This window comes from Alnus glutinosa, chromosome 3, assembly GCF_958979055.1.
Source record: "Alnus glutinosa chromosome 3, dhAlnGlut1.1, whole genome shotgun sequence".
Lineage (NCBI taxonomy): Eukaryota > Viridiplantae > Streptophyta > Magnoliopsida > Fagales > Betulaceae > Alnus > Alnus glutinosa.
Genome location: NC_084888.1, coordinates 24482385 through 24554473, shown reverse-complemented (window position 1 = coordinate 24554473; position 72089 = coordinate 24482385). Strand labels below are relative to the sequence as shown.

Here is a 72089-nt window from a genome sequence, read left to right as displayed (position 1 = left end):
CCATGGTAGCTAATCATAGTCATATATTGAATATAAACATAACCATAAAGCAATAATATGATAGTTTTAAATGTAGAGTTTTAGGTATTTCCCTTTTTCCACTATTCTGTTGGCCTTGGCACGGTTAGCGTGTTATTTGAAACCTTGGTTTCCTCACTTAACTTTTAATTATATTCTTTGAGAGCCTTGGCTCCTGGAAACCTTGGTTTCCCTGGTGACCTTGGTACACCAGTTTTCGTATTTATTAATCTTTTCAGGTATCTCCTCATTCACTGAGAACCTTGGAATTCATGTGAAGCCTCGCATACCCACCGTGGATCTTGATCCAACAGCTTGTTATTAGACAGGTTATTAGAAATAATAAAATATGTAAAATCACATGCGCAAACAAGTAAATAAAACAGTAAACATAATATTATAGGAAAGTCAACCAGCTTCGTCCTCAGTAAGTATAGAGATACTTACAGTCTTTTGGTGCAGTTCTCATAATAGCTTATTCTCTGCAATAAATATATATTTGTACACAAAGTGTTAACATCGTTACTTGTGATTATACGCTTAGGTACTCTAAATCATTTTAGTTAGGAAAACCACTTAACATAATATACTTTAATAAGACAATTACCAAAATACCCGATTCTAGACCTAACCAAATCACTCCCAATTGTGTCACATGCATTCATTTTGGCCGAATCATCAACACTGTCGAAACTTCCCAATATCAAAGCATAATAGCAACAAAACAACACCTAATAGCTAAAACCTACGCATATAGAAATTGGTCCAACCTCATCTAACGCAATTGGCTAAAAATCATCAAACCACCATAAATATGATACTCACAAGAGCCACAACTCAACTTAGCTAACTCCTAAATCATAACTCATAATCCTCACAACTAAACACATGAACGGTATACACCAAAAATACCATTGATCCAATCCAAACATATCCATATAGAGGATCCACAAGAAATCGGTCAACAGCAAAGGTATACACACATCAAGACTTCAAGAACAGCCTCCCATTCGGTTAGAGCACCGTAAAACTGTCAACACCCCAAAATACCAACACATATTTTTAGTATATAAACTTCTAACAGAAATATCAACAATTAGACATAACCAACATACAATTTCATAAATATGATTGATCATGGAAGGGTACAAGGAACCCGAATCTGCCAAATCACCCATAACCACAACTTCCATGAATTCCATTCTCAAAACCAACTAAAATAATCAACACTCACACCCTTAATCAATCAATTGAATCCACACTAAGGGATCCTTGCTGGGCATTCTGAAAATCAACCAAAACAGGGAAAAACACCAAACACACACACGGGTTCTACCTAAAATACACACAATCGAGTTAATCCAAATACACAACAGAAAACCCAATCAATCAAATAGAAATTACAAGAAATCATCAGGATTTTAAGGCTAGAGAGATTCACCGGAAAAGCTTCTGATTCCACCGGAAATTTCACCGGAAAATTGCCCCTGGAAGTCGCCGGATTCCTGGACAGAATTGCCGGAAATCGCTACTGGGAGCCGCCGAAATTTCGGCCAGAACCACCGGAAATCGTGTCCCACGTTCCACCGGAGTTGACCCATCAGAAATTGGCCGGAAATCGTCACTGGGACTTGCCGGAATCGCGCCTCTGGGTCTCGTCGGTGGGTCGGGCTTCTTTCGGGTTTGACGGGTCTCCACCGGATTTCACTCTCGGCTCCGGTCTCTCTCTCTCTCTCTCTCTCTCTCTCTCTCTCTCGGTCGGCTTCTCCCTCTCTCACGATCTCTCCCTCTCTTCTCTGATCTCTCTGCCTTAGTCAGCTTTAGAAAAGAACAGAACAGAACAGAAGGAGAAGAAAGAAGAACAGAAAAGAAGAAGAAAGAAGGGGAAAGAAAGAAGAACAATAAAAAGGATCGGGTCTTTCCTTTTTTGGCTCTATTCTCTGCCTTTCATCTCTTTCCCTGATCCTCCCTTCTCCCCAACGATCATCTCTTCTTCGGAGACTCGGATGGAGAAGACAAGGAATGAGTAAAGAGAAGAAGGAGAAAGGAAGAAGAAATAAAGAGAGGAAAGAAGGAAAGCTTAGTGAATTGAGTGGTGCAATTTTTGTTGAAAGGGAAGTGGGTTTAATTTATAGAGGTAGTAAACTATGGTTAATTTTTACCTTAGTTAAATTAACACGAGTTAAAAGCAAAATATCGGATTTAACTCATGGTTAAATTTACCTTAGTTAGACTAACTTTAGTTAACCTTAAAAATATCTAGTTAACCTATGGTTAACTTTTATCTAGTTAAATTAACTAGAGTTACTTTTTAATAAAAACTAATAATTAATAATCATGAGTATCTTTATATAAAATCTTTTTCATTAATGACTCAATAGGGTGTAATTTTAAATCCGTTTTGAGTCCAGTTCGTTTCATAAATAATGTTAATTTTTGAATAACATCATTACACTAATGATATTATTATACTAAATAATATTAGGCTAAAATAATATTATATGTCAATAATATTATTACAAAATATAATAATATTAGGAATGTTATTATTCCAATTAATTTACCAAATATTTAGGTTTTGGAACAAATGGCACATAAAGATACAATTATCAGAATAATGTCTATCGAGCGATTTTAAAGTCGATCGAGCGATTATCAATTGACAAGTCGATCGAGCGATAAATATTGTCGATCGAGCGATGATAGAGAAATAAGTCGATCGATCAGCAGAAGTGGTCGATCGAGCGATTGATCAACTCAGGTCTTAAATTCTATTTAAGGCAACCTGTCTTAAAATCTGGGGTATTACATGTGGCATGACTCGTCTTCCCTAGATATAGATTATCTAATTCTTCTTATAGGATACATACAATCAATAAAATAGTATAACCCATCTTCAGTTGGCATAGACCGTCTACCTAAATTACACTAAACTAGAGGGTAGTACGATCCGTCTTTCCTAGGTATGACCTATTTAACCCTTTTGATCATATGTCAATTAAAACCGTTGTATAACCATCATCCCCATAATTACAGAAAATAAGAATGATTTGAGTTCTCTAAAGGTAAAAAGCTTTCTAAGACAAGATAAGGATTTCATCAATATTGATTTTGAATTTAAGAACAATTGCATTAAAATATTAAAAACAATATCAAATTGTAGCAATTTTCATAATTATTCAACCGACATGCATAAACTGAAATTCTCTAAATTAAGATACAATCAAACCATGGTGCTTGGATAGGGTTACATCAATACCCTACGAAGGGTTTTAGCCACTCATGACACTGCTGAGACGGCCTCTTGCCATGATTTACTCCTCTTCAACTCTTCAAGTTTTCAACAAGTATTTTATTGAATTTTAGCTCTAGGTAGCAGTGTGTTTCTTCGATGTTTAGAGGCTTATTTATATCTATTAAAAGAACCCTAGAAGCTCTAGAAACCCTAGGAAAAACATAAGTCAGTCTCCTAGTCCAAGTAGGAGATTGAAAACCTAATCCAAGGTGGAAAAGGACTGCTGTTGTGTGCTATACGCCCGAGTACACTCGAGCCTAACTGGTGGGGCGCTTTATCCCATGGTTGCCAGCATGCTTCCAAAGTATATTTTTAGCCCAATTTCCATTGGAACTCCTGCATCTGTCATATAAAACCCTAAAAACACAAAAACAAAACAAAATTAAACAAATAACAACGCTAAGGAATTAACATATGCGAGTTAAGGGGCTTGAATGTGCAACATTCAGCGCTTATCAGTATAATACTAACATATTAATGCATTTTAAATTTTATAGATGTATTTGGTGTTATTCTCTTGCATATTTTATGCATGTCTCTTTTGTAAATCAACCATTGACTGTGGAACCCACATGTGGTCTCATGGATTCAATAGTAGATTTCCATATCTCTTGTACAGAAATAAACAAAAAAATGTAACCAAACATTACTAAATTTTTTAACTAACATTGTTAATGGTATTAACTATTAACTTAATATTCCTTAAAAAAAAAAAAAACTATAAACTTAATAATTGATATGAACAATGCCCATAAATTAATACTTTAACGCTAAAAAATAAAAACAATGCATACTGTTACGGCTGGTTGCATACGATGTTTTCTTACGTTCCATGCTTAGAGATGCTTATATACGGGTGTTTCGTAACTCAATAAGTCATGACACATGTATATGTGTGTAGCTGAGTAATGATGTTTTATGGTTTCATGCTGAGATATGTTTTTATGCTTGTGTTATGCTACTCAAGAGGGCGGGACACATGTATACAGGTATAGTTGAGTTGTGTTGCTATATGTTTTCATGCTTAAACATGTTGGGAACTTGGGACTGGTGTCCAAAACTCCAATTGTATTAAAATTGCTTTTCTATAATTGTATAATATTAAACATTGGACATATATATATATTATTACTTTACATGTAAATATATGTTTGAATATTTTCATATGATATACGTGTAAGGTCCATAAGTTACATTGTATTTGATTAAGGTGTGAGTAGTGAGATTATCACACAGAAGATCATAGTCATAGGTCCTTGTAATTTATAAAAGATTGTTCATAGTCATGTGGAACTGAGAAATTTATCTAGACTATAACATGTCAACCTTAACGATCTATCTTGATTAGGATAAGTAAGAAGGGCTTCGGGTTGATATGTTGGTGTAAGTGCAAAGTAGTGCCATGCACCGAACGGACTACGTGAGTCATCATTCTTTCAACATTGTGATTAAGAATTATGTACGTGCATGGCAACTTATAACAGTTACTCTAAATCCAGAGAAGATTGTGAACTCAGATGTAAAGTGTAGGTTACTTTGATGTACAAGAATGAGATCAAATTGCTGGTCAACATTTCTGTACGTTGGGTGATTACATCTAGCATTGTGGGAACACATTCTTCAAGAAGGAATCCAAATCCTTTGTCATGAAACAAAGCGATAAGGAATATTCTCCTTAATGTAGATTTAATGGGAATGATTATGCTAAAGCTCGGGCCTGAGTGTTTCAGTGGTATTTACTGAAACTTTGTTTTGTGCAAGGTGAGATGAAAATCTAACAAGGTACGAAAATGATATATCATGTAATTAAACAAGGATTATTAAGGAAAATAGGTAGTGAACTAAGTAATAGTGTATTGACTTTAGTTCGACTGCGGAATGATTCCATGGAGGGGTAATATGTAATAAATAAGTAGATTGCGGGGATTGATTCGTTAATTTGAAAATACATATTAGAGTGCATTCACATTTGTTTAGTAGAATCAATTGTGATTAATTAGGGTCGTGTGATATTGTCACAGACCTATTTAAAGGTAATTGTATTTTTTCCTTTAGGTCTCTCTTTGATCTAATGTAAATTAACCATATGCTATGAGCCTCGGTTATGTATTTATTTATTTTTGATTGTTTTATTTGATAAAACATAGGCCAAATGAATATGATTCCTAAGTGGCTCATTACTTAGATATGATTGAGATTATGAATTAATTTTCTATGGGCTAAAGCAACTAAAGAGCTATGGACTCTTGGAATTAATTCCAAAAGACTTAAGTAGAGATAAAGGAGCATTGAGCCTTAGGGATAAAACCCAAGCCCATGCTGAATAGTTGGGAGCAATGGATTATGGTTAAAACCCTAGATAGTAGGGATTGGAATTGTTGATCTTCTATGACTTCAATCCTATCTTTGCTACCCAGATAATATGGATTGGAATTGTAGTTCTCCTATGACTCCAATCTTATCTCTGTTACAGCTCTATCTTATCTCATAACCCTATCATGAGTGTAAATCAAAGTTTATAAATAGAGGGTCACAGTGGAGTATTATTTACTAATTTACTACTTCAAGTTGTAAGTCCACATTTACGGTCATATGCAGTTATCAGAGAGAAGATCTGGAGGTTGAGTCAAGAACACGTTCTTCACCATTCAACATACAATGAGCAAATCAACCAAAGTCAACTGGCCCAAGTAGCCCAGGAGAGGCCGATTTTGATTGTAAGTACCCTGAATATGTTAGTTTAATTAATTTAGCCTTGTTTATCTTTAAAATAAAAATAAAAATTATGGGATCGATATTCTGCTGCGTATACCTTGATTAGCGCATGATCTCCAACAAGATGTGCACATAAGCCTGAGTTTCGCTACTTCAGAGGGTGGGACACATGCATATATGTGTAACTTAGCTATGCTATATATATGTACGTTGTTATGACTTAGATGGGTTCGTATGTGTAAGTTTCCGAGTGTAAGTTTGGAACATGCCCATATACGCTCAGCTGAGATATTACATTTACAAGTTTTTGAAAAATGAAATTGACTTCTAAACAAATAACAAGTGTGTGCACAAAGTGTCAACAAAAATAATAATGTGAAAAATAAATGACACAAATATTTTGTTGACAAGTGAAAACTCAATTAAGAGAAAAACCACTCCGGGGCAGCCAAACCCAGGATATCCACTATTCAGAAGACAAAGCTAGATACAAGATAGTAACACTCACATACACCAGATGCAGTGGTCGTACCTTGCTCTCTAACGTGTAACCCAACACGAACGCTTCCCAACCGGGTCTCCTACCTGAATGGGTCTTCAATGGTATCATTACCTTAGAGCCAACCCCTAAGATAGACTTCAAGTTAAGTGCAGCAACATCACACTTGCAAAGGCTTCAGAGAGGACGAATCAGCATTAATAATCTTCACAAAATACTCTCTGAACTCTAGAGGAATTCAATACCGAATTCTTGTAGTTCTCAATGTCCAGGGGCCTCTATTTATAGGCTGATGGTTTAAATGGGTGACTGCAGTAATATGTACGGACGCCGTCCGGACGGACAACAGTGCGACCAGAATTTTCAAGATTTTCGCTAAAAATCTTTCTTGTTTGAGAGTCGCGTCTGGACGGTGAGACACTATTGTCCGGACGGTCGCATGTCCGCTGCAAGTAATTTCCATATAAGGCTTTAGCGCGTCCTAACCAAGGGGGATGGTCGTCCGGACGGTTGATCTTCAACACGCAATTTCCATATCTGTGATGCGCACGTGTGGACCATGATAGGCAGGCGTTCGGAAGGTTGAAGTTAAATCCGCAATTTCCATATCAGATGCACGTGCGTCCGGACGATTGCAGACTGGCGTCAGGACGGTTGAATTTGAATTGCGATTCTTGCCTTAAGGAGAAGCACGTTTGGACGAGAATCCACGTTGTCCGGACGGTTGCATCAATCTTCCCATAAATGAACTTGGAAAGATTCTGAAGCTTGGTCGAATACTGAGAGGCGTCCGGACGGGCTGCTGAGACGTCCGGACGGATGCAAGCTGGAACAGAAGCTTCTCGATGCAGTGGAGGTTCCGGATGGAAATCTATGTCGTCCGGACGAATGGTGCTAGGTCTGTCTGGGCGTTCGGACGGTATGGCACGTCGCCCGGACGGATGAAATAGTTGACAGATGAGCGTCCGGACGGGATGGCACGATCGTTCGGACGAATGGAATAGTTGACAGATGAGCGACCGGATGAGATGGCACGATCGTCTGGACGGCTGACAGGGAACCGAAAATCTTCTGACTTGCAAGTAGTGCAGAATCTTCTGAAACACTTCTGAATAGCGGAATCCCTTGTAAAGCAGCATCTTTACATACAGGTGATTTTGTCCAAACAGAATGAGGCCAATCACAAACTAACGGCTTTCATAAATACAATGTTTATTGTATCAGGTACAAACCATTTCTAAAAGGATGTACAATCCTAATGTAGCTATTATTATAATATCACGTAAAAAGTAGAAAGTCAGCTTATTATGAAAACTTAGTGATTTTTATACTTGTTGTGCCCGTTGAATCATATTTTCGCCTGGGTGAACGTGTTTAGACTGCTTCAAATTAAATTGCTTATCCCATGGGTGACTTGCATAATCGTGCAAATGAAATTAGATTGTTTTTTACAATTAAAAACAAAACCATAGAATGCCAAAATTCATAAACTCATATAACTTAAAATTGATTTTTCTTTTTTGCATTTAAATTCATATATAGGTAAAAATAGGTCAAAAAGATTGTGTTTAGATCAACCCAACATGACTGGTTTATTAAATGGATTATGCGGTTTGAGTCGTGTCAAGTTAACCTAACACGACCTATTTATTAAATGAGTTAGCGAATCGTGTTTTAACACTCGCTAATTTAGATGGTTCATGTTAGGATTGAAGGGTTCGACTCATTTTACTAAATGAGTCAGATTCGGGTTAACCCATGAGTCGACCCAATACAAATCCGACACACCAACACAAATTGCAAGACCTAGTTATTCGATTGTAATACGATTGCACTAACGTGGTAGTGAAAATCAGTCATGAATTTTTCTTTTTATAAGCCATTGCTAATTCAAAGATTGGTTTTCATTACCACATTATCTTAATTGTATAAATAAAACATTTCTTTTTTGTGTTTTAAGAGTAATGTTATATGTCACTCCGTGTCCTATAAAACTGATATAATTTTTAAAATTACTATTAAATTTATAATAAATTCAATAATAATTTTAAAAACAACATGAGGTTACATTTAGAATTACTCGCGCCATCGAATATATGATAGACCAAGCCTGACATCAAATTAAAGATGCCCAAGATGAGGTGTACCTAAAAGTCTAGGTCAGCCCAAGTAGCCCAAACCCACTTAAACCTCACCTACAATCATCCACACAGGTTAGCACACCCGGCGTACATTAGCAGCAACTGCTATTGTTTACTTTCTCCACCTTCTTCTCATCATTCTTTCCCATTTCTATTTTTCTGGAATTACTTTCAATTTCACCTAAAATATTGATATTTAGGAATTTTCAAAAATCGTGAATTGCGGGTGTACGATTTTGAGTTCTTTCTAGTCCGGATAGTTTGCTCTCTGAGGTAAGAATCATGGGTTTTGTTCTCCTTAAAAGTTCGCTTTGAGCTTAAAATTGGGGCCTTTTGTTTTCAAGATAATTGAATCGTGGAATTTCTTTTCACTTGTTGAAATTTGAATTTATGGAACAGGATGAATTGGTAGCTGGAACAGAAAAAAAAGATTGGGTCTTTGGAAGATTCGTTATTTTTAGTTTTAATATTCAAATATGATTGTTGGTAGAGATTTATTATAACTGGAAGGGGAAAATTAGGGCTTTTAGAGCGAGATTCAAATAAATGGGATTGGTATTGTGAACCGATTATTAGGTTCTATTTTCAATTTTTTTTTTGTTTTTTTGTTTTTTAGTAGACAGTCAAAGATAGTGGGTTTTGTTTATTAGGGAATCTAATTCTAAGAAGGGGAAATTGGTGACTACAAGTAGAAAATAGGGTGTTATTCGGATCAAAGAATGGGTATTTTTATTTTCGGAGTTTGATTCTGTTAAAAAAAGAGGTATTTGGTGGTTTGGAGCTAGAAATTAAGGTTCTTGAGAGTGGTGTTTTTCTGGGTATCATTTGTGGTTGCTCTTGAATTGTGCTCAAATGGATGACACTGAGGATGATACAAAGTACCCTACAAACCCGCATGGTGTGAATCACCAGCAGGGTTATGGTTCCTCGAGTCGTCGGAAACTTTCAGTTCGGAATGCTCCATATTCTGGGCCAGTGGGTAATCACTATGTTGGTGTGGATGATGATGAGGATGAAGAAGATGAAGAAGAATTGGGAGAGGAGGAGGAAGAGAATGATGATCCAGGTAATGGTTTTCGTAATATGCACAAAGATTTGGAAGATGACGATGATGATGATGAAGAGGAGGATGACGATGATGATAAGCAGAAGAGTTACGGTAGGAGGATTGACGATGTTGATTTGGAAAGGCACCCGAAGAAGCAGAAGTTGAAGAGTTTGGTTTCTAGTTACGAATTTGCTCCTCGAGTTCCTGCTGCAGCTGCAGCTTTAGCTCTAGTTCCCTTGCCTCCAAAACCATCGCTCGGTGGCCGGAATTCGCAAACTGATTGGACTGAGCGTGAGACATTTGTTTTACTAGACGCCTGGGTTGACCGGTTTCTTAATCGTGGGAGGAAGAGTCTCCGGTCTGAGGAATGGCAAGAAGTTGCAGAGAAGGTTTCAGAAATTTCAAATATTGAAAGGACGGATACTCAGTGTAGGAATCGATTGGATACATTGAAGAAGAAGTACAAAAAGGAGAAGATGAAGATGGCGGAAACGGGTGGCAGTGCCACCACTAGCAAATGGGTCTATTTTAAGAAGATGGATATGTTGCTGTCGTCACCCTCCCAACCAGCAGCTCTCTCTTGTGGTTTGGACTCAGGGGAGTATGTATTCATGAATCCTAGGGTTTATGTGAATCGTGCAAATGGTTTGGAAGAAATGAAGGATAGTCCTGGGAATTCAGAATCTACTGATGCTGAGGAGGATGATTCGGATGGACTTCCACCCAAAAAGAGGAAGTTTGGAAGGGTCAATGATGAGGGATCTTCCTTTGGATTGCTTGCTGATTCCATTCACAAATTCAGCGAGATATATGAGAAGATTGAGAATAGTAAAAGGCAGCAGATGGTGGAGCTAGAGAGGATGAGAATGGATTTTCATAGGGAATTAGAGATGCAGAAGAGGCGGATTCTGGAGAGAGCACGGACTGAGATTGCGAAAATACGGCACAGTGACGGTGACGAGGAGGAGAATGATGTCTCTGCTGAGAATGCCAGCGCCTGATGTATTGAGACCTAGTTATCTTTCTGTAATGTTAATTACCATTTTGACTGCTACCTGTTGTTGTATAGCAGTGGGGGCCTTTTGCCTCTAATTTTTATCCTATGAGGCAGTAATATTGCTGGAGATGTTGTATTACTTGATAGTAGAAGAAATAACAAAATTAGGTGGATAATTACTGTCGTTTCCTGTTTGTTAAGTTCGTTGCTTGTAGGCATTTTTTTGGGGCTAAAAATCTACATTTTCTATATCAACTTCCTTTTGCAGCATTTGAGATCAAAACTTAAAAGTTGATAGCTATCTTGATGTCAATTCCTATGCAGGTAAGCATGATAAGTTATCTGTTGCCATTGATTTTTTCCTCCACAATGTGCATGATGTTTATTAAATTTGTTCTGTTCTGTTCTTTCTAGTATCTTCCCCTCCAGTAAAATCCTTTCATGTTTGTGCTCTAGAAGTGAAGTATCATCTTGTTCACTAAGAACTTAGGCATCACCTGCTTACGAGGCTCCATCATCTTTCATAATGCTGTTTGCTTCCACCATTTTCCACTATGCCAAAAAGCAATATGGTAGTTTTGGATTGCCCCCGAAAAGATCGAAATACGGTAAGAAAACTTCTGTTGATTGTTATGTTATGTTCATAGTATTTCTCTAGGTTAATCCAATTTAATTTAATGAGCGCACACAATTTTCGTCACTAGGAAAATCTTTATTGATAAAAAGGATTCAGATATTTGATGACGTTCTTCTATTTGTTCTGAGAGACTTTTGAACGTTGCCCATGTCTCATTGATCAATCTTCTGCGAATACAGCACCCAGCGGGAAGACTCACTTCTCCAGATTTTTCTTGCCATTGCTACAAATAAAAGTCACAAACAACCACAAACTTCAAAATCAGTTTCCATTTGGTTGACTGATTATAATTATGAGAACAAATGTGGAAGCTGCCTGTATTCACTTCTAAAGCTCTAAAAACATTTTTTTTCAGATAACGATTAAACAACAATAAGCTATCCCCACTGCCGTATAAAGAAATTTTAAACTGCAAATGAGTCCTTACGTAATTCATTCCAGTAGTGCAGTTTCATTCCTTTGGTTTTTTCGCAAGGACCATGAAACATGTTATACTTGCGAACACAGGGACAGCAGTTTATACTTCCGACCAGGACAGTATTCCGCCTTTGTCTCAGGTAGGGGTGTCCATTTCCAGCTGGAAGCGATGAGCCTGGGAAGGAAGCACGAAGGCCCTCTCTAGCTCCAAGGGTAATGTTTCAACAGGGAAGTGCAAGAATGAGGGGCCACCGGGCGGAAGCACTGTCACAAGAGGGAAGAAAGGGAAAATAGGAGCTGAAAATGGTGCAGACCAGAATGAAGATTTGGCAGTGGCTGTGTTACGCACTTATGTTAGGCGCAAAAAAAAAAACCCTAGGTGCTAACCACAGTGGCGGCTGAGACAATTAAGGAAGGAGAGGAAATAAAGGCTGTGCTTGAGGAGCACGGTTTTTTGGTAGGAAAGTCCTAAGAATAAGGGGATTGTGTTTTTTCCCAGTTGTAGCGTAAGAATAAGGAATTTACTTCCCAATCAGTAGCTGATTTATAGGAAGCTAATTAAGGGAATTATACTTTCCCAAAATTATGGTAATCAAGCAATTACTGCTGTATTTGTAATTCACCCTATTTATATGGGGGATTCGAATGAATAAAATCATGCAGAAAAATTATCAACCCAACTCCAGTAGTTGTTAGGAGGCAGAGGTACCTCGAATACCTCGTATCATCTACCTTTCCAACATAGGTAAGCACATGGACGTAAACCCTGCCGCTGTACCTTTCACCAAACCAGTCACACGGTCTCAAACCCGGGTCCTTAACAGCTTGGTATCAGAGCCAGGCTTCAGCATGGCGGAGCAGCGGATCGAGAACTTGGAGAAGAAGGTGGGATCGATGGAAGAGAGACTCACGAAGCAGATGGAGGAGATGCTGGCCGTCATTGTCGATCAGCTCCAAAAAAATCAAGGGGAGGAGGCTAACAAGTCCGCTAGTTCTTCTGGCGTGCGCTCAGGCAAGACGATCTCCCGAACAGAGTCAGGCGGCTCCTTTCCAAAGGTAGCCAAGCTGAATTTCCCCAAATATGATGGCACCGAAGACCCGACCAGTTGGGTGTGTAGAGTGGAGCAATTCTTTGAATTCCAAGATACTGCGGCAGAGGACAAAGTGATGCTGGCAGCATACCACCTGGAGGGCGAGGCCCAATTGTGGTACCAACTCTTTAAAGAAACGGAGGAAGGGGCATCTTGGGAGCAATTGAAGGAGGGTCTTCATACCAGGTATGGCCCGACGCAGTTTGATGATTTCTTTGGGGATCTAATGAAGTTGCGGCAAACTGGGACAGTGCGAGAATACCAGGGTCAGTATGAACGTTTGCTGAGCAGGGCGGGTCGACTCACAGTAGCACAGCAGGTTGGCGGGTTCATCAGCGGACTCAAGGAGAGCATTAGACCGGAGGTACAAGCATCCCGACCCGCTACGCTCACCTCAGCAGTAGGGCTTGCCCACTTGTATGAGGCGCGACTACTGTCCCAGCGGAGGAGTCCCAGCTCTTTTGAGCCTCGGAGGACCACTGGGCCGCCGAACGCGCCCCCATTACCCTCCGCAAATCTGGTGCGAAACCGAGCCCCAGTGGTTCGGAGATTAAACCCAACAGAATTAAAGGATCGAAGAGATAGGGGCCTTTGCTTCAACTGCGACGATAAGTTCTCGCCGGGGCATAGGTGCAAAAAGCTCTTCTTAATTGAGGGGGTTTATGAAGAGGAAGCTGGGCATTCCAGTCCGGCTGAAGAAGGAGAAGGGGTAGAAGAGGAGGAGTTCGAGATTCCCGAGATTTCCCTTCACGCCATCTCCGGGGTACCAACCCCCCAAACGATGCGAATTTCGGGAACCATCCAGGGGGCAAAGGTGATTTTGTTGGCTGATTCGGGGAGCACGCACAATTTTCTCAATATCCAATTGGCGGAGAGGTTGGGATTGGTACCGGACCGAAACGTGGCATTTGAAGTGGTGGTTGCTAACGGAGAAAGGCTTTCTAGTAGAGGCAAATGCTCGGCGATACCTGTCTTGCTAGAAGGTACCTCATTCATACTAGAATTTTTTCTTATTGACCTCCGGGGGTATGACGCAGTCCTTGGCGCCCAATGGCTCAAGACCCTCGGCCCCATCCTATGGAATTTTGCATCCCTGCACATGAGCTTCACATGGCAGGGGCGGAAGGTGTTGCTGACCGGGATAAATTCCCCTAGTAACCGATTGATAGAAGGGCAGAAAATGCAAAAGGAGCTGCGGCGTGGTTCAGAAGGTATCCTACTCCAATTATTGGCTGTTGAACTGGGAGTAGAACAGCAGTGCCCAATCGTAGAGGACCCAGAATTGCAGCAGCTCTTGGAGATGTTCCAAGATTTATTTGGTGAACCACAGGGGCTTCCGCCAATACGCCGTCATGACCATAAACTTCCCTTGATCCAGGGGTCTTCTCCGGTTAATGTGAGACCATATAGGTACCCCCATTATCAAAAGAATGAGATAGAGAAGATTATTGTAGAGCTGTTGAACACCGGAGTGATTAGAACCAGCACCAGTCCTTATTCCTCACCGGTCCTGCTGGTTAAGAAACAAGACGGCTCGTGGCGGTTATGTGTAGACTACCGAGCCCTCAACAAGATTACTATCAAAGACAAGTTCCCGATTCCTTTGATCGATGAGCTGTTGGATGAACTGCAGGGAGCGCAGTATTTTTCTAATCTTGACCTTCGTTCCGGGTACCACCAAATCCGGATGAGGGAGCAAGATATAGAAAAAACAGCCTTCCGTACGCATCATGGGCACTTCGAGTTTCTGGTCATGCCCTTTGGTCTCACGAATGCCCCCTCGACCTTCCAATCCCTGATGAACGACATTTTCAGCAGCTTATTACGCAGGTTCATTCTTGTTTTTTTTTATGACATACTCATTTATAGTCGATCTTGGGATGAACACTTGCAGCACCTCAATGAGGTTTTGGAGATCCTGAAGGTTAACCACTTATATGTCCGGAAGGAGAAGTGCAGTTTCGGGCAACAAAGGGTAAAATATTTGGGTCACATCATTGATAGAAATGGGGTTGCAGTAGACCCAGAAAAAATCCAGGCCATGCTACTATGGCCGAAACCTCATAACCTCAAGGCACTTAGGGGCTTCCTCGGCCTCACCGGATACTATCGTAAATTTATCCAGCACTACGGCAGTCTTGCTAGGCCTTTGACTCAACTCCTAAAAAAGGATGCGTTCGGGTGGAACGAAGAGGCTGAAGAATCCTTCTCGCTACTCAAGGTAGCGATGACCCAAGCTCCGGTATTAGCCCTACCAGATTTCTCCCAGCAGTTCGTAATCGAATGTGACGCTTCCGGCATAGGCATTGGGGCCGTGTTGATGCAAGGCCGACGTCCCATTGCATACTTCAGCCAAGCCCTCCATGGACGTACCCTGGTCCTGTCCACTTACAAAAAGGAGATGCTCGCGTTGGTCACCGCAATCCACAAATGGCGGCCCTATCTCTTGGGCCACAAGTTCGTAGTGCGAACTGACCACCGTAGCTTGAAGTTCTTGTGGGATCAAACAATAGCCACAGAGGCGCAGCAGAGGTGGCTGATCAAACTTATGGGCTACGACTTCGTTATAGAATACAAGAAGGGCCATGACAACAGGGCGGCTGATGCTCTCTCTCAACAGCCAGAAGGGGCTCTCTTGGCCTTATCCTCACCTGTTCCTAGTTGGGTCGAACCCATCCAGCAAGAGGTCCGAAACGAACCTGAGCTTATAAAATTGTCTGAGGAAATCCAGCAGCAAAACGTCAAGGGGCCGTGGCAAGTACGGGAATGACTCATTTACTTCAAAAATTGGATTTTTCTCCGGTCCGTTTCCCCCATTGCAGCAGCCATCATCGCAGAATTTCACAACTGCACTCATGAGGGGTATCACAAGGGCCTCCAACGTATCAGGTCAGTTTTTTATTGGTCTCAAATGAAGCAACAACTACGCAATTTCATAAAAAATTGCGATACCTGCCAGCGCCACAAAGCTGCCAATACCAAACCTGCTGGATTATTGCAGCCATTGCCCATTCCAGAGCACGTGTGGTCGGACATATCCATGGATTTTATCGATGGGTTGCCCTCTTCTTATGGTAGAACCACCATCTTTGTGGTTGTAGACCGTCTCTCAAAATATGGGCACTTTACACCGCTCAAGCACCCTTACACCGCGGCACAGGTGGCTCAAACCTTCTTTGAGGTAATTTTCAAATTGCATGGAATTCCAGCATCTATTGTTTGCGACAGGGACCCCGTCTTTACTGGAATTTTCTGGCGTGAGCTTTTCCGCCTCCATGGAACCAAGTTCAACTTCAGCTCCGCCTATCATCCTCAAACAGACGGCCAAACGGAGGTAGTTAACCGCACCATTGAGATGTACTTGCAGTGTTTTACCAGCTCCTCACCCAAACAATGGGCTAAGTGGTTACCGTGGGTGGAATATTGTTACAACACGGGGTATCATTCGGCTACCAAGCAGACTCCATTCCAGATTGTGTATGGACGGCCTCCACCCCCTCTGTTGCCTTACGTTCCGGGAACCACCAAGTCGGCTGCAGTTGAAGATACCTTGAGGGCCAGAGACGAAATTCTGCAAGAAGTGCGGCAACAATTATTGGATGCCCAAAACCGAATGAAGCAAGTGTATGATAAAGGCCATGTGGAGCAATCATTTTCTGAGGGTGAGTGGGTTTACTTGAAGCTCCAAGGGTACCGGCAGCAATCTCTCCAGAAACGGCATAACCAGAAATTGGTTCCCAAATTCTACGGCCCCTACCGCATTATCAAGAAAATCAGCTCAGTAGCATATCGATTGGCTCTTCCCCCCCAAGCCAAAATTCATGATGTTTTCCATGTTTCAGTTCTCAAGAAATGGGTAGGAGTTGGCACTCCAATACATGATGATCTTCCCCTCCTTTCCGACGATAGTCAGCTGACACCACAAGCCATCCTTGATCAGCGACTCTAGCAAGGAAATAAGGAGATACTAGTACACTGGAAGAACCTTTCACCAGCTGATGCCACGTGGGAATCTCTCTCGGACTTCAAGCTTCGCTTTCCTACTTTTACCCTTGAGGACAAGGGTCATTTTAAGGGGGAAGGAGTGTTACGCACTTATGTTAGGCGCAAAAAAAAAAACCCTAGGTGCTAACCACAGTGGCGGCTGAGACAATTAAGGAAGGAGAGGAAATAAAGGCTGTGCTTGAGGAGCACGGTTTTTTGGTAGGAAAGTCCTAAGAATAAGGGGATTGTGTTTTTCCCCAGTTGTAGCCTAAGAATAAGGAATTTACTTCCCAATCAGTAGCTGATTTATAGGAAGCTAATTAAGGGAATTATACTTTCCCAAAATTATGGTAATCAAGCAATTACTGCTGTATTTGTAATTCACCCTATTTATATGGGGGATTCGAATGAATAAAATCATGCAGAAAAATTATCAACCCAACTCCAGTAGTTGTTAGGAGGCAGAGGTACCTCGAATACCTCGTATCATCTACCTTTCCAACATAGGTAAGCACAGGGACGTAAACCCTGCCGATGTACCTTTCACCAAACCAGTCACACGGTCTCAAACCCGGGTCCTTAACAGGCTGGAACCCAGCCTCGCCAGTCCCAATGAGTCTCTTGAGCTAGAACTACCACGCACTTAAGAACTCCCAGACAGTTCGAGACCTTTGCCAGATGGTGAAGGAAAAGAAACCCGTGTTTATTTTCCTTATGGAAACCAAATTGATGAGCAATGAATCGAATTTTTCGAGACTAAGGCTGGGATTTGAGAATATGTTTGTAGTGGACTGCAAAGGTCGGAGTGGAGGTTTAATTCTTCTCTGGAGGGACTCCGTCCAAGTAACAATTCAGAACTTTAGCATTAGACATATCAATGCAGTAGTCGATTTGAAGAGAAATGGATAGGTGTGGAAATTCACTGGTATTTACAGTAACCCGGAGGCTGCGAAGCGGAAGGAGACCTGGGCTCTACTATGGCACTTGTCCCATTTTCAGCCAAAGGCATCGCTATGTGTGGGTGACTTTAATGAAATCTTAACTCAATCGGAGAAGATGGGTGCAGCCATTAGATCAAGGAGTCAAATGGAGGCTTTCCAAAGAGCTCTAAGCAATTGTTTTCTATGCGATTTGGGTTTTTCTGGTCCAACATTTACATGGACCAAGAGTCTTTCAGCAGTAGATTTCACCAAGGAAAGGCTCAACGGAGCAGTAGCCAACCAAGAGTGGTGTGCTGCATACGGGGGAGTTGAGGTTATGGTTCATGCTTGTTGCAGCTCAGACTACCACCCATTATAGATTTATTTTTGCCCATATGAGATGACCCAGTGGAAAAAATGCCGAAGCTTTCGGACGGAGGCAAGCTAGAATCTCCATGAAGATTACAAGCCAACAGTACACCGAATTTGGAGGGCTAAGGCTTCAGTTGGTGATAAGTGGACCAACATTAAATGGAAACTCCATCATTGTCAACAATCTTTGCAAAAATGGGTGAGAAAGTCTGAGCATAATACTGAGCTCCTGATATGGAAAAAGACAAGCGAGCTAGCAGTGGTACACAACTGGATTCTGCAAGGCCAAATATGGAAGCTGAAATAAAATTGAAAAACGAGCTGCAGATGCTCTTGGAAGAAGAAGATATGAAGTGGAAACAAAGGGCTAAGGAAACCTGGCTCAAACATGGGGATCATAATACCAAGTATTTTCATTCCTGTGTCAATGTTCGTAGCAAGAGGAATTTCATCTCTCAAATTACAGACGGAAATGGGACTGTGTGTTCAACTCTGAGAGATATTGAGCAAGCTTTCATTCTTTACTTCCAGGACTTATTTATTGCCACTCTAGCCCATGATGTCGGGCCGTGTGTACAGGCTATTTCCACCAAGGCAACAGGACAGATGAACCAACAGCTTCTGACTGAGTTCACAATGGAAGAAGTCAGTCAAGCTCTCACCCAAATCGCCCCCAACAAATTGCCCGGACCAGATGGATTCTCAGCAGACTTCTATCCAAAATTGGGACACTGTCCAGCCTGAGGTATGCTATGTGGTGCTTCATTTTTTCAATACTGGACAGTTGGATACCTTTATCAATTCCACCAATATTGCACTCATTCCAAAAATAAAAACTCCTATTAGTGTTGTTGATTATATGCCCATTAATCTATGTAATGTTTTGTATAAGATGATATTTAAGGTTTTGGCTAATAGACTCAAGGGGATACTCCATTCGAGCATTGCTCCATACCAAAGTGCTTTTATTCTAGGCCGACTCATCACGGATAATGTTCTAGAAGCGTATGAGACCTTGCATACAATGCATACAAATATGCGGAGTAAAGTTGGTTTCATGGGAATCAAACTCGACATGAATAAAGCATATGATAGGGTGGAGTGACATTTTTTGGAAGCTGTAATGTGAAATTGGGTTTTGCAGAGAGGTGGATTACATTGATTATGACCTGTTTTAAGTCAGTTTTGTATGCCATCCTGATTAACGTACAAGCGGTAGGAAATATCCAGCCTACAAGAGGCCTTTGTCAAGGGGATCCTCTTTCTCCCTAAATATTTTTATTTTGTGCCGAGGCCATAAGCTCTCTCCTCCAACAAGCTGAAACTAAGTGCAGTATTACCTGGGTCTCTACTTCAAAACATGGCCCTAGGTTGAGTCATCTATTCTTTGTGGATGACGGTCTCCTTTTTTGCAAAGTTAATTCAGTAGAATGGCGTAGGCTCTTGAAGATTCTGGATAGATATGAATCAGCTTCAGGGCAAAAATTAAGCATGTCTAAAACATCCATCTTCTTTAGCCATAATACTAGTACTGAAAAGAGACAAGAAATCACCTGCTAGTCAGAGCTTCAAGCTACCCAACGATATGATAAATATCTTGGATTACCAGTCCTTGTTGGTCGATCACAGGTTACAACTTTTCAAAGTATAAAAGATAGGGTATGGAATAGGTTGAACAATTGGAAGATCAAGTTTTTATCCTAGGCAAGAAAGGAAATATTATTGAAGGCAGTTGTACAAGCAATTCCACCTATAGCATGAGTGTGTTACTCTTTCCAGCTACGTTGTGCAAAGAACTAAATGGGATGATGCAGAATTTTTGGTGGGGGCATCAACCTAATACGTCCAAGATTCATTGGATGAGTTAGGAGAAGATGGGTTTTCTGAAAAATCAGGGAGGTATGGGATTCAGAGACTTGAGGGTTTTTAACAAAGCTCTACTAGCAAAACAAATATGGCGATTGCTACAACACCCTAACTCTTTGGTGGCACGAATATACAAGGCCAAATATTACCCTAGGCATCATGTTATGAAGGCTGCTATAGGGCGCAGACCTTCCTATGCATAGAGAAGTATGCAGTTGGCCAAACATGTGGTGCATCATGGAATGATTTGGCGAGTAGGTGATAAGAAAGATGTCAAGATTTGATAGATGGGTGGCTGCCCACCCCTTCCTTATTTATAGTTCAATCACCACGACACTCTTGATATGAGGATGCACCTGTCAGCAAACTAATTGACCAAGAAACGAGGACCTGGAATATGACTAAGCTTTCAGAGGTTTCTCAGGAAGATGAAGTGAAGATCATACACAACATTCCTCTAAGCCCCTTCAACCAAAGGGCCGAATGATTTGAAGATGTACCGCCAATGGGCAGTTTTCAGTCAAAAGTGCATATCACCTAGAAATGGAGAGGCAAACGAAGCAATGAGGTGAGACCTCTCACACACATGACGCTTCCAATTTTTTGGAAGACAATATGGAAGCTCAAGGTAGCCAACGTTGTCAAGATGTTTTTATGGAAAGCCTTCTCTCAACAAAAGAAAACACTTTTCGTCGAAAGGTTGTTAGGGACCCCAACTGTCCTATTTGTGCTAGAGAGCCCAAATTGGTGTTGCACATTCTCTGGCTCTGTCCCTCGACCCAAGACGTGTGGGGTTGTTGTCCGATGAGATTACAAAAAACCTGTGCTACGGGGACATATTTCAACTCTATCTGGGAAGTTATGCAGGAGCGATGTAGAGAGAATGAGCTATCTCTTATGGCAATTCTGGCCCGTAAAATTTGGCTTCGCAGAAATACGGTTATTCATGAGGAGGTTTTTAAGCATCCTAGCGTAATGCTAAAGGATGTCTAGACTTCGCTTTAGGAGTTCCACAAGGCAAATAGTATGACAACAGAGAATAAGTCATGTCGAAGTGAAGCTCCGTCATCTCAGTGGAAGCACCAAGCCAGGGAAAGATTAAAGTTAATTGGGATGGGACGATTGAAAAGAAAAAAGGTCTTATTAGCTTTGGGGTTATTGCCCGGGATAGCAAGGGGCGGGTCTTGGCAGCAAGGAGTTCTTCAAAACCTGTATGTATTGAACCAGTAATGGTTGAATCTTGGGCAGGTCTTCATGTTGTCTTGTTCTGTAAGGAAATTGGTTTATTTGACATAGTCGTGGAAGGAGATGCCCTTCAAGTCGTCAAAGAAATCAATTCAGCCACTTCAAATTTGAGCAGGTATGGACACTTCATTGATGGCATTAAGACCGAATGAAGCTCCCTCCGGTCTTATAATGTTGTTTATGTACGAAGAAGGGCCAATTTCGTAACTCACATCTTAGCAAAAGCGGCTATAACACAAGTCATAGAATCAATATGGTTGGAAGAAACTCTTATTTATGACGTTGTTTGTAGGGAACTAGTTGTCCATCTTTCTTGATCCTTCTCATGGGAGATTATTAATAAGATGAGTATTTTGTTCAAAAGTATTATAATGTAGTTCATACTCTTTTTGTTATCGATCCATTGCTTTTCCTTATTAATTTCTCTTGTCATCCTAATTTTGCACAAGTCCTTTGGGGCCGAGGCCCATCTTGTGAGGAGCCCATTGATTCGATTTGGGCCGCACCAACCCAAGAAGAATGGCCCGAGAGCACCTTACTTCCACCCCACGCATTCTCTTTCCCTTTGCTACCTCATCAACTGTCTCCTTTATTCCCGACATGAAATTGGGGACCATGATGGAGGTGAAGGGAGGCCTTGGATAGGATCAGAATTGTTTACAATTATTTGCTCGAACTTGAGAGAATTCAAGTAGGTGATTGTGAGAAATCACTTATGGGACCCACTTAACCGGATAAATGGTTGGGCAACCTTATTTTTATTTGGTCAGGTGAATCCTATAAGTGGTTAATTGCATTCTTGATGTATTGATAGACTCTTGATGCATTGAACAAATTTTTATTGTGGGGCTTAGGTGGAAAAAAGCACCATTGTTATCCCCAAGAATGCAGCATCATAAAAATAATGGTTCTCATTCATTAGCGAGCTTAACAAAATAAACTCCATCTTCACAATTTCAGGGAACTAAAAATTAAGCTACTAACATGGCATTATGAGATATCACAAGATTCAACTAGTGTAAAGTGAACTTAACACATAGTCATGAGGTTTCAAAATTAATCTCAATCATAAATGGTTCAACACTCAAAATTCATTGGACTCCCCATTAGATAAAACAACCAAGGCATATATATTTATTATTATTTTTATATATGCAGGCTGTGCAATGCTTAGCTCCCTTAAGCTTTCTAATTGACCCATGTAACGAGTGTTAGGTCAATGACTCCCAAACCAGATGGTTTTAGGGCATTAGCTGTAAAACACCCTAAAGACTTACTAACTCGAGTCAAAAAGGCTACGAAGCCAAACTTAGCCATTTTATCAATCAAAACAAACTTACACCTTTTGACGCGAATACTCAATGCTTAATGAGGCAAGAGATCCGGTTACTTAGCGAAAAGTTCAAAGTGATCAATGTTATTCTCTTTCTTTCTTTCCTTTTTTTTTTCTTTTTTTTTTTTTTTCTTTTTTTTTTCTTTTTTCTTTCTTATGCCAAGGTTATTCCTCCACCAAGTTACCCAACTGCATCCAAGATATTGATAACAGACATAACCGATTTCAAATTTCATACCCCATAAACTACGTGCTAATGTGCTTGTGAAAATCAAATTGAAACAAGTAATATCTCATGCTGCCAAAGAAAATAACAAAACTTCTTAATTCCTTAGTCAAGTGATCATGTGTTCATCATGTTAAGCTCACCAATGAAATACGAATCAGAATTCAAAATCAACAGCATGCTTAAGAATAACATAGCAAAATATTGGACAGTGTTTCATTCTTCCATACCCCCAAACTTGAATCACACATTGTCCCCAATGTGTGTATAAAACTAAACATAACAATAAGAGGATAGGAATACCTGAATGAGCAGATGCGGGGCATATCATACCCCCAAACTTGATTGTAAAAACACATGTCCTGAAAAAAAAAGAGTGATACTCCAACCAAATACTAGTAAAGTGCAACACATTGCTGTAAAAATATAAACTAAGAATGAAGCAACAATGGAGAAGATACACCTGGAAGGAGATCATGTACCCTAGCCTGATAGAGGACTCGAGCGTACAGGGCCTGTGCTCGAACCAATGAAGCTTACTCATTTAGTCAAAATATGTGAGATCTGTCAAGCCAACAGAATCCACATCCTTGATGCGCTCAGTGCTCTTTGACCCTTAAGTTTAAATTTGAAGCACCAATCTTTTCTTCTCTTTGACCAAAGAGAATAAATTTTACCTACAGAAAGATAATTCCAAATGTCCGCATATCGAGGTAGATTCTTTTGAGTATTCTCAAACAGTTTCTCATCGGGAAGGGAATCATGAACTGGAATAGAATGAGAAGAATATACATGGAAGTTTTCTAACTTGATGGTCTCTTTTTGCTCTTCTAATATCCCCAACAAACTACTCTCCTGACCTCTTGGTAAATCACAAGTAATAGGGGCTCGAGGTTCATATGGCGTATCGAGAATAAGAGTGGATGATATATGAGCCTCAGTGCTCACTTCCTCGCCTTTTGCCCGATGTAGAGCTTGTGGGGCCTCAATCTGCTCCTCCTTCTTCTCTTCCCCTTGAATTTCGACCACTTCTCCATTATTCATTGTGGTGATGGTTTGCTCATGATAAAAAGTACTCACATTCATCACATAGTCTCTATCAAGATCAGCCTTTGATTGTCTTTGAAACTCTTCTTCTTCTATTTGCTTTGCCATCTGCTCCATCTGAAGCTCTAACTTGGCAATGGCTTGGGAGTGAGAGTTCAATGTCTGACCCCGAGATTTCAAATTCTGATTGATCTCACCCATAAGTTTCAACATCTGAACTTGAACGTCAGAATCTGATTGAGTAGATGGTGTAGCCTGAGACTGCTGTTGTGGAGGCCAGTAGATGGGAGATGGCTCCTCTTCGTGAGCATCCATCTTGCTCATAAATTTCAACAGCTGATCTTGAGAATCTGAATCCAACCGAGGCGGTGGTTCGGCATGGTACTGCTGTTGTGGAGACCAGTCAATGGGGAATGGCTCCTCTTCGTCAGCATCTATCTTAGCAATGGATTCAAAGCGAGAGTTCCATGTCTGACTGACAGAGGTCACTATCTGATCCATCTTGTTCATAAATTTCAACAGCTGATCTCGAAAATCCGAATCAAACCGAGGCGGTGGTGTGGCCTGAGAAGAAGGTTGCCAATTATCCTCAAAGTTAGCACAATATGGAGATGATTGCCATTGCTTGTGGGGAGGATGGAAGTTAGATGGTGGATAGGCCGCTTGATCATTGAACTGCGGATATGTCTGATGGTGTAGTTCATGAAATTGTGGAGCATAACTTTCAGGAGCTTGAGCTTGCCACGGGATATCAGACTGGTTACTCCATGCCGGGTCATAGGAATCACAGTAAGGCTCATTCCTCGGTCTAGAGAACTGTGTGTTCATATGCTCATAAGAATAGTTAGAAACTTGTCCTACAATAGGACAATCTTTAACATGATGATAAGGGTTACAGCAATGTGAACATGGTCCATGGGGTGTTGGAATGCCTCCCCACATGAACAAAATTAACAAAAATAAAATAAAAACTAAAATTGAGAAAAAATAAAATAAAATTAAAGAAACCAAAAATTAAAAAAATAAAAATAAAATAATCAAGTTAAATTCAATCTTTAAAACTTAATAACATAACCGTTTGCAGTCCTCGGCAACGGCGCCAAAAATTGATGTGGTCTTTTGTTTACCAAAATATATCAATAATAAATAACCACTCGCAATAGGACGAATCCTTGTAGGATAAGGCTATAGAGAGGGTGTCGAACCTCAAGGACTGCAGGGATATTATTATCAAGCTTATCGAGGTTAAATATAACTTAATTAAAAATAAGTTTGATTTGGTTTTTGTTTTCTTAAAATAAATACATAAAAGTAAAAAGACATAAATTTAAAGATAGTAGGGATGAGGTAAAGAATAGGGAATTGATTTCACCACTCACCGCATAACAATGATCAATCGTAAATTAATAAGGAAAATTCATACTATGCATGATATAGGGCTCGTCTCACTCGAGTAGTCAAGAAATTACCTCTAAAGAATAAGTATAATCCATCTTCGGTTGGCACGGACTGTCTACCTAAATTACACTAAACTTGGGTGTAGTACAATCCGTCTTCCCTAGGCATGGTCTATCTAATCCTCTTGATCATATATCAATTAAAACCGTTGTATAACAATCATTCACATAATCACAGAAAATATGAAGGATTGAGTTCAATCAATATAAAAGACTTTCTAAGACAAGATAAGAAATTCATAATGATTGAATATAAAATTAAGATCAATTCTCACAGTTATACAACCATCATGCATAGAGAAAATCCCAAATTAAAATACAATTAAACCATCGTTACTTGGAAAGGGCTACATCAACACCCTATTAGAAATTTAGCCGCTCATCGTAGTGCTGGGATGGCCTCCTGCCATGGTATTCTCCTCTTCAACTTGTTAGGCCTCCAAGAAGAATTTTCTGTCTAAATCTAATTAAGCATAAGCCCAAGCACACCTTCTCTTGAAGCTTAGGAGTCTATTTATAGGGAGCACACAAGTCCTAGAAGCCCTTGGAATTCCATAAAAATCGCTCTTGAGTCTGCTTGTCCAAGTAGGAGATTGAAACTTTAATCCAAGTAGGAAAAGGATTCCAAATTCGGCCAGAATTGCGGTCCTTTATTGCGACGCGATTTTAGCATAGTAAACGTTCGAATTAGAGAAAAGATATTTCTGACATATTTGTTGAATATTTTATTAGCTTTCCAACGCCACCAATTTTATTGCAATCCGATATCTGACGCAAAAGTTATGATCTAAACACTGAGACATATGCAGAATCCAAATTTGAATCCAATCCGATTTTGACTCTTAGTAGAGAAATTCCGATTTAATCCTTCACTTGATTTGATTAAACTTAAACACATCATATAGGTATTCTATTATGATTGGTTAAGCTTAAACATATCTTCTAGGTCTTCTCAAAGTGTGCTTTAAGCCCAAAATTAACGGAATTAATTGTATCTTTATTTAAAACCTGAAAACAATAAAACAACACAAAATCAAACAAATAACAATGCTAAGGAATTAACATATATAAGTTAAGGGGCTTGAATGTGTAACATTCGACACTTATCAACCATCAAAACTTTTCCTATTAAAAGTTTGAGATGTAATTACCTTTTCCCCCATGAACTTCCAAAAAATGCGCGATATCCTCATGAACTACCAACTCGACAAAAAAAGAGTATCAAATTACCAACTTTACATATTTTGCCTCATTCCATCAGTCAGACCCGTTAACATGGACGGAATATGCCGATTTTGGACGTTAATTTTGATTAAAAGACAAAATGCCCTCGATTGATAAAAAAAAAAAAAAAAAAAAAAAAAAAAAAAAAAAAAAAAAAATTGGTTTATTAATTTGATTTAAATTTATTAATAGAAAATATTAAAATTAATATATATATATATATATATATATATATATATATATATATATATATATATATATATATTAAACAAAGAGTAAAAATAAAAAAAGGAAAAAAGAAAAGAAAAGAAAGAAAGAAAGAAAAGGGGGTGGCAGCCACCCCCTTAGGTGGAGGGGTGGAAGTGTGAGCCACCCCCAGAGGTGGGTCCGGCCACCTCTGGGGTGGCTCGCAGCCACCATTGCATTTCTTTGGGGTGGCCGTGCGGCCACCCTAGGTTTTTCCAAGGGGCTAGGCCACCCCAAAAAAACCTAGTGTGGCCACGCGGCCCCCCAGGTTGCGGGGTGGCTGTGAGCCACCCCAAAGGTGGGCAGACCCACTTGCGAGCCACCTCCTTCGACAGTACCCTTTTCCTTCATTATTTTTTTATTTTTTTTTTTTTTTTTAAGTTGAGGGCATTTAGGACATTTTTAAAATTGAGTGAGAGTATTTAAGTATTTTCACGAGTTAGGCTAACAGAAAGGGGCAAAACATGTAACTGTGGTGGTTGGATGCTCTTTTTTGGTCGAGTTGGTAGTTCATGGGACATCGCGCATTTTTTTTTAGTTCATGAGAGGAAAAGGTAATTACCCCAAAGTTTGAAGGAAAATAGGATGGAATAACCTATTCATCAAATTGTTAAAATTTATATATATATATATATATATATATATATATATATATATATATATATATATATATATATATATATATATATATATATATATATATATATATATTAAAATTAAATATTTAAATTTGTGTATGTCACAAGGCTAAAACTCGAGGGAAGTATAGTGAAATTTCCATTAGCTAAAATATGAGTAATGTTGTGTGAATCACACATGCTTTCTCTGAATAACAAACAATGAATATTCATTCTTATTCTTTTTCTTTTTTAAAAAAAATAATTAAAGGAAAAATGCTCGATAAATTGTGGCACATGACATCTTTTTTCTCTAATTTTTACGACAATATATCAAAAGGACATTGTCCTAAAAGTCTTTTGAGTTTTGCTTGGGCTTGAATTTTTACTTTTGATAATTGAAAGTAAGAGAAAATACACCTAACTCCCGAAAGTATATATCCTTTTGCGTTTTAGCGTCTAATGTTCAACAGTAATATTTGATCCTTCCAAAGTACGTAATTGTGGCAAGTTAAACCCTCCGTCATATTTTTTTTCTCGTCTTTTTGGATGGAAAGCAGTCGCATGTGAATTTTTAAGACCTCAACTTTCCAAAATTCCCTCGAGGGGAATGTTAAAAAAAAAAAAAAAACAAAAAAAAAAAAGTTTAATTAAATAATTTATTTTCTTAAGAAAAAAGACAAAGTGGGTGACGAACCACCCCATTCCGGCCAAATAGGGGTGGCCAAGCCACACCCAAACCTATTGATCTCAGTATGCAAAGGGGAAGAGACTATTTGAAAGTATAGATTATGTAGTTGTTCTCAAAGACAACTCGAAAGATTACTGAGAGAGCCATTTACTATCCATCTATAGGGAAATACACCATTACTTGATCAAGTGAAACCCAAAACAACATGACTAGTATGAGAGAGCAGATTAGGGACGGTAGTAATGGTAGACAGGCAGGGGTGGATGTACCCCTAAGCTTGGGGGTAGAAGTCCCCTCAAAATTTTTTAAAATCTCTATTTTATTTATTTTATTTTTTTTTGACTTCGACCCCCTAAAATTGATTTTTTAATCCTTAATATTTTTATTTTTTAGTTTTGTCCCCCCTTCTCATCTCAAATTCAGGTTCCGTCCCTGCAGACTTGTCGATACCCTTTCGTGGGGGAGTTGGAAAGAAAGTAGTTGATGTTGAATGTTTGGAAATGGCGGAACCGAGAGGGCCTGATCGAGCACGTGCGAGATGGTCATAGAGTGCTCCAAGAAATTTTTTTCTCTTTCACAAGTTCGGTGTGAGGTCTGAGATTCATGATGATGAAAGATTGAGAGCATGAAACATTAACATTTTTCTTCTCTTGTAGATCAGAGAATGAAGCATGTCAACATTTTTCTCTTTCAAAAATTTAGTAAGACTTGTCGATCAATTTAATTTGAAGCTATAGATTGGTCTAAGATCCACAATGGTGGAAGATGGCAAGCATGAAAAAATATCAGTATTTTTCATTTCGGATAGAGAATCTTTGAAAAAAATATAGTAGTGACGTTCTATAACAATAGATTGCCACAAAATCTGAGTGCCATCTCTTGTAGGGGTGGCTGGGATTTATGGCTCATGAAGTAACGTCTCAATTCATATGCACTCTGACTTTTCCAGCCATTGGTATGGAAAGCACAAGAGGGGAGTAAAAGAAGCAGATGATCACTATAAAGATGGCTCAAGGAAAAAATGTAAAGTTGATATGTGTAGGAAAGCAAGGAATTATCATTAATGTAGTAATCCAGGGCTGGCTCGATAAATTTTGAGGCCTAAGATGGCAAGTTTAAGTAAGGTCATTTTCTTATATTTAAATTAAATTTATTTTAATATTTATGTTATGGTTTTTTTATTATTATTATTTAATATGTCAATTAGAACATTTTCTTATATTTGTAAAATGTATTTTAAAACTTTTTATTGTTATTTTTGTAAATAACTTATTAGATGTAGAATGACTTATCACTCGATTTAAAGACATGAAATAATAGGATTTAAAAAAAGAAAAAAAGAAAAGTGAAAATAAGTTATAAAGATTGATTTGTAATAGAACATAATATGGAAAAAATTGCTGAACATTGAAGACTCACCAAAGGTGTAATTCTATTGATTATGCACAACACAAACAATGAGAATTTATACACTTTGAAGACTTTTTACATTTTTCTAAACATTCAATTGAAATAAACGTTGTAGAAAAAATTATGCACGTTGGACTAATTTCATGAATGTAAAAAATTGGGCTTTTAAAAAGAGTAAATAAGTGAAACTTTTCAAGAATTTAAGGGTTGAATGTCACTTTTTTAGCATTGAATGCCAAACGATAAAAGGTGTAAACTTCAGAGGTGTTAAGTGTATTTTCCCATTGTTTTTAATTGTCGTAAATAAAATCTCCAATTCTTATTCTTTATTAGAGTGCTTCTGACATTGTGATTTTGGAGAGTAAAAGTGTGATTTTAAACCAAATCACAGAAACATGTATCGTTTAGGAGTGTGTTTTTAAAAAATTGTGATTTAAAAATATATAAAAATTTGTATTTTCAAATCACAAGCAAATGACGTGTTTTTAAAAATGTACACTTTTAACAACAAAATTATGATTTTACCAAACACTTTCCTGCATTTTGAAATTGCAGGCTTTGATAATTGAAACATTAAAAACACGTACATTGTTGGGCATAATAAATTGATAATTTATAACGAAGGCGAATCTACTTTCAAAAAAAAAAAAAAAAAAATTATATTCCAAGTTGAGTTGGGGTAGTAGTCTCAATTTGGTTCCAATAAGGACTCATTGAAGAATATGGTCAACCGTTCAACTCCCAGTTGAATGGGAATAGGACTTCTAGACCAAATCAAACACTAGGCATTCCTAGTTTAAGTGGAAGTAGTAAACTCAATTCAAGTTTGACTCCACATTTTTGCCAATAAATATGCCCATACCCGGTATAAATGACAGACAGAATATTTTATGCATTGTGCATACTTTTATCTCATAAAATATTTAGGCTTTAGAGTGAGACCCCTGAAAGGGTCTCTTAGTTTTAGTTGTTTTGTAGTGACCGTCGAAGAGTGAATAACGTCAAAGAACGTGCAGTTCACACCGTCAAATTGTCCCAATAGTTTGGCACGTCTGTGGGAACAATTATTCGTTTCTCATAAAAAAAAAAATTATCATCGTAATGAACACGCGTTCGAAAAATTCTATAAGAACTGGGACTACTCAAGATGATGTAGGGACTTGGAACGATTCCCATGCACAGATAGCAAATCCAAAACTCATGTATAACGGATTTGTACAGATCCGCGCAAATCTGTGTTTACACAACAAATCCGCATCCACTTGTGCTGAGATAAGTATTATCTTTTGAATGCTTTATTATTGGAAGCCAAAACTTAGTCCTTCATGAGACTAGTGCTGTAAGGTTTTGTCGAGACAAATAATAATAAATAAAAGTGATTACTTTTATTAAAATGTTAGTATGTAGCATCTCACAACTGGGTAAGTGCAGAGAACAAGAAAGGGAGAAAACCCTAAGGAAAATCTAGTGAGACAACCTTGCAGTAAAAACAAGGAGACCAGAGCCTAGCCCGGAGATAGGGGGAAAACCTTAGGGTAAATCCAATGAGACAACCTCGCAGAGAAAACAGGGATGAAGGAAAACCCTAAGGCAAATCTAGGGAGACAACCCTGCAGAGAAAACAAGGATGAGAGAAAACTCTAAGGCAAATCCAGGGAGAAAACCTTGTAGAGAAAACAAGGATGTAAGAAAACCCTAAAAGGCAAATCCAAGGACACAACCCTGTAGAGAAAACAAGGGAGACGACCCTTGGTTTTTAGGTAACCCTTGGTTTTCAGGTTCCGGGTTTACATGTTTGCAAGTTTTCAGGAGGCATGGGGCTATCCCCAGATATAGGAAGAAAACCATAAGGAAAAACAAGAAGGCATGGGGGATCAGATTTATCCCTCAGTTTTCAGGTTATACATTTACAAGTACAAGAGAGCTACCCCGGAGACAGGGAGACAACGCTACAAAGAAAACAAGACAATGAGAAAACCCTCGACTTTTAGGTTTAACCCAGGTTATACGGGGTACATATATTGTGTTGCGCATTAACAAGTTTGATTGCAGAAATCACAAAAGCATCAGAAAATTTCAGAAGATATTACAGGAAAGAGCTCTTTTCATTCATTACTAGGAGAAGATTACAAAGTTCACGAAGGAGCACCACCCTCAGCAACTTCAAACCTGAGACTTTTAAGGGCCAGGAGCTAAAGATTGTTCATATCTCAGAAGAAGCCAAGGCTCGGATTTTTCCAGACACATAATTCTCATTATCCGAGTATGTCTCGGATAAGGAAATTGGGGGTAACTATTGGGAATAATTATACTCCAAGTCGAATTTGGGTAATAGTCCCAATGTAGTTCCAATAAGGATTCATTGAAGAATTTGGTCAATAGTTCAACTCCTAGTTGAATGGGGATAGGACTCTTAGACCAAATCAAACATTAGACACTCATATTTTAAGTTGGATTAGTAAACCCAATTCAAGTTTGAATTCACCTCTTTGCCTATAAATAGGCTCATACCCTAGGTATAAACGACAGACTGATTACTTTATGCATTGAGCATACTTTTCTCTTAGAAGATAATTTAGGCATCAGAGCGAGACCCTCAAAAGGATCTCTTAGTTTTAGTTATTTTGTAGTGATCGTGGGAGCGTGAAGAACATCAAAGAACGTGCAATTCACACTGTACCGAAAACTGTCCCAACATTAATGGATTTTGGAACAATATAGTACAACTTTGATTTTCTTATCCATCACGTCAAAAACATTCTTAACACTATCATAATTTATAGCTTACTTTAAAATCAAAATGACTACACGATTTAATAATGCTATAGTGTCACATTGTATCCAACCACTACATCCATTTGAGTATCAAAGAAATACCCACGAGAAGCTGAAAATTCATGTGCCTCCAACAATTGACATTTCCCTCACTTCCCTCATCACTGGATACTTGCTCACCATGCTAAATGATGTACTTGGATTTTGAGTATCAAAATCAAGAAAAATATATCAAACACTTGAAACAGTATCTGAGAGATTTTCATGTATGTTTTAAAAAAATCCTTACAACATTAAAACATTCAGTAGTAGCAGTTTCTTCATGTGATCAATCCAAACGTACAGGGGAAAAAAATTTGAGGAGAGCCGAAGAGAGTCAAAGAGGATGAAACTTTCATATTCTAAAACATTGAAAGCCCACACAATAGGCCTTGTGCTTCCTTAACTGTAAGCCCTCTGATTTTGGCATTTGCACAGGACTTCCATCCATTTCCAACCCAACCTGCATGATTTCACCTTAGCTCATAACAATTATTATACCAACATTTTTTTAAAATTTTTTTGTTATAATTGGGGTTCGGGGCTTCGCACTGACTAAATTTATGAGACATCGTGCAAATTGATCCCTCCTCACGAATCGAGTAAAGCTTAGGCTTTCACTTGTGGGCATTGCTCTAAAGAATTGTTTGCATTCATGAAGAGTCGAACTATAGACCTGATGCTTCATCAAGCACTAAGACCAAATGAATTACAACTCGAGCCAATCCCTTGAAGTTGCTGTACCAACATTATATGATTTGGATCAACAAGAAAAGATATTTCTAATAACTTACACTTGGAAGGCAAAAGAGCATGTGTTACCATCCGATTGATTGGATTCATTTGATTCTACTGACATCAGGCTGATGTCATCGACCTCATGATCAATTTGATATCTCCTTATGATGTCGTTTGTATGCGCTTCTATATCAAAGTATATGGTCTCTTCTTCATCCTACCAAAAATAATAATTAAAACCAAGTTATATTCTAATGAAAATAATTATAGAAAGTACGAATCTATGTCAAATCGTTGGTATAACTTTCTAAATACACTTTTTCACTAAGAATTCAATAGAAAAAATGCACCATATATATACCTTTTGGTCAAAGACCATAATATCTCCACCATTAGTTTTGGCTTCCTCGCCATAATTAAGTTGTTTGTCCAAAGCAAAGCAAAGTAAGCCATGAATAAAAGTATTTTTCTTTTTGCTTCTTATTCTGCTTTTCCTGTCTCAATTTAAGATATAGACAGCATTGTTGCTAACCTTTCGGTTTACAGGCCGTGGACTACTTCTGGGCGTGTAGTCAAAGCGATTGGAAGTTTTTGGCTTGCCATCCTTGATTATGTTGAATGCTCCATCGTCTCTGAAGCAGAAGACTATGTAGTTTTCATCTGAAATTATTTGCCTACATGAGTCATCATTAGGGCCATTTTCAACTAGAATATTGGTGTCTTTAGGCTGTTTTGGTTGTCTTTCATTATTGCACCTACTTTTGTGACATGACATCTTTTTGCTGCTTTGATTGACTCTACTATCACCCATTGTATTGAAACCCATGTTTTTAATCGGCAATTGAGGTGATGAAGGGAGGTACATAGTCGGTTCATCATCTGAGAATATTATAAATGTCAAAATGATAAGAACGAACAAGAAACAACTCTGATAGTGTAAAGAAAGAAGCATAAGAAGAAAATGAAAAGAAAATGTAGAACTCATTGTTGGTTACCTAAAGGAAACTACAAGCCAAGAAACACGATGCCTAGTCCCTCGTTGACAAGCCTTGGACTTGTCCATGGTGTGGACATTCTGCAACTCCTTGCCTTGTGGCTCTGTTTTGCTCTTCTAAAACAATTTTGAGAGATTAGAGAGAGAGAGAGAGTCTGTTGCTCTAGCTAACAGTTATGATAGAGGGAAATGAGTATTTGAATTTGAAAAAGGGACTGCGTGGCCAAGGGAGTTACAGTGTTTGACATAATGTGTAATGAGCCAGTTATGTTTTCTATACATGGTAAAAATGAGAGAAATTTGTGGAGCACGGTTGACAAATGTTTGGGATTTTGTTTTCAATTCTTAGTCATTATTAGAATGCGTTCGACATTGCCATTTTAAATCAAATAATAGAAAATATATAGTTTGAGAATGTGTTTTTAAACAATTGCGATTTGAAATGTATAAAAATTTGCGTTTTCAAATCACAAGCATATGAGAGTGTTTTTAAAAATGCACAATTTTAAATGTCAAACTGCAATTTTACCAAACACTTAACTACATTTTTAAAAATCGTGTTTTAAAATCGAACATTTTAAAATCACAAACCCAAACGAACCCTTAATAAAGAAGAATTAAAAACATACGATTGTGAAATTGAACAATATAGTATAACTTTTATTTTCTTAGCCATCATGTCATGTCGAAAACATTCTTAACACTATCAAAATTTATAGCATATTTTGGAGAGGATGAGAGAAAATGAGAGGGTTTTATGTCTCTCAAAATTTTTGTTTTATGTACGTAACTACGTTTAAGTTTTGGAATTTGTATTAACGAGAGAAAAAAAAATAATCTTGTGTTAGGGACCAAAAAAATGTGTAGTTTGTGGTTTCTAGAATTTGTTTTCCAAACTATGTCCTAATTGTTTTTCGATAGAAATAAATTTGGCGGCACATTTATGGGTGAAGATGCAATCATAAAAATTCTCTAACTGTATTATTTTTATTGTGGAAAAAGAAATAGGAGCCAAAATTTGAATTGAGCACTGAAAGCAAGGCCATATACGGCCAGCTGTTACACTTTTTTTATGGGAATTGATTGAGCATCAAATGCGTTGTTGTAGATTAGTGTCTCTTGTCCTCAAGGGGTAGCTCAATCGGCTGGGAACCACGCTTCATGAAGTGGAGGTCACTAGTTCGAATCCCTTCTCCCCCCTCAAACCCGAGTAATGTTTGCTGCTCAATATTTGTACACACTTTGTACAACAAAGCTAATGTGAAAATTGCTGCACAACATTACACACTTTGTAAGAGAATTGAAAATAATTTCCACGTCAACTTTTTTGTACAAAGTGCTTACAAATGTTGTGCAGCAAATTGGTTTTTCAAAGTAAACTTTGATTAAGAGTTTTTCAAAGTAAGAAGTATATCTATAATTATCTCCAAAGTGTCCTATAATAAGAAGGGCATTGCTGCTAAAACTTTTGATTTCTTTCCGCCATAAGTTATAAGGCAAATGCCACTCGTGGAGTAGTCAACTCCTTATTGGACTCTAGGACTATGCCTCAAGAACAAGTTATGCTAGAAGTTACTATTTTGTCACTCTTGTGTCCCTGTAAGAATGATGTGGCTTTTAAAATCACCACTTGATTAAAATTCAATAATGATCAATCACAAGCTCAATGGTGATTTTAAAAGCCACATCATTTTTGGAGGGACACGAGTGACAAAAGAGTGACTTCTAGCATTACTTGTTCTTGAGGCATTGTCTTAGAGTCCAATAAGGAGTTGACTCTACTCCACGAGTCTTTTTGTTTAATGAGGATTTGAAACACCAAATCAATTGTGATTCTAATTCTCCCAAATGTTGGAATCAGTCCTCATGCCACTCTAGTTAGTGATAAGAAGATAAGTTTGAATCTGTTAAAGTATTAATTAAATGATTAATTTTACCCATTCCTTTAAGCTTAAGACAATTTAACATGGTATTAAAGTCAAAGATTTTGAGTTCGAACTTTGACTTTGTCATTTATCTCATTTCAATTAAATATTACACGCATTGGGCCTCATCTATTAAAATGTAGTTTAAGCCCACATGTGAGGGTGAGTGTTAAAGTATTGATTAAATAATTAAATTTACCTCTTTCTATATGGTTAAGCTTTTAGGATAAGTAATAGTTTAACAAACTTCTATTTGTATTTTTTATCCATCTTGTAGTCGATGTCTCATTGATTGTTCTTCTATATAAGGAAGACTATCAATGAATATTATTTATGTTGAATATTATTATTTGGTATAATAATACAGTTCTTTGTATTGGGGAGTTCATGGCTCACTCAAAATAACCAATTATCATTTTCATGTATTTTGTACTTGTTGGTTCGCATCACACGTCCTTATAGTTATAACTTGTGGGCTACTTTCATGCCAAAATATTTCCTGTATGGATTAGAGTCTTCAAAATGAGGAAAACTATAGTAGAAAAGCAAATTAAAATGGAACGGCTTAAACTTGAGATCAAACTATATCAAATTATCAACCCACATATTTTCTTTCTCAATGAATGGGCAAAGTTGGAGAGAAGAAATCAAGAATCAGTTAGCAAAATGACAAGAAAATTATCAGGACTATCAGTCAGGCTTCCTTTAGTACAAGGTACTAAGGTAATTTATTGGTAGTATATGCTTCTATATATTCATTTTCATCTCTCCCCTCTCTCATCTTTTCTTTTTTGGACAATTATTGCTTCTTAATTGGGCCGGAGGAAGTTCCTCCAACTCAAGCTATTTTAGCTATGTGTCCATTAAGCATGTGAAAAGTACGTATTTTTTTAATAGCATGTGAGAAATACATACTTTTTAAATCAATTTTCCACCACTCTATCCCTTCTTCTTCTTCTTCTTCTTCTTCTTCTTTTTTGTCATTATTGAGTAATGTACTTAATTTGTCTATTTATTAGATGCGATTGATACCATTGATACCATTCAATATATATATATATATATATATATTGAAATAAAACAATACTAAAATATTTTAATCTTTGGTAGGCAAAGGGGGAGGGGGTGGTGCAAGGGTTGATTCTAATTTTTTATTTTTTCTTTCATTCAATTCCCCCATTTCTATACGACATGCTGATGTGGTGTCTATATACCAAGCTCTGGGCACGACTATGGAAGTTATGGACAACATTATGGCGATGATCACCGAATTCTTTTCAAAGGTTCAATTTTCACTTGCCATCCAAACTACCAAAATATTCTAAATACCCCAAACGTACTTTTACAGTTGAATCTAATGGAATTTAATTTGGCATGATCTTATCCAAAAAAATAAAATAAAAAATTCTATGCAAATAAGAGTAACGTTAGGAACCATTTTTTTTTTTTTTTTGGTTCTCTTTTTATCCTCCTAAAGTTAATTTAACTTTTAAAATCACCATTGGCTTTGGGATGAACCACTATTAAATTTTGATCCAATTGTAATTTCTAGCCACATCAACTTTGGGAGGATAAAAACAGGACAAAAAAAAATAGTTCATAACATTACTCATGCAAATAGTCCAGTAATTAAAGACTTCAATATTTATAAGTTTATTGTATTTTGTATTAACATGGATTAAGGTTTTTTGGACAAGAAAACTAACATAAATTTGGGTTATCTCAATAGATTGAGACAATCCTTTATCTCATTACAGAGCTCAAATGCACGTTAGAACAATATGAAAAGTATTTGGAAGAAATTAAGATGGCTATTACCTTGGTTGCTACATTATTGGTAAGCCTCATTACAATCTTTAAGCCCAACAAAATAAGTTTTGTGTTAGCTTAGTCCATTCAACAGTGTTGGTCTATTTTAATTGGCTACATTATGGTTGACAAAAACGCTTCCATATCAGGGGCTTCCATAACAGGGACACTGTATTTTAAAAGGACTTCCAGAACAATATTGTAGAAAATTAATTCCATTATGGAAATGACTGATCAATGTATGAATCTGCACAGAATATCCCTAAGAAGAAAAGTTCCTGGTGAAGGAAATATTCTAGAGACTTTACAGCTCAGAAAGTCGGTTTTTCCCTACAACCTGTACGGACGCTTAGATGCCAGAGTTCGGATGCCTAGCTCAGAAACTCTGAGTCCTATGAAGGTCCAAACAGCTCGGTGGACGCGAGCCACAGAGAGCATCCGTTTGCAAAAAGTTTGGACGGCTCAGCATACGTGAGCCACAAAGAGCACTCGTCTGCAAGGAGGTCTAGACACTGATGCGAGGACTGCATATAGAGGAAGTACTTTATGCAACCATTCGGATGCTAGGGTTGCAAGTCCAGACACGCTTCAGTGATTCTATGATGTTTTAGTTGTAGGTCCAATTGCCCGAAGCCAGGTCCGGACGCCACCTATGCAAATCCGAGTTTGAGTAGAATTTGGATTTCTAAAACCCATTTAAAGAGGCTCATAGGCTGTGTATTTGTAAGGAATTTAGCGTAGAATTCTAGTGTGCTAAGAGAATGTGTTTACACAGATATTGTTAAATGTGCTTACTCTCTTAGAGTTTTTATTTGGTGTTGTATTATTCAACCGTTTGAAGTCTAACTTAAAGAGGAGCTATAAGTTAAAGGGATCCATTGAAGAACTCTTCAGACATGAGGTCTGGTTGAGAAACGTTCACATATAGATACGTGTTAGAGTTCAAGGTACAACTACTGCAAAAGGGTTTGTGAGTATTACTATCTTGTAACTAGCTATTTCTTCTGAATAGTGAATTTTCTGTTTTTGGCTGCCGGAGTGGTTTTTCTCTTTGGTACAAAGAGTTTTCACTTTGTAACCAAAATATCTGTGTCTATCTCTTTATATCTTTACATATTTTGGTTGCATGTTTATTTACGGTTGATAATTAAGGAGTCATTATTTTTCAAACAGTCATATATTAGACTAATTCAACCAATTAATGATAATAATGTTATCAAATCTCTTACTAGAAAATACAATAACCATAAGAATAATGTTTTCAAAAACTTCATTTGTTTTTTTATTATTATTATTATTATTTATTTGGGGGTTTCTTGTAATAGGTAAAGGAAAAAAGTATACAAGTACATCTCATTCAAGCTGCTAAGGAGTACTAGAGGAAAGACCAAAGTCATTGAAAAATGAGGGTTCGTTTGGGTTTGTGATTTCAAAAAGTGGGATTTTAAAATATGCGATTTGAAAAAATATTTTTGAAAACGCAGTTAAGCGTTTGGTAAAATTGCAAGTTAGCCTTTTAAAATTTTGTGTTTTCAAAAAAACACCCCATTGCCTGCTATTTGAAAAAGCAGTTTTCTGCGTTTTCAAATCGCAATTTTTTTTAAAAGCAATTCCCAAACAGTTCATTTTCTGCGATTTGATTTAAAATCGCATTTTTTCTCTACGAAATCGCAATCCTAAACGCACCCGAAGTCTATATACGTATGTTATTAGATTAACAAATTTGTCATTGGCGACAAAATTTGTCGTCCATGATAATGTAATTATTTAAGATGATTATATTTAATTCCATTATCTAAATAATCAAGAATTTTCCCACTAATCTTCTTCTAATTATGGAGAGTGACTTCTCGAATAAGTCAAACAATCCATTTCATACATTCCATTCAACCATCATAAACCTTCATTCATTTAATATCTTTCACTCATACTTTTACAGAATCCATTAATAATTCTCACTCATTCGATATCAACCATTGAATTCATTACATCATTCATGTAATTCAAATTACAATTAGAAAACTCAGCTCATCAAACTGAAAATAGAGGAAACTCTACATTTGGTATTAAAGCCTTAAATCCTGAATGACATATGGTAACCCAATTCCTTACCTATCAGCAAACTCCTATGAATCAAAGGGTGTTCATGGAATCCTTTTTATAGAATGAGAGGCCATAGAGTGGTTCCAAAATGCAGATCATTCAGGAACTTTCGCTAGTTTGGAAGATTTTGTGAAGGCTCTTCAAGTAAGGGTTGGGACATCAACTCATCTTATTCATTCAATCCATTCAACCCAATATCAATTTCGGATTACAATAAGAAATTCAATTTCACCTTTCCAATCACGAGATATCAAAATAGAAAATAAAGGGAACTCTACACCTTGCCTAACTACAATCTATTCAAACCCGTTTATTTTTCTTCTGCTTAGTTTTCCTAACCTTTCTTGATAACCATATAGAACCCAACCTGCAAATCCTAAGAAGAACAAGAACAAGAAGAAAGCTTACCATCAACCGGATTCGGAGATGATGGTAAAACCCTAAAAGGACTTAGTGGTGTCCATTGGAAACTGGGCAAACCAGTTTATATCTATGTAGCTAAGGTTTCAGATAGGACTCCATGAGACATAAAAGTAATACAAAATGTGTTTCGTAGGTATTATATTTGAAAATTTGTTTTTTTTTATTAAATATATTAGCTTATTTTGAGAAAAAAAAAAATAAATAAAAGTAGAGTGTGAGTGTGTGTGTGTGTTAAGTTAAAAGAAAATTTTAAAAAGTGTGGTCTTGGGGCCATTCTCGATGGAGGATCAGGGTAGTTGTGCAAGCACCCATCCTCCAATTGAGTTGGCCACATGGCCAATCTAAATGTTTTTTGTTTTTATTCTTGCCGGACCACTCTTAAGTGTTTTTTTTTTTTTTTAATAAAATTTTTTAAGATAATAAGTTAGTTGTTATCTTTGGAAGATTTAAGCGCATGTTTTGTAAAAATAGTCTTACAACAAAGTAAGAATATAGTATGAAAATTATTTTTGGTTTGAGTTATTTGTTAATGAATTTGTTGTGAGTAAAAAATTTAAACTGAATACACAAAACAGAAAAGAAAAACCATACGAAATGAAGTAATTTTATGAGGAAGTATTTTTGTTCTGGAGATTATAAAAAGTTATTACATGTACAATATAAATAATTTAAAAACTTCTATTGCTTTATTTGCCAACTTAGTAGCCTTAATCATGCTTTATAAGAACTGAATAACACTTTTATAATAATCACATAATTATTATATTAAATTGCAATTTGTTTGAACTTTTTCTACCAATAATCCTTGAATTTGATGATTTTCTGAAGTACAACAAGATTTTTATATTGAGCTTTTTCTTTTTCTTGGGGGGGGGGGGGGGGGGGGGGGGGGATTCTCTAACCATTTGGAAAAGTGATATTTTATTATTATTATTATTAAAAGATCCCCTAATTTAAATTTGGAAATCCTTTCACAAAATCTGAAATTTTACCCATTTAATCTAAAGGTTAGTTGGGAATGTCATATCAATCTTGTTGGATGAATGCTGGATAAAATTATAGCATGTAGCATTTGTCTATTATTATAATGAAGGTGGATCAAAATGAGTATGACAAGTTGATAACAAGGTGGGAGACAGTTTCTTAGTCAGTCTTGTGAGTTGTGGCTACATATACATCACACTAATAAGATATTATGAATCAACAGTATCAATAATACATATATAACAATCAAGCTAGATTTCCCCTCATAAAAGGAAAAGATAATTATGGATTATGTGGATTAAGAGTTGACTTTCATCTTCAAGTACAATGTACATATAGTAGTCTAAAAATGGAGGAAAACAAAATCTATGGGTTTTAAAGCATTATCATTCAAGGGCGATCTCATGCACAATATCTTCTATGCAGATAATGCCATACTTCCACAATGCCTGCAAGCAAAAGACAAGGAAAAAGAGCATTAAAAGCTATATCTTATTGTTATACCTGTTCAATAATGTTATTGTCTGTCAAAGGAACCCGCTGCTTGTCTATCTTTGCATAACCCTTCTTGTACATCAGCTCCTTAACATTCTTTAGATTAGGGTATCTTCACAAACAACCAAATCTCATTGGAATCAGAAAGCACGGTAAGTTATCATAATTATAATTATATCAGGGGCAAATATGTAAGCAAAGAGTGTCGATCATTAGGATTATCTTCATAAATTGAATTTTCAAAATGTACAACGCATCTTCCGCCTCCTGATACATCGTAACACATCTCTCTACTTTCCTTTCCTTTCCTTCTTCCTCAGCCATTAACCCTAGAATCACAAATATATCCTGCCTTTTATACAAAACTCAACGGTTTTGTCCAAAACCCATCACAGGGGTTGCTAGGGAAAGGACAAGGGCGCACAATGCACCACTCTGCATCACTACCGTTTCCTGCGTCGTTCTTCTTCTGATAATCAAGGTATTGCTTTTTCTTATATTTCTTAACTTACATGACCCCTCTGGTTTCATTATCTATGTAGACTCTGTTTGTTTGCCTAGAAAACTGAGGAAACAAAGGGGTACCACTCACGCTGTGGCTTTTAGACGAAACTAGTCTACACTGAAAATTGCAAAAAAAATTAATATATTTTTTTATTATATATACCGGATATATATATCCAGTTACCGGTTATAACCGGGTATATATAATTGCTAAAACCGGTAACCACTCCGGTAGAGCCGGTTATCGGTTATTTCAAACCCAGTACCAAACCGATTGGCCAGTTTGCCAGTTATCAGTTGGTACTCGATTACCAGTTATAACCTGCCGGATTTACACTCCATATCATAAACCCCAAAAAAAATTATAACTATGTTTATATATATAATAAGAATATTTGTTTTACTTATTCTTTTAATAAATTCAGATATTTACACTTGTTTAGATCAAATGATATTATAAATTATTGTTATGGTTTCGGATCCAACAAATATCTATCTTTATTAAGTTATTGTAAGTGTGAGATTTGAAAAGTGGATATTTCTACTGGTGCTTGGGCCTTGGAGTCTTTCTCTGTTTACCTTACAGTATATGTAACAATTTTGATCCTATTAGGGTAAATTGTTAAGCCCAGTCCAAATATATGGGCCCATTGTAAAGGCAGGCCCATATTAGTATGAAAATATATTAAGGATCGGACATTTAATATTAGAACTTTATAGTGAATGCCATGTTAGCTTATTGGAATTCGCTTAGGTTCAAATATTCACAAGATAAAATTTTGCTAACACCAACAAAAAAACAAAAAAAACAAAAAAAACAAAAAAAAAAAGTAAATTTTTTTTAAGCTAAAACCCGAAACTAAAACACCTTATAGCTACCACTCTCACAATGTGCTATAAGGATGCAATTTCGAGATTTGATAGAAAAATGAAAGAATCTTGACCATATATAAAAAAGCACATATAAATATAGTAATTGAATTAGGAGCTAGCCTATTTGTTAAGAGACATTAATCTACAACTACACATTTGGTGCTCAGTCAACCCCCATAAAAAGGTGTAACAGCTGGCCGTATATGGCCTTGCTTTTGGTGCTCAATTCAAATTTTGGCTCCTCTTTCTTTTTTCGCAATAAAAATAAACGGTTATAGAATTTTTATGATTGCATCTTCACCCTTAAATGTGCCACCAAATTTATTTGTATCGAAAAACAATTAGGACATAGTTCGGAAAACAAATTCTAGAAACCACAAACTACACTTTTTTTGCTCTCTAACACAAGATTTTTTTTTCCTCTCTCATTAATACAAATTTCAATACTTAAACGTAGTTACGTACATTAAAAAAAAAAAAATAAATAAAAATTGAGAAACACAAAACCCTCTCATTTTCTCTCATCCTCTCCAAAATATGCTATAAATTATGATAGTGTTGAGAATGTTTTTGACATGACATGATGGGTAAGAAAATAAAAGTTACACTATATTGTTTAATTCTGCAATTCATGTATGTTTTTAATTCTTCATTTTTAAGATTTCGTTTGGGTTTGCGAGTTTAAATGTTCGATTTGAAAACACGATTTTTAAAAACATAGTTAAACGCTTGGTAAAATTGCAGTTTGACATTTAAAATCATGCATTTTTAAAAACGCTTTCATATGCCTGGGATTTGAAAACGCAAATTTTTCTACATTTTCAAATCTCAATTGTTTAAAAACGCACTCTCAAACAAGACATTTTCTATGATTTGGTTTAAAATAGCAATGTCGAACGCATTTTAATAATGAATAAGAATTGAAAACAAAATTGTAGACATTTGTCAATTGTGTTCCACAAATTTCGCCCATTTTTATCATGTATAGAAAACATAACCGACTCATTACTCATTATGTTAAACATTGTAACTCCCTTGGCCACACAATCCCTTTTTCAAATTCAAATGCTCATTTCCCTCTCTCATGCATAACTGTTAGAGCAATAGACTCTCTTTCTGTTCTGCCAAAATTGTTTTAGAAGAGCAAAACAGAACCACAAGACAAGGATTTGCAGAATGTGCACGCCATGTACAACTCCAAGGCTTGTTAGCGAGGGAATGGGCATTGTGTTTCTTGGCTTGTAGTTTCCTTTACGTAACCAACAATGAGTTCTAAATTTTCTTTTCTTTTTCTTCTTATGCTTCTTTCTTTGCACTACCAAAGTTGTTTCTTATTTGTTCTTATCATTTTGACATTTATAATATTCCCAGATGATGAATCGCCTACATACCGCCCTCCATCACCTCAATTGCCGATTAAAAACATGGGTTTTGATACAATGGGTGATAGTAGAATCAATCAAAGTAGCAAAAAGATGTCATGGCACAAAAGTTGGTGCAATAATGAAAGATAGCCAAAACAGCCAAAAGACACCAATATTCCAATTGAAAATGGCCCTAATGATGACACACACTGGTAACTTTTTTCAGATGAAGGCTACATAGTCTTCTGCTTTAGAGACGATGGAGCATTCAACATAGGCAAGGATGGCAAGCCAAAAACTTCCAATCACTTTGACTGCACGTCCAGAAGTAGTCAGCGACCTATTAACCGAAAGGTTAGCAACAATGCAGTCTATATCTTAAATTGAGACAGGAAAAGCAGAATAAGAAGCTAAATGAAAATTACTTTTATTCATGCCTTACTTTTCTTTGGTTTGGACAAACAACTTAATTATGGTGAGGAAGCCAAAACAAATGATGGAGATGTTATGGTCTTTGACCAAAAGGTATATATATGGTTCATTTTTTCTATTGAATTCTCATTGAAAAAGTGTCTTTAGAAAGTTATACCAATGATTTGACATAGATTCATACTTTCTATAATTATTTTCATTAGAATATAACTTGGTTTTAATTATTATTTTTGGTAGGATGAGGAATAGACCATATACTTTGATATAGAAGCGCCTACAAATGACATCATAAGGAGATGTCAAATTGATCATAAGGTTGATGATAGCAGCCTAGTGTCAGTAGAATCAAGTGAATCCAATCAATCAGATGGTAGCACATGCTCTTTTGCTTTCCCAGTGTAAGTTACTAGAAATATCTTTTCTTGTTGATCCAAATCATATAAAGTTGGTACAATAACTTCAAAGGGTTGGCTCGAGTTGTAAGTCATTTGGTCTTAGTGCTTGATGAAGCAAACAATTCCTTAGGACAATGCCCACGAGCGAAAGCCTAAGCTTTACCTGATTTGTGAGGAGGGAGCGCTTTGTTCGGTGTCTCAGAAATCTAATCAGAGTGAAACACTAAACCCCAATTATAACAAAAATAAATGTTTTTTTTTTAAAAAAAATGTTGGTATAATAATTGTTACAGGCTATGGTGAAATCATGCAGGTTAGGTTGGAAATGGATGGGAAGTCCTGTGCAAATGCCAAAATCAAAGGGCTTGCAGTTAAGGAAGCACAAGGCCTATTGTGTGGGCTTTCAATGTTTTAGAATATGAAAGTTGCATTCCCTTTGACTCTTTTCGAGTACTCCTCAATTTTTTCCCCTGTACGTTTGGATTGATCACATGAAGAAACTGCTACTGCTGATTGTTTTAATGTTGTAAGGATTTTTTTTAAACGTACATGAAAATCTCACTCAAATACTGTTTCAAGTGTTTGATTTATTTTTCTTGCTTTTGATACCCAAAAATCCAAGTAAATTGTTTAGCGTGGTGAGCTGGTATCCAGTGATTAGCGAAGTGAGGGAAATGTCAATTGTTGGAGGCACATGAATTTTCAGCATTCTCGTTGGTATTGCTTTGATACCCAAATGGATGCAGTGGTTGGATACAATGTGACACTATTGCATTATTAAATCATGTCTCATATTGATTTTCAAGTAAGCTATAAATTATGATAGTGTTAAGAATGTTTTTGACGTGATGGATAAGAAAATCAAAGTTGTACTATTTTGTTCTACAATCCATTAATGTTGGGACAGTTTTTGGTACTGTGTGAACTACACGTTCTTTGATGTTCTTCACACTTCCACGATCACTGCAAAATAACTAAAACTAAGAAACCCTTTCGGGAGTCTCGCTCGAATGCCAAAATTAGTTTCTAAGAGAAAAGTATGTTCAAAGCATAAAATAATCAGTCTGTCATTTATACCTGGGGTATAAGCCTATTTATATGCAAAGAAGTGGAGTGAAACCCGAATTGGGTTTACTTCTCCCACTTAAACTAGGAGTGTCTGATGTTTGATTTGGTCTGGGAGTCATATCCCCATTCAACTGGGAGTTGAATTGTTGACCAAATCCTTCATAGAGTCCTTATTGGAACTAGATTCAGACTACTACCTAACAGTTACCCCCCAATTCCCTTATCCGAGACATACTCGAATAATGAGAATTTTGTGTCTCAAAAAATCCAAGTCTTGGCTTCTTTCGAGATTTGAACAATCTTTAGCTTCTGACCCTTAAAAGTCTCAGGTCTAAAGTTGCTGAGGGTGGTGCTTCTTAGTGAACTTTGTAATCTTCTCCAGGTAATGAATGAAAGAGCTCTTTCATGTAATATCTTCTGAAATTGTGTGATGCTTTTGTGATTTCTGCAATTAAACTTGTTAATGCGCAACACAATAAATGTACCCCCCATAGCCAAGGTTAAACCTAAAAACTGAGGATTTTCTCCTTGTCTTGTTTTCTCTACAAGGTTGTCTCCCTGTCTCTGGGGTAGCCCCCTTATACTTGTAAATTTGTACCCTGAAAACAAGGGATAAATCTGATCCCCCATGCATTCTTGTTTTTCCTTAGTGTTTTCTCCCTATATACGGGGATAGCCCCATGCCTCCTGAAAACTTGCAAACTTGTAAACCCGAAACCTGAAAACTGAGGGTTACCTAAAAACCGAGGGTTGTCTCCCTCCTTGTTTTCTCTACAGTGTTGTCTACCTGGATTTGCCTTAGGTTTTTCTCCCATCCTTGTTTTCTCTACAGGGTTTTCTGCATGGATTTGCCTTAGGGTTTTCCTTCATCCTTGTTTTCTCTGCAAGGTTGTCTCCCTAGATTTACCCTAGGGTTTTCTCCCTATCTCCAGGCTGGGCTCTGGTCTCCTTGTTTTTAATAGGATTGTCTCCCTGCCTTGTTTTCTCTGGAGGGTTGTCTTACTGGATTTGCCTTAGGATTCTCTTCCTTTCTTTTTCTCTACACTTACACAGTTATGAAAGGCCACATACTAACATGTTAATAAAAGTAATCACTTTTATTTATTATCTATCTCAGCAAAACCTTCCAGGACTAGTCTCATGAAGGATTAAGTTTTGGCTTCCGATAATAAAGCATTCAACAGATAATACTTATCTCATTCAAAGTTTTATCTTTTCTCGTAAAACCAATTATCATAAATTTTTACAATCCTCAGAATGACAGAATGCATGTATTTGAAATGAAAGTCATAGAATAAGAAAATAAACTGCTAAAATTGCTAACTGCTAAAATTGCTAACTGCTACTAACAACGATGAAAGGAAGAACATAAACTTATCTTGCACGAGCAGTGAAGTCCAGCAACGACTTGGTGTGCATGAGTATGGATTTGTGGCCGTTGAACATAAATATTGCATAATCGAGGGAGATGGATGTCGATTTGGTGAGTGAATGTAGTTATGTTACAGTTGGATGTGGATTTTTTGTGTGTAAACATAGTTTGCATGGATCTGTACAGATCCATTATACATGAGTTTTGGATTTACTATCTGCGCATGGGAATCGTTCCAAGTCCCCGCATCATCTTGAGTAGTCCCAATTCTTCTAGCATCTTTTGAATGCGTATTAATCCCCGTCATGATTTTTTTTTTTTTTTTGTATGAGAAACAAATAATCGTTTCCACAGACGGTGTCGAACTGTTGAGACTGTTTCTGGTATGGTGTGAACTACATATTCTTTGACGTTATTTACTCATCACTACAAAACAACTAAAACTAAGAGACCCTTTCAGGGGTCTCGCTCCAAAGCCTAAATTAGCTTCTGAGAGAATATGTATGCTCAATGCATAAAATAATCAATCTATCATTTATACCTAGGGTATGAGCCTATTAATATGCAAAGACGTGGAGTCAAACCTAAATTGGGTTTACTACTCCCACTTAAACTTTGAGTGTGTGGTGTTTGATTTGTTCTGGGAGTCCTATTCTCATTCAATTAAGAGTTGAATTGTTGGCCAGATTCTTCAAGTAATCCTTATTGAAACCAAATTGGGACTACTACCCTAATTCGACTTGGAGTATAATTATTCCCAACAATGTACATGTTTTTAATGTTTCAATTACCAATGTTTGTGATTTCAGAATGTGCAATTTAAAAATAGTGATTTAAAATTGCTGCTACGTGTTTAATAAAATTGCAATTTAGTTGTTGAAAGCGTCCGTTTTTAGAAACGCATCATTTGCTTGTGATTTGAAAATATAAATTTTTATATATTCTCAAATCACAATTTTTTAAGAACGCACTCCTAAGCAATGCATGTTTCTGCGATTTAGTTTAAAATCACATTTTTACTCTGTAAAATCACAATCAAACGCACTCTAATAAGGAATTAAGCAATGTTTGTTGCACAACATTTGTTTACACTCTTTACAACAAACCTGACGTGGAAGTTGCTGCACAACATTACACACTTTGTAAAAAAATTGAAAATAATTTTCATGTCAACTTTATCGTACAAAGTGTGTAGAAATATTGTGCAACAAACATTACTCTATATCTATGTAGCTAAGGTTTCAGATACGACTCCATGAGACATAAAGGTAATATAAAAATGTATTTGGTAGGTATTATATTTGAAAAGTGTTTTTTTTTTTTTTTTAAAATTAAATATAGTAGCTATTGTTTTTAGTTATTGTCAATGTATTTGCTGTGAGTAAAAATTTAACCTGGATTTAGAAAACAAAAAACAAAAACCATACGAAATGAAGTAATTTTATGATGAAGTATTTTTGTTCTACACATTATAAAAATTTATTACAAAATATAAATAATTTAACTTCTATTGCTTTCTTTGGTCTGTTCTCTTTTATGTAATCTGTGAATTACATAGAACTCTCCGGTCCCATAATCTCGATTTTAGTAAGTTTTATGAGGATTTAATTTCTTTATTCTTTATAGACTATAATGTATATTTTGAATATTTATAATCTTTTAAAGACTACACAATATAAATAATTAAGTATTATGTAAAATAAATTAATCACTATACAATTTTCATGGGCCTTTCCATTTGTATAGTGTAGACCCGACCAATAGGAGGACAAAACCCATGAACCAGCAGACAACGTCAGTGAACAGCGAAGATGAAACGAAATTGTAAAACCGGGTTTTTTTAAAAAATGGACAACTCTTGTGGTACCAACTTTCCTTGTACCACGTTGGTCGGTGGCATTCGTTACCTTGACCAGGTCAAGGGTTCGAAGGTTGGTGAAGAGGAAGAAGAAGAGAAAAGAAAAAAAGAGGTATTCTAAAATACCTCCCTTTTGTTTTTCTCATATTTTGTTTAAGAGCGTTTTTTTATGTTATTGTTAATTTTAGAATCCATCTGTTTGAGGGTTTAACCATAAAATAAAAATAAAAATAAAAATAAAAATAAAATCTATGAGAAATGCTGCCTAGTCCATGTAATTCTTTTATTTATTTCGGTAGACTTAAGTCCTCACCCAATTTAGTAGCCTCAATCATGCTTTTTTAAAGAAATGAATCACACTTGGAGCTATAATGATCACCTAATTATTATATTAAATTGCAATTTGTTTGAACTTTTTCTACAGATAATCCTTGAATTTGATGGCTTTTTCCATTATGTTTTCATGCACTAATGGTCTGTTTAGGTTTGCGATTTTAAAATAACGATTTTAAAATGTTTTTAACAAAATCGTAGTTTAGCCTTTTAAATTGTGCAATTTTCAATATAAGAATTAAGAGGCATTGGGGTAGAGAGCTCACAGAGAAGGAAGAAAAGTCACCACAAGAGCGACTGCCACAGCAGCATTTGAAACACCGACAACTCATAACCCCATAATCCATAAGTTTTCCTAGGGCCTTGGGCACAAGGTCCAATTTAAGGGGAATGAAATGTTAGGAGTCTACAGTTATTTATCTAATGAGAGTATTATTTCTTTTAATATTCTAGTAGTAGATAATAGTAGAGAATAAAGAGATAGTATATTATCCGTAGTTGTGTATTATCTTTATTATTATGTTTATCATTATCTTTATTAATAGTTGTTAGTGATAGGATAAATCTCTATGAGAGTAGTTTGTGTTTATCATATTTCTTTGTAACTCTATATAGACCTATTGGGTTGATGAATAAACTAAGCAAAGATAATTAATTTTCAGCTCTTGAGTTGATTTATGAGGTATTAAAGTTTCTCAAACTACCATTATCTATCCGGTTATGTATTTGAATAATTAGACACGTAACAAGGGAGAAGCGGACAAAGAAGATTTGGAGCAAATTTGCGATGAGTTAGCCAGAGGTATTGGTGAAGACAAAGCTCAAGTAGAAGAGCTAAAGAGATCCTTGGTTGTTAGTAAAACGGAGCATTTTAAAAAATAAAAAATAAAAATTGTTTTGGATTTTTATTTTATTTTATTAAGGGTATTTTTTTTATCATTTGAGGACATTGACATTTTTTTTTAAACAATGAGTCTATGACCAAAGAAACATAGTAAGTTCTAAAAAACCCTAATAATAGCCATGGATTGAGCCTCAACTGTAAAAAATTTACTTACTACGTTGTCATTGCTTGCTATTACAGAATTATACATGAAATAATGGCCTCCTAAAACAAATAATCTAGGGAAAAATATAAAAAGGCCCCATGAACTAACAGGCAATTTTAGAATATCTCCATAAATTTTTAAGTCTACTAATGTGATCTATCAAACTCCCAAAGTGTGTCAAAAATGTCACTTTTGTCGAAATATTCCTATAATACCCTTTTCTCTTTTTTTTTTTGAAAAAAAAAAAAAAAAAAGATAAATGTAAAATCAATCCATGTAGTTGACCTAAATTACAAATCGTTCACCGCGGAATAAAAAATAATTCAAAGGTCTTCATGGTTGTCCTAAATTTCTTCTTGTTTTTTCTTTAATTTTTTTTAATTAAGATTTTTTAATATTTTTAAGTTTTTAATTTCTTTAAATTTTAGTTTTATATTAATAATTTTTTAAAAATTTCTTTATTTCTTTTGAAAAAAAAATAGTTTTTTATTAATTTTTTATTTTAGCTTTTAAGAGAATAAGGGTATTATAGAAATATTTCGACAAAAGTGACATTTTTGGCACAAATTTCGTCACTGACCTGCAGGATTCTGGCTACTGTTGCCGGATTCTAGTGATGAAGGCCAAAATCTGGATTGGTTAGATTCCGACAAAAGTTGCCGGAATCTGGCCATTTGTGCCGGATTCTTGCCAATTTAGTCGGAATCCGGCGACAGTGGCCAGATGTCTCTGGATTCTGGCATAAATTTACAGATTCCGACACCAATCTGGCTTGTCGGAATCCGGTGATGGTTGCAGGATTCCGGCGATGGTCAACTACATCGTTTAACAAAGGGTTGATTGAGTATGCCGTATGGGAAAAATGATTTACGCTTTTAAAAAACATAAACCATTTTCCGAAATTTATTAAGTATTTTTTGTCAAACGGAAATCATTTTCATATTGACTATTATTTTCGACCCCACCAAATACAGGAAAATGTCGAAAATATTTTTCAAAAAACATTTTATGCCGAAAAAAGCCGAGCATATATAATAATTCTTTTAGGAATAATCCTAATCAATAATTATTTGATGTATATCAATGGAAGAATTGCATATGCAGTATGCACTAGCATTAACGCGGAAAATCCTTGTTATTGAAAGAAAAAAAAAAAAAACCCTTGTTACATTTAACTCATAAATTAAGAGAAATGATCCCTACACTCATTTCTCACAACAGCCCCACAACAAGCTGACGTGGCTGGTAATATTTTATTATTTTTTTACAAAAAGAAAACAAAACAAACAAAAAAAATAATAAAATATTACCAGCCACGTCAGCTTGTTGTGGGGCTATTGTGAGAAATGAGTGTAGGGATCATTTCTCATAAATTAAACCATACATTACAACGAGATATGTTATTTACACAACAATTGTACAACAATATTGATGTGTCCAATATTTAAAAAAAAAAAAAATGAAAATGTTGGACACATCAATATTGTTGTGCAAAATTGTTGTGCAGCTAACATATCTCCATCACAATTACATTTAGTGTATGTTTGTAGATTTGTGTGTGTAATTTGTTCAAAAAACTATTCGCTCTCCTTTTCCCTCACCAGTTGTGTAAAACTATATCCATCAAAGTATCAAACATGTGCTATTTAGTTTTAGTTTTAGAAGATCCATTAGACTACCATTTAAGTATGTTATACTCTACACTACATGGTTTACAAGCGATTGGGGTTATTTTGTCCTAACCGCAATCACTTAGGCAATTATTATTTTTAAATAACCAAAACCGATACGCCAATTAGCAGTTAACTATAACCAAAGATTATACAGTTATTGAAAATCAATTTTTAACCGCTAACTACTTTTAATACAAATTCAAAACATTTTTTTTTTTCACAAAAACTTATCTAGTCAAAATATGAGCAGCATATATTGACTTTGTTTAGAATACAATACTTGTCAAATGTGTTAAAAATTATTTCATCAAAATTTAAGTTTCCCTTCAATTTCAATATTTCAATTTTCCCTTTATTTTTTCAATAACACTTTGTCCTACATTGAAAAGCTATGAGTTTTTTGTGTGCTTTATAAACATTTATCTTGCTCTTATAATAGATTGGATTTTGAGTACATACATGCTAGTTGTATCACCGAGTGCGAAGCACTAGCCATCGCACACACGCACGCGCATAGTCACTTTGACACACGAGTCACGAGCTTATTATTTACGTGTACATTTTTTTTGTGTAGAACTACTATTCTAACAGTCATATTTTTTAAATATTTAACTGTTTTTTTAACTATCAAAAACTGTTATTTCAAACTGGTTTTTCAACCGTCAAAAACTGCATTTTCAATAATCAGAAACTATTATAAACTACTTCTGATGTTACAGAATTTCTTATTTAGAGAAGTGTTCAGAATTTACAATCTGCACACTACATCTGGGAAGTATTGTATCTTGAGGACAGAATTGTTGTATTCCCTATTACAAAATTTATTATATAAGTGGGAGACAATATTAATTTGTCTAAGAGATAGATTAATATTCGTTTTACTATCTAAGAGTTCAGCGATTTTTTATATGACTTTTATTTTACTTTTATTAATTTATTTAGTTCTCACATCTTTATTTCCAATAAAATGTTGTTGTCTTGATCATTTTGATTAGTAGGTGCAATTCTAATGAAATTGAAAGTTCCAAAGACTCCACATGGTAAAAAAATTATACAGTATTTTGTACTGAAGATCCAATCTTTTGTAGCCTTTTGCTACGTTTTGTGCTTACACAATGTTTACTTCTACTTGATGGTGGAGTCTCAAACAAATTATTTTGGGCAGGTTCTGCTTGAGCTCTGAATCCTGAGTCGGCCTATTGCTGAAATTGGCCTATGTGTGTCCGTCTTGTAGAGTTCTTAATCTCTAGTTTCACAAAAATATAACAAAACAAGCCACGATTATCATTATTCATATGGACATGGATTCAAAAACATCTTGAAACTTCTTATTCACAGACTTTTCACATTGTCCCTGTTTCTGAAAGAGGATGCCCATCAGTTTTTTCTTGAAACTAATTTGTAAGACCATTCAATTACCCAATTTGTCGGTTGGATTATCCAACAAGGCAATGCATAGTGTTGGAGGCAGAGAGCAATCCTCATTTGCAATGAGGACAGACAGGGACAACTTATCCCATTTGTCTGTGTAGAATCGATCTTCTCCAATTCAACTGATGTTTCTCAGTTTCATTATCACGTTAACTATGGCAGCAAAGCTGTGGGTTTCAATCAATAGCAACCACTATACATAGCTTGCCATCTATCTATGGCTCTCTTGCACACATTCTGAGTCAAAATTATCAAGGAAAGATGACCCAGCTTCCAGTACGCAAGAGTGGTAGTCTGACCTGCAGACAAGTCAATCTTCATGAGAGAAGTCATCAAAAGCAATAGAACATTCAGAAAAAATAAAATAAAATAAAAAGGGTTAAATATGTTTGACCTCTTGTGGTTTAAAGACTTTATTTTTTGCCGACTGTGGTTCATTTCGTATTATAAATGACACCTTATTTATGGCTAAAGATGGAGATGATACCTCTGTCCAACTTCCGTCCAAAAATTGATAGAAGTCCACGTCAACATTTTTAAGAAGCTAACACGTGTCCTATGCCTAATTAAAAATAATAAATAATAAAAACTTAAAAAAAATAATAATAAATAAAAGCTTTAAAAAATTAAAAAAAAAAAAAAAAAAAAAAAAAAAAAGGAGGGGTGGCTCGAGCCACCCCAAAAGCTTTGCCATTCGGCCACCCCCATTTGTCATCGTAAAAAAAGTTGACAATAAGAGGAATCTAACAGCATACTAAAAGCAATAAACAAATGAGATGACAATAAGAGAAAAATTAAATCAATGCTCCCCATATCAATAGAATATAGCATGCTATTGCTAAGTCCATTCAATGTTTTAAACACAAAATGCACAGAATCATGCACATCAATTGAGCGGAAACACCTTTTTCTTTTCTTTGTACTTTTAGATTTTCTTCTTCTATTGGTAAATAGAGAAGTTCTAATATTAAAAAAAAAAAAAAAAAAAAAAAAAAAAAGAAGAAAAAAGTGGCAAACAAATATGAGAGGAGCATGTATGTTATACCTAGTTCTTTCAAAAAGTGACAGGATTACGATCTTCATCGACCTTACCAACCGCTTCAAGTATTGATGAGTAAGTGATAAGATCATATTCAAAACCTCTAGAATTCATTTCTTTCATCAGCTTAGCAGCTTCCTCAAACATACCAGATCGGCTTAGACAGCCAAGAAGAGTGTTGTAAGAAACTGCATCTGGCTTAATCTTCGATTGTTTCATCTTTGTAAATATCTCGCCAGCTCGCTTTGGGCCACCAGTTCTAGCCAAGCCATTTAGAATGATATTATGCGAGTTTATGTCTGGATAGCAACCATTTTCTTCCATTGTTCTAAGCAAGGAATGAGCTTCGTCTATCATGCCAGACCTTACCATCCCTGACATGAGTGCATTATAAGCATAAACATCAGGATTGCATCCAAGTTTCTTCATCTCATTAAAAAGATCTAAAGCTTCACTGATACGCCCACATTTCCCAAAGTGTTTGATCATTACAGCATACACACGAGCACTCGAGCGTCCACAGTTCTCTTTCAATTCTTGAAATAACTCATTTGCAGCTTCATACCGTTTTGCTTTTCCAAGACTATTTATCAGGCTGCAATAGGCAGCTGGGCAAGGAGGAAAACCCTTTTCATCCATCTCTTCAAGAAGCAATAAAGCTTTCTCAACTCTATTTGTTTTGCAAAAACCATCAATAAGAATTGAATAAGTAAATGAGCTGGGAGCAACACCAGTTGCCTTCATCTTCTCAAACCACGAAGAAGCCTCAGAAGCTGGAGCTTTGGATTCAAATAAAGCTTTTATTATAGTGTTATATGTCACAACAGTCGGTTTGCACTGCAAAGATTCCATTTCATTAAAAATTTTAAGAGCATCTTGCAAACGATCTGCTCTTCCAAAAATGTTTATCATATTGTTTATGAGCACAACATCAGGCTTACCACCCCCTTTGAGCATATCAATATATATACTGTATGCCTCTTCAATCCTCCCAGCTTTCCCAAGCCCCTTTATCAATTCTGTGTAAGTAAAGACAGTTAGGGGACACCCCTTCTCTTTCATATCCTGGACTAGACCCAAAGCTTTCTCTACCCAACTCAACTTGAAATAAATTCCCAACAATGTCGTATAAATCTTTGCAGTGGGCTGCAAGCCATTCTCCTTCATCTCATCAAATAACCTGATGGCGGAATCCTCACGACCCAATTTCCCAAATGCCGATATGAGTGCACTATATGTCACTGTATCTGGGAAACAGTTATCCTCATTACACATCTCATTATAAAGCTCATGGATTTTTTCATGATGACCTTCTTGCATCAGCATCAAGATCATGGAATTGTAAGTCCTTGCCGTGGGTTTGCACTTGCGACTCTTTATCTGGTAAAAGACAGATAGTGCCTTGTTGACCATTTTAGCCTTACCCAAGACTCTGACAATTTCCGATAATTCAGCTGGAGCAATAATACACGTACTCCTAACCATCTCATGAACTGTCTTCCACATTTCACCAACTACCCCAGCTTCGTCCAAGCAATGGATCAAAGCCATGTACGTGGTTGAGTCATGTTCAAAATTCCTCCTCTTCCCAGCCCACTTGAAAAACTGAATCTTAACATTGACCTCAACGTCTATCTTCAGAACCTCACGTACCAATCGATGATCCACTTTCAACTTTAGCACTTCCAAGGCCTTTTCCGCATCAGGCCCCCACTTGAATATCTTCAAAATCCTAATAAATCTCTCATCCAATTTTCGAACTGAGGGATCCTTCCTCGATAGCTTTCCCTTGGTAGGAAAGTTTTGCACTTCATCTTTCGTACTAGGTAAACGAAACATGTCGACAATCTCATTCTCTGCTAGTTTAAACCAAAAATAACACAGTTAAACAAAAATGTCAGCATACTCAAAATCTCTACCCATGAGTCCCTCACATGTTTTACTTGATATTAAAGCATTGACTTAATCACCCCTTTACCTGTTTGCTTAATTCTTTCGCGGAGATATGACAAAGTTGATATCGATCGCTTCAAAGCCACTGACCCAACAATCATCTTTGCCATTCGCCAAAGATCTTGCCAACCAACCAAATTACGCTCCACACAGGCTTAAACATATATATTAAAAAAAAAAAAATCCAAACAATTACAAAATACCATGTAGAGGCATTTCCTCAAACAGTTGTCAGACGCTACAGCAGGAACATCATATATACACAACATACAAATAGAAAAATGTATGTATACGTGTAGAGAAGAGAGATATAGAGAACCTGAGTTTTGTCGCAGAGGAATGCTCGAAAATCGAAATGAAAATAGTTTTACTGAATGTTACGGTCTACCAAAATCTCAACGGAGAGTCGGAGCGGGAGGAGAGGAAAAGGGTCGTTGTTATAGTGGACCGGGTCAAGAGCTTCGAGGTCAAATACCCCATTTCATGACCCAGATTTGGGCCCAGTTCTTCAGCCTATTTCTTATTATTTGTTTGTATTTTTGTTTTGGGTATGTTGATCTCGAGCTCAAGCTCACCTAATTCTTTTAGCAATTCATTTGTTCAAATTTATTATTTTTGTTTTGGGTCTATTGATCTCAAGCTCGAGCCCGACTAATTTTTTTTTAGCAATTCATTTGTACAATTCTTAACTGAAAAAAGAAAATAAATAAATAAATTTAAAAAATTCTTAATATTATCTATAAATTATGCTACAATCTAAAGGACTATATATACATCATTCAATGGAAGAATTTGCTCATAATATGAAGGCAATCTGAAGGACTGCTTTTTCTGACATGTTTAGTGTTTAATGTAAATTTGTATGTACATTCTAATGTAACTAGCTTGTTACCAAGTCACCTATAGAACCTAACAGTCCATGTTTCCTAGCCACTTTGCGCCATAAATAAAATGTAAACAAAATAATATAAACAAAAATAATCCATTCAACTGAAATATAAACACTTAAACAGTACTGTAATTCTAAATTTCAAAATAAAAGGTCTCTTTGCTCTAAAACAAAATAAAATGTAAACAACATCCAATTTTCCCAACATTGCATATCAGTAGAATAACACGACATCCAACAACTCACTTCCAAAAACAAAGGTAACACTCCAAAGAACAAAAACAGGATGGTCCATCAATAAAATCACAAACTCGTAAATAAAATGAAAGTAACTAAAAGTGAAAGTAAAACATAAGGAGCATCAAAGAACATTATAGTAGAAACTAGAAAGTAGTAGTAGTAACTAGTAAGAAAATGTCTCTAAGGGGTAGCTCAATCGGCTAGGGACCACGCCTCATGAAGCGAAGGTCACTAGTTCGAATCCCACACCCTCCTCTTGTATGGACATGTCAAAAAAAAAAAAAAAATAACTAGTAAGAAAACATTTCATTAAATTCTAGAGAAAAATACAATTAACCTCTCCTGTAACGCCTAATATGTTAAATAAGAGCTTAAAACACAATTTACGCTAATTAAGTAAGTAATTAAATAAAGAATGAGAGAGAACGCTTAGCAATTTGGTTAATTCTGAATTACGGAAAGTGCATTTATACATATAAGCACATCCTCATTCCCAGACGATGTGGGACGTCACATATATATCCCTGGATTAGGGTTAACAAATCTCTTAATCTACGATAATTAAATCATCTAAATCTCTTAATTAATTTATGAGATACAAATCAATATTTTTCCCAAACAAATGATTTGGTAGTTTGTATTTATTCCACATCACTGCTACAAAGTGAAAGTGTGCTATAAATTAAACCATCTAAAATATTTGATACCCCACCCGAAATGGACGGCACAAAAACACATTCTATTTTTTTTTTTTTTTTTTTTTTCATAAACGGGCAATCTTTTAAGGTGGCCGACGTAGCACTACATCCAGCACTATATATATGCACCACTTAATTTGTTTACTATATAGTGCTTGAAAAATCCATTTTCTTGCTTTAGTAAAAAGTCTAGATTTTGACTTCCAAGAGAAATAAAGGCAAATTAATCCGGATAATATACATCAATTGGAAATCATATAATAAGTTGACATATTAATAAAGGTATTACACAAGTCATTAGTTTAGCACGGAATTTAATAAAAGGTATTACACGTGTCATTAGTTCAGTGAAATGGCGATTATCATATAATATATATATATATATATATATATATATATATATATATATATATATATATATATATATATAGTTCTTTAGAATATAATGAAATATCATTTGGGATCGATGGCTTGGACTTAAGTTATTTATAAATATCTTTACAATTAGCTAGGATTACTTAAATTAATTGGATGAAGGTTAATTATTGGTAAAATATTTTAATGCTATAAAACTTTCACGTTCCTTTTCTTAAATTTAATTTCTAATTAATAATTAATTTTTCCAGACATTCAATAATAATTTACTCAAATATTATCCACTATGGAATAATATTTGTCTTTTCAAGTTAGTGGGTAATTAATTAATACTCTGGCGCCCCAGGCTTTGCTTTCAAAGATTAAAAATTTGAGATAAGGCATTTGAAAGCTGCATTAATTAGGAAAAAAAGCGTTAACTTAACGTGTACGGTGATGGCGGCAATTGCTTATGTGGCGAATCGAGGATCTCAGAAAAAAGGGGCCAGCTTTTGACTTGTGCAGTCCCATTCTAAAACAAACAAAAAAAATAATAAAATATTACCAGCCGCGTCAGCTTGTTGTGGGGCTATTGTGAGAAATGAGTGTAGGGATCATTTCTCATAAATTAAACCATACATTACAACGAGATATGTTATTTACACAACAATTGTACAACAATATTGATGTGTCCAATATTTAAAAAAAAAAAAAATGAAAATGTTGGACACATCAATATTGTTGTGCAAAATTGTTGTGCAGCTAACATATCTCCATCACAATTACATTTAGTGTATGTTTGTAGATTTGTGTGTGTGTTTTGTTCAAAAAACTATTCGCTCTCCTTTTCCCTCACCAGTTGTGTAAAACTATATCCATCAAAGTATCAAACATGTGCTATTTAGTTTTAGTTTTAGAAGATCCATTAGACTACCATTTAAGTATGTTATACTCTACACTACATGGTTTACAAGCGATTGGGGTTATTTTGTCCTAACCGCAATCACTTAGGCAATTATTATTTTTAAATAACCAAAACCGATACGCCAATTAGCAGTTAACTATAACCAAAGATTATACAGTTATTGAAAATCAATTTTTAACCGCTAACTACTTTTAATACAAATTCAAAACATTTTTTTTTTTCACAAAAACTTATCTAGTCAAAATATGAGCAGCATATATTGACTTTGTTTAGAATACAATACTTGTCAAATGTGTTAAAAATTATTTCATCAAAATTTAAGTTTCCCTTCAATTTCAATATTTCAATTTTCCCTTTATTTTTTCAATAACACTTTGTCCTACATTGAAAAGCTATGAGTTTTTTGTGTGCTTTATAAACATTTATCTTGCTCTTATAATAGATTGGATTTTGAGTACATACATGCTAGTTGTATCACCGAGTGCGAAGCACTAGCCATCGCACACACGCACGCGCATAGTCACTTTGACACACGAGTCACGAGCTTATTATTTACGTGTACATTTTTTTTGTGTAGAACTACTATTCTAACAGTCATATTTTTTAAATATTTAACTGTTTTTTTAACTATCAAAAACTGTTATTTCAAACTGGTTTTTCAACCGTCAAAAACTGCATTTTCAATAATCAGAAACTATTATAAACTACTTCTGATGTTACAGAATTTCTTATTTAGAGAAGTGTTCAGAATTTACAATCTGCACACTACATCTGGGAAGTATTGTATCTTGAGGACAGAATTGTTGTATTCCCTATTACAAAATTTATTATATAAGTGGGAGACAATATTAATTTGTCTAAGAGATAGATTAATATTCGTTTTACTATCTAAGAGTTCAGCGATTTTTTATATGACTTTTATTTTACTTTTATTAATTTATTTAGTTCTCACATCTTTATTTCCAATAAAATGTTGTTGTCTTGATCATTTTGATTAGTAGGTGCAATTCTAATGAAATTGAAAGTTCCAAAGACTCCACATGGTAAAAAAATTATACAGTATTTTGTACTGAAGATCCAATCTTTTGTAGCCTTTTGCTACGTTTTGTGCTTACACAATGTTTACTTCTACTTGATGGTGGAGTCTCAAACAAATTATTTTGGGCAGGTTCTGCTTGAGCTCTGAATCCTGAGTCGGCCTATTGCTGAAATTGGCCTATGTGTGTCCGTCTTGTAGAGTTCTTAATCTCTAGTTTCACAAAAATATAACAAAACAAGCCACGATTATCATTATTCATATGGACATGGATTCAAAAACATCTTGAAACTTCTTATTCACAGACTTTTCACATTGTCCCTGTTTCTGAAAGAGGATGCCCATCAGTTTTTTCTTGAAACTAATTTGTAAGACCATTCAATTACCCAATTTGTCGGTTGGATTATCCAACAAGGCAATGCATAGTGTTGGAGGCAGAGAGCAATCCTCATTTGCAATGAGGACAGACAGGGACAACTTATCCCATTTGTCTGTGTAGAATCGATCTTCTCCAATTCAACTGATGTTTCTCAGTTTCATTATCACGTTAACTATGGCAGCAAAGCTGTGGGTTTCAATCAATAGCAACCACTATACATAGCTTGCCATCTATCTATGGCTCTCTTGCACACATTCTGAGTCAAAATTATCAAGGAAAGATGACCCAGCTTCCAGTACGCAAGAGTGGTAGTCTGACCTGCAGACAAGTCAATCTTCATGAGAGAAGTCATCAAAAGCAATAGAACATTCAGAAAAAATAAAATAAAATAAAAAGGGTTAAATATGTTTGACCTCTTGTGGTTTAAAGACTTTATTTTTTGCCGACTGTGGTTCATTTCGTATTATAAATGACACCTTATTTATGGCTAAAGATGGAGATGATACCTCTGTCCAACTTCCGTCCAAAAATTGATAGAAGTCCACGTCAACATTTTTAAGAAGCTAACACGTGTCCTATGCCTAATTAAAAATAATAAATAATAAAAACTTAAAAAAAATAATAATAAATAAAAGCTTTAAAAAATTGAAAAAAAAAAAAAAAAAAAAAAAAAAAAAAAGGAGGGGTGGCTCGAGCCACCCCAAAAGCTTTGCCATTCGGCCACCCCCATTTGTCATCGTAAAAAAAGTTGACAATAAGAGGAATCTAACAGCATACTAAAAGCAATAAACAAATGAGATGACAATAAGAGAAAAATTAAATCAATGCTCCCCATATCAATAGAATATAGCATGCTATTGCTAAGTCCATTCAATGTTTTAAACACAAAATGCACAGAATCATGCACATCAATTGAGCGGAAACACCTTTTTCTTTTCTTTGTACTTTTAGATTTTCTTCTTCTATTGGTAAATAGAGAAGTTCTAATATTAAAAAAAAAAAAAAGAAGAAGAAGAAGAAGAAGAAGAAGAAAAAAGTGGCAAACAAATATGAGAGGAGCATGTATGTTATACCTAGTTCTTTCAAAAAGTGACAGGATTACGATCTTCATCGACCTTACCAACCGCTTCAAGTATTGATGAGTAAGTGATAAGATCATATTCAAAACCTCTAGAATTCATTTCTTTCATCAGCTTAGCAGCTTCCTCAAACATACCAGATCGGCTTAGACAGCCAAGAAGAGTGTTGTAAGAAACTGCATCTGGCTTAATCTTCGATTGTTTCATCTTTGTAAATATCTCGCCAGCTCGCTTTGGGCCACCAGTTCTAGCCAAGCCATTTAGAATGATATTATGCGAGTTTATGTCTGGATAGCAACCATTTTCTTCCATTGTTCTAAGCAAGGAATGAGCTTCGTCTATCATGCCAGACCTTACCATCCCTGACATGAGTGCATTATAAGCATAAACATCAGGATTGCATCCAAGTTTCTTCATCTCATTAAAAAGATCTAAAGCTTCACTGATACGCCCACATTTCCCAAAGTGTTTGATCATTACAGCATACACACGAGCACTCGAGCGTCCACAGTTCTCTTTCAATTCTTGAAATAACTCATTTGCAGCTTCATACCGTTTTGCTTTTCCAAGACTATTTATCAGGCTGCAATAGGCAGCTGGGCAAGGAGGAAAACCCTTTTCATCCATCTCTTCAAGAAGCAATAAAGCTTTCTCAACTCTATTTGTTTTGCAAAAACCATCAATAAGAATTGAATAAGTAAATGAGCTGGGAGCAACACCAGTTGCCTTCATCTTCTCAAACCACGAAGAAGCCTCAGAAGCTGGAGCTTTGGATTCAAATAAAGCTTTTATTATAGTGTTATATGTCACAACAGTCGGTTTGCACTGCAAAGATTCCATTTCATTAAAAATTTTAAGAGCATCTTGCAAACGATCTGCTCTTCCAAAAATGTTTATCATATTGTTTATGAGCACAACATCAGGCTTACCACCCCCTTTGAGCATATCAATATATATACTGTAAGCCTCTTCAATCCTCCCAGCTTTCCCAAGCCCCTTTATCAATTCTGTGTAAGTAAAGACAGTTAGGGGACACCCCTTCTCTTTCATCTCCTGGACTAGACCCAAAGCTTTCTCTACCCAACTCAACTTGAAATAAATTCCCAACAATGTCGTATAAATCTTTGCAGTGGGCTGCAAGCCATTCTCCTTCATCTCATCAAACAACCTGATGGCGGAATCCTCACGACCCAATTTCCCAAATGCCGATATGAGTGCACTATATGTCACTGTATCTGGGAAACAGTTATCCTCATTACACATCTCATTATAAAGCTCATGGATTTTTTCATGATGACCTTCTTGCATCAGCATCAAGATCATGGAATTGTAAGTCCTTGCCGTGGGTTTGCACTTGCGACTCTTTATCTGGTAAAAGACAGATAGTGCCTTGTTGACCATTTTAGCCTTACCCAAGACTCTGACAATTTCCGATAATTCAGCTGGAGCAATAATACACGTACTCCTAACCATCTCATGAACTGTCTTCCACATTTCACCAACTACCCCAGCTTCGTCCAAGCAATGGATCAAAGCCATGTACGTGGTTGAGTCATGTTCAAAGTTCCTCCTCTTCCCAGCCCACTTGAAAAACTGAATCTTAACATTGACCTCAACGTCTATCTTCAGAACCTCACGTACCAATCGATGATCCACTTTCAACTTTAGCACTTCCAAGGCCTTTTCCGCATCAGGCCCCCACTTGAATATCTTCAAAATCCTAATAAATCTCTCATCCAATTTTCGAACTGAGGGATCCTTCCTCGATAGCTTTCCCTTGGTAGGAAAGTTTTGCACTTCATCTTTCGTACTAGGTAAACGAAACATGTCGACAATCTCATTCTCTGCTAGTTTAAACAAAAAATAACACAGTTAAACAAAAATGTCAGCATACTCAAAATCTCTACCCATGAGTCCCTCACATGTTTTACTTGATATTAAAGCATTGACTTAATCACCCCTTTACCTGTTTGCTTAATTCTTTCGCGGAGATATGACAAAGTTGATATCGATCGCTTCAAAGCCACTGACCCAACAATCATCTTTGCCATTCGCCAAAGATCTTGCCAACCAACCAAATTACGCTCCACACAGGCTTAAACATATATATTAAAAAAAAAAATCCAAACAATTACAAAATACCATGTAGAGGCATTTCCTCAAACAGTTGTCAGACGCTACAGCAGGAACATCATATATACACAACATACAAATAGAAAAATGTATGTATACGTGTAGAGAAGAGAGACATAGAGAACCTGAGTTTTGTCGCAGAGGAATGCTCGAAAATCGAAATGAAAATAGTTTTACTGAATGTTACGGTCTACCAAAATCTCAACGGAGAGTCGGAGCGGGAGGAGAGGAAAAGGGTCGTTGTTATAGTGGACCGGGTCAAGAGCTTCGAGGTCAAATACCCCATTTCATGACCCAGATTTGGGCCCAGTTCTAAAGGACTATATATACATCATTCAATGGAAGAATTTGCTCATAATATGAAGGCAATCTGAAGGACTGCTTTTTCTGACATGTTTAGTGTTTAATGTAAATTTGTATGTACATTCTAATGTAACTAGCTTGTTACCAAGTCACCTATAGAACCTAACAGTCCATGTTTCCCAGCCACTTTGCGCCATAAATAAAATTTAAACAAAATAATATAAAAAAAAATAATCCATTCAACTGAAATATAAACACTTAAACAGTACTGTAATTCTAAATTTCAAAATAAAAGGTCTCTTTGCTCTAAAACAAAATAAAATGTAAACAACATCCAATTTTCCCAACATTGCATATCAGTAGAATAACACGACATCCAACAACTCACTTCCAAAAACAAAGGTAACACTCCAAAGAACAAAAACAGGATGGTCCATCAATAAAATCACGAACTCGTAAATAAAATGAAAGTAACTAAAAGTGAAAGTAAAACATAAGGATCATCAAAGAACATTATAGTAGAAACTAGAAAGTAGTAGTAGTAACTAGTAAGAAAATGTCTCTAAGGGGTAGCTCAATCGGCTAGGGACCACGCCTCATGAAGCGAAGGTTACTAGTTCGAATCCCACACCCTCCTCTTGTATGGACATGTCAAAAAAAAAAAAAAAGTAACTAGTAAGAAAACATTTCATTAAATTCTAGAGAAAAATACAATTAACCTCTCCTGTAACGCCTAATATGTTAAATAAGAGCTTAAAACACAATTTACGCTAATTAAGTAAGTAATTAAATAAAGAATGAGAGAGAACGCTTAGCAATTTGGTTAATTCTGAATTTGAGACTGGTGTCCGGATGGGGAATTATCGTGTCCAGACGGGTAGCTCATAAAGTTCAGCTTTGTAGGGTGGGTCTGGACGAGACATTGGCGTGTCCAAACCGGTAGCATAGCAAGTTCCTAATTTATGGTGTGTCCAGACGGGGTATTGGTGTTTTCGAACATGTTAGGCAAAAAGTTTAGTTTTGGAAGTATGTCCGAAAGGCACACTAATCCGTCCGAACACACGGGTATATAAATAGTTGAAACCGTCATTTCAGCTCATTTTCTCCCACTTTATCACGATTTTCTCTCTTCTCACACCTAGGGTTTGCACTCAAACCTTAGATATTGATTTATAGAGACCTACAAAGCCAAATCCGACTTTGAAAACACAATTCTTAGTGCAAGATCATTGTTTTCACCGATTGGTTTGAGGTAAATCCACGAACCTTAACTTTTTTTGTATTTTGGTTGACTTTTGGGGTTAAAGCTTAATCCCTCAAATTCCTTTACTTCATTTGTGTTTAGAAGAGTTCTAAACAACATTCAAGCATACAGGTTAGAGTTTCATGGGGCGAAACTTCATTTTTGGTTGAAAACCAAGGTAAGACCCAAACCCAATATTTTGTATAAGTATTGTAAATTATTGATTTTGTGTCTAACCCTATGATTTTCCTATGGGTTAGTGTTTTTAGTTATTGGGTTATCAAATGGATCCATGGAAACTCTATGGGTTACCATGATGTTTGGCTCTTGAGACAAATCAAGAACCTAAGTGGAGTTTAGTATTAGAAATGTTTTGGGTTAGTTTTAATGTATTATTGAATTGTGAATGCAATGGTATATTGCAAGGCTTGCATTGGAGATTCCATCACAAGCTCTCACTTAAGCAGTTTAGGTTGAGTATTTAACTCACTGGGAAAAGATACTAAGTTTTGGGACTTTATGATATTACAAAATGCAATATTTGCTTTAATTCGAGCCGATAATGATGGTATATGTTTTTAGAATGCTTTCAATACCTTGAATTACGTTGAGATATGATTTGGTGAAATTTATGAGCTTCAAGCATATTTATGACAAATTAGAATGAGACATAATTTATGAGGGTTATAATGAGTTAAGGATTTCATAATACGTTTGAAAATGACATGAAAAAGTATAGGATGTTAATTGATGCATAAGTTTGTGAAAGTATGGACACGATGACTATATGGCATGAAAGCATGAGCATGGAACAAAATATGAACGCGGAACGTAAGACCATTTAGGTTGAAGTCTCATCGGCAACTCAAGTGTAAGACCATTTGGGTTGAAGTCTTATCGGCATCAACAACAAGACCATTTGGGTTGAAGTCCCATCAGCAGCTCAAGTGTAAGACTAGTTAGGTTGAAGTCTCATCAGCATTAGCAACAAGACCGTTTGGGTTAAAGTCTCATTGGTGTCAGTAACAAAACAATGAAAACGGATGAAAGGCAAGCATGACATGATGATGATGATGATGATGATGATGAAGAAGGACATGATTTATTATATGGTATTTCATACTAGATGTACCGATATGCATATGAGTTTAAATGGAACAGAACATATCTATATCGTTATGGCTAGATTGCATATGATGATTTATGTGTTTCTTGCTTAGATGTATTCGTATACTTGTATTTTTCAAAGGTTTGAAAGGCTTGCATACAAGTATAGCTGAGTCATGTGATATATAGGTGTATATATAGCATATTATAGATGGGTTTATATGTGCGTGCTTCCAAGCAGGAGATTGGAACATGTATATATATTCACAGCTATGTATAAATAGTATGTTGTAGATGGGTTTTTATATGTGTGCTTCCAAGCGGGAGATTGGAACATGTATGTATATTCACAGCTGCATAGTATGATTTCACTTATTTATAAAACGCCAATGTTTACCATATCAGTTACAAAATGTTTTAAAATGAAGTATTATATCAATTGTAGCTGTTATTATAAACGTATAGTAGAAAGAAAGAAATGCTGACTCATTACGAAAACTTAGTGAGTTTTATACTGCTGAGATTGTGGACTCATTATTCCATCTATGCGGATGTGGCTAACACTACAATTGCGTAGATGATTGTTTTTGTAGCAGGTTTGGGAGTCATGTGCGATATATCGTGTGCAAGTATATGGTTCATCGAAGGGATTCCTTTGTGATGCTCTCTAGTGAGGCACTGACTTGATCTAAGTCAGTCTCTCTTTATGTTATAATTAGTTGTATATGTTTACTAAACATTATGTTGTAGTGACTTGTACCTTGTACTAGTAAATTGAAATAAAATGATATTGAATAATGATTTAAAAGCTCTGGTTAGTTTATTGTATATGAAGTGACATTCGACCCATCCCAAATTACCTAATTGTGGCAAGTTAGAGCCTCCGTCAACATTTTTCATCTTTTTGACGAAATGACAGTCAAGTGCATCGCACATGGCTATTTAATGACATGAACTCCCCAAAATGCCTTGGTTTTGATGCGTAGCTCACCTTTTTAAAAGAATAGCCAATTTTAAAAGCGTAACTCACCTTTTTAAAAGACAAAACTTGTCTTTTGTCTCCTTCAAACACAATAACTTCCATAACCTTAGGTTTTGAAGATTGAAAGAGAACCACCCTTTGGAAGATGGATCCGTCATATCCTGATGCAACCTCCAGATATATTCTTCATGTGTCAAAACCTAGTTGTCAATCATGCTAATTGATACTCTGATTCGATAAACTCTTTAATACAATCCAATAAAATAGCCAAAATGTAATGATGTAAATGCTCCAAAGATTAAGAATGTTGCATAGAAGTAATACATTGAAAAGTTTTGATCATATATTTCTTTAGGGGTCCTCTAATAAGAAGGAAATGTTTCCAATAGTAATAGGGTGGGTTCAAAATGATTATGAGTATAAATGGGATCAATTTATTAGAGTTTTAATGAAAGATTATTACACTCAAGAAATAATTAAAATATTTGTTAGTATTTAACATACACTTTGAATAACTGAAAACGAGTTTAGAAAAAATAATAGTTTTATGCCTTCAATTCAATCTGAAGACCAAAATTCAAAATATAAATAGCAGACACGAGATTTCAATTCACACAAAAACTCAATCTTTGTCTTGTTTCTCTCGTTCTCTCACAATGGGCAAGGCTCAGTTCTAGGGTTTGGGTGTAAGGAAGATTCCTACTCCATTTCTAAGCTTCGGGTGTAGATTCATGGTGTTGGAACTCCAATTTCTCCATTCATCAAAGGTCTGAACTAAACCGTAATTTCTCTTGAGTTTGGTCAATTTGGAGGTGGTAATATTAAACCCTATATTTTCTTAATGATGGGTTTAATTGGATGTGTAATGGTGATTAAACCCTAGTTTACCTTAAGATTTTATGAAAGGATAGTGCTCGAAGTACTTGAGCACTATAGGGTTTTACCAACGTTAGGATTTTAATGTGGGTTAGTCTCTAAGTGTGTAATGCAATGTGATATTGCAATGTGTGCTTGAGTTGGGGATCCTTCTCAATTGTCAAGGGATATTTGTAAGTATATTAACTTACTAAGGAAAATATACCTATTTTAAAACTTGATTATTATGTTTCACATGTGCCGAATATTTTGTGAATACACATGACTATATGTATTTTGATGAATTTACATGCGTTAAGAAATATGTTAAGGAATGATTATGAAAACAAAGGATTGATTGGTTTTATGAATATTTCATGATGTTGCTTATTATGTACAAATGAGAATAAGAGATTAATGTATTGTGACAGATCCCCAGCATGGCCAAGGGACAAGTCCCTGAGGACAAGTCCTCGAGTGCTTTAACTTAATAATAATGTTGAATGACGTGAGAAAAGTTGGATGATAGGGACAAGTCCTCTAGTAGTAAACGATGGGACAAGTCTCCTATAAGCCGTAAGCAAAGGACAAGTCATTGACCTTCGGGAACAAGTTCTCAGAAATACATGAAAAATAATGAAAATGAGAATGAATGAAAGAATGCATTGCATGAGATTTGTTTTGATGTTTATGAAATGTATTGCATGATATTGGTATTGATGTTTATGAATTGTTTTCTTGCTTAGATATGCTCAAATGTATGTGTTCCGCTTAATGGGTTGTGAAGTGTATGTATATATGTGTAATTGAGTTATACGATATAAAGCATATGCTAAGGGCTTAGATGTATTTGTATGTATACATTTCTAGAGCAAGATGTAAAATATGTGTGTGTGTGTGTGTGTGTGTGTAACATCACTTTACTTTGTTGGTATTACACCTATACTTGATGGACAATTTGAGAGCTAAGCGGATACGTCTATTGATTCAAACCCCAATAAAATTAATTAAGTTGTAATTAACTTCATATTTCATCTCCCAACTATATTCTACAAAGAATAAGACTCAATGATTTCACACTTTTCAAAGAGAGCCTATAGCAGAAGACTTTTCACTTTTACACAAAGATAGCTAATAAATAAATTCACAATTCTTTAAATAACCAGAGTAAATCTAAAGCATCATAACATAAATAACTTCTCCAAATGTTACGGTCAAAGATCAATCATCAACATAACATAAATATTACAGAACCATATCTAAAGTCATATAGATATAAAATCTCAAAGTCTAGTCTTAAGAAGATAAACTAAATAAATTATCTCAATTATCTCATGGTGAGTGTCTCCATCCTTGTCTCACATATCTTTCGGCCAAATAGAATTTAGCTTCTCAAAAAATAATCCTGACTATGTAATTCAAAAGAACCTGGCACCTCTCAAGATTCATCATCAACTAAACTATCTATAAAGCAACACGTTTTATAGATGGAAAAGATACAAGTGTAAGTTTACAACTTAGTGAATATAAATACACATGACGTTAGTGAACTCAAATATTTATAAATCACATGCAGTAATGTCAAGTTATAGTTCATCATTTAACAATATCATCATGGATGCTATATAGATATCGTATATGTTGTAATAAGATAATCATGTCATAGTTCAACTCCATATAGTTTATCCAAGCCCTTAATTCGTTCTTGGTAGGATTGGCGTTGTCCCGAGGGACCCGTAGTACAATACTGTGCCCCGAATATTGCCACATACCGTCTACTATTAATAGTCCAACCAAGTCCGACTTCAAGTGGACCATGCTACTAGCAAAGCCGTAACAGTAATCCCATTCGTACATGGTGCGCTAATCACAAAATAACTATTAGATCAAAGGTCAAACATTAAAAGTAAATCTTTATAATAGTAAGTCCATGGCCGTTATCCCAAACGTACCAGTGTACTATGACATACGATGCAATTAATTATTCACCATCTTTAATATGCATGCATTATAAATCGTTATTTTCATCATCTTGTTAATTCATCACTCATTTTCACAAAATATAATTCACAGTAATCTAAAATATATTTCATGCGAGTGTACAACATGCATGTTTGATACATAAAATAATCATGTTATGCGGAAATAAAATAATAACAAGTATCCATGTGAGTTTTACTCACTTGAGTCATAAGGTTCCTCCACAAAGTCTTCATGAGGCTCCATAACCTCAAAATCTGAGAAAAGACCTACCATTAGTTCTAACACCTAGCTAAAAATAGGCATGCTGCCCTACCATCGAACGTTAGGACAAAATAGGTCGAACGTTCAGTCACGGCAATGAACGTTCGACGCTAGACAAAAACCCATTTCGAACCAAAATCTCTTCCACACCTCATTCCAACATGACCTAATGTCCTTACATGATCCTTAACGAGGTATTAAACCTCAGTAACATGTTCATGTAAAACATGGTACATCCAACATTACTAAGCTACTAATCCAACGTTAATATAATATTAAAATAAAAACCAACTTGAGATTCAAAAGTAGAATGTAAAACTAACTAAACAGTAAATAAGCAACCTAATAACACTACTAAAAACAAGCTTGGCTAAGAAAGCTACATCCTTTAGAAGAACAAGAGCTCATTCCTTCTCCAAATCACTCACTCATACACACTCAAGGAATAAATTGAACAAAATGAGCGGAAATATGGTGAAAGGGTGAGGGTGTGAGGT

The 72089-nt window shown here is 36.1% G+C and overlaps 3 protein-coding genes and 2 pseudogenes across 10 annotated transcripts; 2 read left to right on the top strand and 3 right to left on the bottom strand.

Annotated features, from left to right (window-relative positions):
• The first annotated feature begins 8723 nt into the window (after positions 1–8723).
• Positions 8724–10897, top strand: LOC133864101 (trihelix transcription factor ASIL2-like). Its single transcript, XM_062300318.1, has 2 exons — positions 8724–8941; positions 9068–10897. The coding sequence occupies exon 2, from the start codon at positions 9521–9523 to the stop codon at positions 10715–10717; it is 1197 nt and encodes a 398-aa protein (XP_062156302.1). The 5' UTR covers positions 8724–8941; positions 9068–9520; the 3' UTR covers positions 10718–10897.
• A 21768-nt stretch (positions 10898–32665) lies between these two features.
• Positions 32666–33913, bottom strand: LOC133863273 (protein BREAKING OF ASYMMETRY IN THE STOMATAL LINEAGE-like; annotated as a pseudogene).
• Positions 33914–44334: 10421 nt separating this feature from the next.
• LOC133863272 (protein BREAKING OF ASYMMETRY IN THE STOMATAL LINEAGE-like) lies at positions 44335–45771 on the top strand (annotated as a pseudogene).
• Positions 45772–54008: 8237 nt separating this feature from the next.
• LOC133862454 (pentatricopeptide repeat-containing protein At3g16010-like) lies at positions 54009–57619 on the bottom strand. 5 transcript variants are annotated; one of them, XR_009899228.1, is made up of 4 exons: positions 57151–57619; positions 55179–57028; positions 54621–54695; positions 54009–54432 (listed from the first exon to the last, which is right to left on the bottom strand). XR_009899228.1 is itself a non-coding variant. In XM_062298274.1 (4 exons), the coding sequence occupies exons 2-3, from the start codon at positions 57233–57235 to the stop codon at positions 55188–55190; spliced, it is 1926 nt and encodes a 641-aa protein (XP_062154258.1). In that variant the 5' UTR covers positions 57236–57279; positions 57445–57619; the 3' UTR covers positions 54009–54432; positions 55179–55187. The 5 variants fall into 5 exon arrangements, 3 of the variants coding, with proteins under 3 accessions (XP_062154258.1, XP_062154257.1, XP_062154260.1); XR_009899229.1 differs by having other exon boundaries at positions 54009–54427; XM_062298274.1 differs by lacking the exon at positions 54621–54695 and having other exon boundaries at positions 57151–57279; positions 57445–57619.
• A 3921-nt stretch (positions 57620–61540) lies between these two features.
• On the bottom strand, positions 61541–65246 carry LOC133862335 (pentatricopeptide repeat-containing protein At3g16010-like). 4 transcript variants are annotated; one of them, XR_009899202.1, is made up of 5 exons: positions 64984–65246; positions 64692–64820; positions 62720–64569; positions 62153–62227; positions 61541–61964 (listed from the first exon to the last, which is right to left on the bottom strand). XR_009899202.1 is itself a non-coding variant. In XM_062298123.1 (4 exons), the coding sequence occupies exons 2-3, from the start codon at positions 64774–64776 to the stop codon at positions 62729–62731; spliced, it is 1926 nt and encodes a 641-aa protein (XP_062154107.1). In that variant the 5' UTR covers positions 64777–64820; positions 64984–65246; the 3' UTR covers positions 61541–61959; positions 62720–62728. The 4 variants fall into 4 exon arrangements, 2 of the variants coding, with proteins under 2 accessions (XP_062154107.1, XP_062154106.1); XR_009899203.1 differs by having other exon boundaries at positions 61541–61959; XM_062298123.1 differs by lacking the exon at positions 62153–62227 and having other exon boundaries at positions 61541–61959.
• Between the last annotated feature and the right edge of the window lie 6843 nt (positions 65247–72089).

Bases quoted from the DNA above. Each gene is read 5' to 3' on its own strand.
- LOC133864101 (XM_062300318.1), top strand. From the start codon at position 9,521: ATGGATGACACTGAGGATGATACAAAGTACCCTACAAACCCGCATGGT.
- LOC133862454 (XM_062298273.1), bottom strand. From the start codon at position 57,235: ATGGCAAAGATGATTGTTGGGTCAGTGGCTTTGAAGCGATCGATATCA. The intron at 57,029-57,150 runs GTAAAGGGGTGA...TTAAACTAGCAG, and splicing joins CGAAAGAATTAAGCAAACAG to AGAATGAGATTGTCGACATG.
- LOC133862335 (XM_062298123.1), bottom strand. From the start codon at position 64,776: ATGGCAAAGATGATTGTTGGGTCAGTGGCTTTGAAGCGATCGATATCA. The intron at 64,570-64,691 runs GTAAAGGGGTGA...TTAAACTAGCAG, and splicing joins CGAAAGAATTAAGCAAACAG to AGAATGAGATTGTCGACATG.